The 61,906-nt window shown below is 43.1% G+C and overlaps 5 protein-coding genes across 5 annotated transcripts; 4 read left to right on the forward strand and 1 right to left on the reverse strand.

Moving 5' to 3' along the window:
* Positions 1–4,064: 4,064 nt before the first annotated feature.
* F7 (coagulation factor VII) lies at positions 4,065–12,315 on the forward strand (the record flags this gene model as incomplete). The annotated part of the gene is made up of 8 exons (XM_079542194.1): positions 4,065–4,134; positions 6,883–7,043; positions 7,670–7,694; positions 7,788–7,901; positions 8,399–8,539; positions 10,926–11,032; positions 11,491–11,611; positions 11,777–12,315. 8 exons carry the CDS (start codon positions 4,065–4,067, stop codon positions 12,313–12,315), a joined length of 1,278 nt encoding a protein of 425 aa, XP_079398320.1.
* Positions 12,316–15,123: 2,808 nt separating this feature from the next.
* LOC306951644 (coagulation factor X) lies at positions 15,124–26,084 on the forward strand (the record flags this gene model as incomplete). The annotated part of the gene is made up of 8 exons (XM_079542183.1): positions 15,124–15,193; positions 17,329–17,489; positions 18,933–18,957; positions 21,572–21,685; positions 22,167–22,307; positions 23,113–23,366; positions 24,632–24,749; positions 25,540–26,084. 8 exons carry the CDS (start codon positions 15,124–15,126, stop codon positions 26,082–26,084), a joined length of 1,428 nt encoding a protein of 475 aa, XP_079398309.1.
* A 3,569-nt stretch (positions 26,085–29,653) lies between these two features.
* On the forward strand, positions 29,654–36,783 carry LOC306958223 (coagulation factor X-like; the record flags this gene model as incomplete). Its single annotated transcript, XM_079549664.1, has 5 exons — positions 29,654–29,729; positions 32,657–32,788; positions 33,739–33,902; positions 34,915–35,032; positions 36,236–36,783. 5 exons carry the CDS (start codon positions 29,654–29,656, stop codon positions 36,781–36,783), a joined length of 1,038 nt encoding a protein of 345 aa, XP_079405790.1.
* Positions 36,784–40,039: 3,256 nt separating this feature from the next.
* PROZ (protein Z, vitamin K dependent plasma glycoprotein) lies at positions 40,040–47,674 on the forward strand (the record flags this gene model as incomplete). The annotated part of the gene is made up of 8 exons (XM_079545029.1): positions 40,040–40,189; positions 41,312–41,475; positions 42,147–42,171; positions 42,929–43,042; positions 43,779–43,910; positions 45,115–45,200; positions 45,293–45,416; positions 47,163–47,674. The coding sequence occupies exons 1-8, from the start codon at positions 40,123–40,125 to the stop codon at positions 47,672–47,674; spliced, it is 1,224 nt and encodes a 407-aa protein (XP_079401155.1). The 5' UTR covers positions 40,040–40,122.
* A 1,443-nt stretch (positions 47,675–49,117) lies between these two features.
* PCID2 (PCI domain containing 2) lies at positions 49,118–61,530 on the reverse strand (the record flags this gene model as incomplete). The annotated part of the gene is made up of 14 exons (XM_079541049.1): positions 49,118–49,207; positions 50,541–50,664; positions 50,871–50,996; positions 51,162–51,235; positions 53,140–53,240; positions 54,360–54,501; positions 54,613–54,688; positions 55,393–55,496; positions 57,177–57,231; positions 57,719–57,787; positions 58,255–58,356; positions 58,729–58,802; positions 59,335–59,424; positions 61,495–61,530. 14 exons carry the CDS (start codon positions 61,528–61,530, stop codon positions 49,118–49,120), a joined length of 1,263 nt encoding a protein of 420 aa, XP_079397175.1.
* Between the last annotated feature and the right edge of the window lie 376 nt (positions 61,531–61,906).

Genomic DNA, 61,906 nt, shown 5'->3' on the forward strand with positions numbered 1-61,906 from the left:
TGCATGTTCAAAATGTATTCATTCCCCTGTGCCTTTCAAATATTCTTATGAAAGTAGGCTTTTACCTGATTTGTATACCATATTACTTAAAAGTATTACGGACTTTGTGAGCAGAATTTTTCAATGTCAGTTGGAACTACTATTAATTATTGGACCTCTCTCTGATGGTTGAGCCCAGAAGTGTATCTTTGTGCTGGAAATTCAGATACGAGAGCCTATAGCTTAGGAAACTGAAGGAGAAGGATTCTAAATATGATCTTGGTCCTGAGCTGCAAAAGCTACCCTACCCAAACACAATCAAAGAGCAGCTGACTGTGGTCAGTACAAACTGAAACACATGTATACTCACACATCTATGCACATATGTATGTGCATGTATGTGCCTGCGTATGCATGTGTGTGTAGATATGTAAATGTGTAGATACTCTGTATCAGTGTAAAAGATGTATTTATAGTCTTCTTGCTGCTGAATGTGTCACTTTACAATTCATACATACTTAAGTTTCTTGCAGTACTGCAGTATAAATGCAGATCAGGGTTTTTCTTCAGACATCTTTTTCAACACAGACATCCTCTGGTCTTCTTTTAATTATCCTGTATGATACTGTGCTGATAAGGAATAGTTAAGCTGATATTTAACAATGAGATGGCAGCATGAAATTCAGCTTACCTTCGTCTTTGTAAGTTATTATGTAAATTCTGTAACATAATTTACCTATGTGTTGCTGTCATTGTTCAGATAAGACTGTCATTTCTCACTGCAGCTCATTTGCGTTATTTCAATGGTTTTCTCCACATCATGGCACTTTAATAGAACCCATTTCCTTTTTGTATTTTTTTTTAACTGCTGTTGTGATTTAGAAGTTCAAAGTCAGAGGTCTTTATTGTAACTATGAAAATTTGAATAAATGTCAGCACTTCTTGCTGAATGCCTTTATATAGACATGCTCTGTGCTTTATTTTCTTATCGTGGTCCAGTAGTTGCTTACGGGCATCGTACAAAAAAAATAGACTGGCACTCACCCCTTGCTGGGTTTAAAGAGAGTAGTGCACATCCCATGGCTCCTTCCCTGCTCTACACACTCCTCCTGGCTGTGTGGCCTCAGTGGAACAGGTTGGAGGCTGGTGTCTGGCCAGTGCTGAAGCTAGATGAGAAAGGAGAAACTGAATGTATCCTTGCCTCACACAATGAGGAAGGTGATTGTATGTTCATGAGTCAATGGCTTTAAGGATCATTAAGCTGTGAAGGCAGGAGGTGGTTTGGGCTGAGGATTACACCATCCAGCTAAGCTCTCACTGGGATTTAGTTGCTTTCATCTACTTCTGTTAATGTAAAAGCTGCCTCTGTAGGAAGAGGCATTTATTTTTAATTCTGTTGACAAATATTTCCTATCACAAATACTGTGAGCTTATCCTGGGTTCCACATATCTTGGATCACCAGCTCAAAGTTGGAGTACAGACCTTCCTTGCCAGCTGCCAGCCACATTTCATAGAGTCAAAGAATTATAGAATGGCTTGGGTTGGAAGGGACCTCAAGGATCATCAACCTCCGATCCCCAAGCTGCAGGCAGGGTCACCAAGTTCCACATCTAATGCAAGCCTGTTTTCTTTCTGGGCTCACACTTGGAGTGAGGAGAGAGTTATTTCTGTGACCCTTTCTAGCAGTTTTTGGCTGGATCAGCTCCCAGAACCAAACCTGTCTCCTCCTGTATGGTGGTGACTACATTTGCTCCTGGGGCTGAGCAGCCTGTGTTAGGTCAGCACTGTCCATATGCAGAGTGTGCTTGGCTTTTCAAACCAAGAGGCTGAGCTGCCACCTGGGCAAAGGAAACCTGCGAGGAGCTCTCTTGGGGCACCATGACTCCGAGCCCCATGGGAGCAAGCCAAGGCCCAATGCCCACAAGTCCGAGACCCTACAGCAGGATGAGGTCTATAGGTAAGAAGAAATGCCATGCTAAAAAACACGGTATTTGTATCTATCCTGAGGATTGCTGCAGTCACCGCTGCTTGTACCAGCAGATGGTGGTAGAAAATCAAGGATGGATGTTTGCATTTCTGTTCTGAAGGGTTTTAACTGAGGTGAGCCAGTTTGGTGATGAAATAGCCACCCATATTCAGAGCTGATCACAAAAAAAAAGCCTTAAACTTTTATCATCTCCCCACCTTGTGTGCTGTCCCTGTGAGCAGAGCACTGCACGCAGGCATAGAGCTCAGGCAGATGGGCACGTGGTCCTCCCCTGAAAAGAAATTCCGCCTTTGCACTCTAAAAAGGCAATGATTTGCTTTAAAGTTTAGTGGCAGAACATTCATAAGTTTATAGGTTAGTGCAACAGAAACAAGATTTAGTAACTCATCCACTCAAGTAATCTCAGCGTATTTCCAAAATAGAATTGAGTTGGGTTTTTATATTTAAATTACCTCTGAGTGCTGACAGGGCAAATATCAGTGTGAGACAAATCAAGGAGAAAGAATGGCACTTTCTAAGGCACCTGTTCATCATGTCTTGCAGATCCACATCCAAATGCCTTAAATCATATTTTCTAAACAGCTGTCTCCAGCCTGATGCTAGTACTACTCACAGGCAGCAGGACTGCTTGCTTGAAAGCGTGCTTGCTTTTAGTTGGATGATAGATCACTTTTTTTGGAAATGCTCAGAAACTGCAAGCCAAAGCTGAAGCCTCCGCTGGTGAGGTTTATTGAGTGGGACACCAGGGTGATTCTCACGGACTACAGTAAAAGCACACATGAAGATCAGCCACAGAGTGAATGTGAGAGATCTGCTGAGCTTTGGGAAGAGACCTGTGTGAAACCAGCGAAGGCTGTAACAAAGACCTGAAGCCCAGATGACTCCCCAGTGACGCTTCTCACAGGGATAGGCATCCTTGCTACCCCAATGACATCCCATTGCAGCAATTTTCCTGGAAAATGGGCTATCAGCATGCGGACCGAGTGCTGTTCCCAGCACTTGAGCTTCCCCTTTGGCTCTGCATTAATAATGGCTTTTTGCTGTATTCAAACATAAATAAAATATTCAAAATAAAACTGAAATCTTCCTTGGGCAGCCAACAGAAGAAGAAAGGAGCACTGCTTCAGCCATAGGGCAGCAGAGAAGCAGAACAGCCAGTTGTGGTGATGCAGCCATAGCGTAGGGCCCAGCCACACAGACATCACTGAGGTGGTGGCAGGGACCAGACTGTGCATTGGGCACAGAGGCATGTGGTGTTCACGTAGATGGATGTGGCCTTCCCCAAGGATGCCCCTCAGGAAAGCAGCTTTCAGAGCAGGATGCCTGCTGCGTGCACCACCACCAAACAATGGGAACAGGTGTGCAGAGCAGCTGGAGGCCCTGCTCCCAGCTGTAGGCTCCCAGCTGTGAGGAACCCAGCTGAGCCTGGCAGAGAAGCAGCAGAACAGTCCCTTCCCTACATGCACTAAGGAGAGGGCAGACTGGAAAACAAGCTCTTTACCTTGCTGCTATCTCGAGTCAACATTTACCTAAGCCAGTTGTTAGCTCTCTGTTCTGATGCCACTAATTGATTTCCACTAAATCTGAGGGTTGCTTGCTTCCCAGGTAGAATGTTACTTGCAGATCAGTCCCTCAAAACCCTGTTGTTGCTCACAAAATGAGCCGTGGATCGGCTCTGAGCTGGTACAGCTTGCCAGGCAACCCAGTTAGAGAAAACTGGTGAAAGGTTTGTTTTGCTGGTTAATTAGCGTCAGAAGTTCAGGGTTTCCAACGGCGACTGGGAAATTGGAAAAGCTAGCTGTCAGCACCTGCTGGTCCTGCGGAGCACTGAGAGGCTGTGCCTGGCTCTCTGCGAGGCGGCCATGGAACCTGGCCTCTCTAAAGGCTGTGCAAAGGCTATTGCACAGCCTTTGCACAACAGCAGTTCCCCATACGGGCGGGCTGCAGGCTGTGCCTCGCGCTTCGCCCTGATTGTTGCGGTTCCCATGACTCTCCAGCCCCTCCTCTGGCTCCCAGCGTTGGAGGCTGAGCCCTTTGGCCCAACAGCCTGCTCTGAAGTGTCAATACGCCACCAGGACGCCGGCTTGCAGGGTCAGCATGGTTTCCAGACAGTGCATGGCTTTGCTGCTCTGCTTCCCGCTGCTTGTTCCTCCTTCTCTGGAAGCAGGTATGTCACAGAGTATAGCTGCAGTTAGCTCACCGGCAGCAGAACTCTCCGCTGTTGCACATAGAAACCTTTGTCCTGTGAGTTACCCTAAAGCTCTTGCTTGCTCTTGGTGATGGCAGCCACGCGTTTTTTCTGCCAGCTGAGGGAAACTCCTTCCATGCTCCTGCGTGTCTCTTGCAACCGGGTCCGCTGCCCACAGGGGAAGCACCTGGAGCTGCTGTGATGTCTATTGAGCTGTGGGACTTTGCAAAGCAGAGAACCGATAGCCTGGCACTCAGCTGACAAGACATGAGAGAGGGGAAGAGTGCTGTGCTTCTGAAGCAGCAAAAGGAAGTGAAGCGGCAGCTCTACGGTAGCTTTGTTGTCCGTCTGAAAAACATCATCTAGATGAATACAGCAAAACCAGTGCTTCATGGCTGACCAGGTCTCTCAAATTGTGGTGAACAGGGCTGGAAGAAATACATTGAAGTCTGAAATGTTCCAGTGCAAATAAGTGGAGGACATAGAAATGGAAGTGGGAGGGTGCCACTATCCATGCACCACACACATTGCCTGCCCTGTTGGGGTCTGTATGTAGGCTGATATGTATGCAATGTATCTGCAATGTGAGGTTAAGTATAAGCTCTTAAAGAAAACCATATTAAATGCATACAGCCTGACTTGATCTCGGCAGAACAACCCAGCTGACATTCCTATAATGGACAAATGTTTATGAACATCCCGTGATAAATGAGGTGCATGCCACACAGTACTTTAACCCTTCAGATAATTTTGAAATACGTTGAAAATGACCACAACTTTGCCTCATCATTTAACAAATGCTCTCCCAGCAGGCAGGAGGCAGCTCCCCTTCTTTGGGGGTCCTGCAGTGGACAATGTCCTGGGGATTGGGCAGGACATAGACATCATCCTGAATCCCTGAATATAGCCACAGCTGGAAGGGAAATAGTTGCAAGCACTGAAATTGTAAGTTGTTGTCACTAAGCTCTAGGATTCTCTGCTTACATTGAGGGAAAAACAATGCAAAATAAAGTCAGTCCTATTTCAGGACTTACACTGTGTATTAGATGGAGCAAAAGTACATTGCAGAGTTCTTGTTCACTGTCCTGTGGTGTGATGCATCCTGGCGCTGAGGAGCAGCTCAGCACAGTGACAGTGCCATCAGCATGCTTCTATGAGCTGGGAGCAGATGCAGCTCTAGGAAGTGAGTTCTGCTGATGTTTTCTATCGAGCATTTGTCCCCATGTTGTCTCAAAGGACAGCAGCACCACATAGGGAGAAGGGGCCCATGGCTGCAGTCTGTGAGACTGGCAGCAGCACGGAGCCATGCAAAGGCTCCAGCAGGCAAAGCAGAGGGCATTGTCTTGCCTTCCTGTGTACCTCAGTGTAGGTATTTTACAGAAGGAAATAGAGAAAGCTATATTAAAGCACTGTTTCTGTAATTGTGGCCAGCAAGGAAATCCCATCTGCAGGTCCAAAGGGTCCAAGCAGAGTATCCCACAAGTCAGCTTTGGCTCCAGTCCTGTTTAACATCTTCATTAACAATCCAGACAGTGGGGTAGAGTGCACCCTCAGTAAATTTGCAGATGACACAAAACTGAGAGGAGTTGCTGATTCACCACAGGGTCATGCTAACATTCAGAGGGATCTAAACAGGTTGGAGAGGTGAGTTGATAGGAACCACATGAAGGAGAAACAGCCCCAGGCACCCAGCTGGAAGTCAGCTCTGCAGAAAAGGACCCGGGAGTCCTGGAGGCACCATGTTAAACATGAGTCAGCAGTGTGACCTGCTCAGCATTGGTGAGGCCACAGCTAGAGTGCTGGGCTCAGTTCTGGGCACATCAGTACAAGAGAGACCTGGATATGCTGGAGAGTGTCCAACAGAGGGCCATAAGAATGATTTGGGACCGGAGTACACGGAGAGGCTCAGACTGCTCAGCCTGGAGAAGAGGTGGCATAGGGGATCTCATCAATATCCGCACGTAGCCAAAGAGAGGGTACACAGAGGATGCAGCTGGGCTCTTTTAAATGGTGCCCAGTGCCAGGACAAGAGGCCATGAGCACAAACTGTAATGCAGGGGATCCCTCTGAATACCAGTTCTGCATTGTGCTAGAGATAGAGTGCTGGCACAGGCTGCCCAGATGCTGTGAGGTCTCCTCCCTGGGGATCTCCAGCAGTCCTAGGCACCCTGTTCAGAGGGCTCTGCTCGAGAGGGAGTGGACCAGAGGGACACAGAAGACCCTGCCAGCCTCAGCCAGTCTGTGGTTTTGTGGAAGTGTGAAAGGTTTTGAGATAAAACCATTAAGGAACTGGGGACTTAGGTCTGATTGCCTGACCCATCACCAAGTGGTTTACCATAGTGAGTACAGGACAGTTGAGTGTTGCCATGTACATCAATCAGTACTAGATAAATCTAGATAAATGCTTTTCAGCTCCTAGAATTTGAAGAAACTTCATGACACATGTAGAGACCTACTCTATAATGTGTGATAACGCTTTAGGAGTCACTGACATACAACACTGGGATACTACGCCATTTTCTCACAAGCTCTGGGCTCTGTGGGACCCAAGTGCTGTCACTTGACATGCCAGGAAGCACGCCAGAGTGAGGAGGCTCTGCAGGGCTGTGTGTATTTTCCCAGCTTCTCATAAGCAGCAGAAAAGCTTTCAGAGGAAATCCTCCTCCCTGCCCTTTCTTTCTGGACTGCACAGACATATGACCAACTCAACGTGCTACTGTTTTACAGTCTTTTTAAAGCAGGAAGAGGCAAACAGCATTTTTCAAAGGCGCAGAAGAGCCAATAGCTTCTTCGAAGAGATAAAGCTGGGGTCACTAGAGCGAGAATGCATGGAAGAAAAGTGTTCATTTGAGGAAGCAAGAGAGATCTACCGTGATGATGAGAGGACAGTAAGTAACACAGGGCTGGGCAGGTGGGCTCTCCACTGTTCAAGGGTGTGCTTTGAGTCTTCAAATCGTGAGGGGAAAAAAAGTGCCATGTTGGGGGGCAGTGGGAAGATGGATTCTCTCTAAGCTGTCTCAGACTGCACAGAGAGGTAGGTTGCAGAGTCTCCTTGTCTGAAGATATTCAAGACCCACCTGGACATTTTCCCTCTCAACCTACTGTGGGGAATATGCTTCAGCAATGGCATTGGACTAGATGATCTCCAGAGTCCCCTCCCAACCCTTCTGATTCTGGGATTCTGTGACCCTCCAGTTCCCCAGTAAACCCAGGGCTGACAATCCCTTCAATTACTGCACCGCGCAGCGTTTGCTTCAGTCCCTCCCACCTTCTATATTCACAGGTTATTGATGGATAACCTATCAGTGTGTATTACAGTGTGCCCTTGTCTGCTGGCATGAAAGTACTGTAGAATGTGGAAAATAACGTACAGTATTTTACAGATGTCATGGTGTTCACTGATCATAACAGCAAAAGTGGCACCACTGTGGCTGTCTACCATCCAATGCTACAGGGGCCATAGAGCTTCATCTGAGCAACTTCTTTAATTAAATCTCTCACCTTTTTCTTCCAGAAAGAGTTCTGGCACATCTATTCTGGTAGGAGCACTCCATGTTTCCTTGCAGCTGCAGTGATGCTCCCACTGCCTCCATTCCTCACGTGACCCAGGCTGACGCTGCCTGTTTTTGCAGACCCCAACCAGTGTGACTCCAGCCCCTGTCAGAACGGAGGGATCTGCGATGACCAGTTTCAGGATTACGTCTGCCGCTGTCCTCCGGCATATGAGGGCAAAAGCTGTGAGACAGGTCAGCAATGGTGTGGCTTAACAAAATTAAACTATCATTGCTAACTCAAATACAAGGCATTGAGATTGACGGGAGCAATCAGCACTGATGGCTTTAACCAGCCAGGCACTGCTCAGCACCAACAGAATTCAAATCCTACAATAACTTTGGACCAGCTGAGAGAAAAGGAAGATAGATAGTTTTTCCTACCCAAGAGCTGAAGTTGCTTTGACTTAGAAGGATGATGCAACGAGTGAATGAGAGCTGAGCTATACATGCATCCTAAGCATGGCTCTTCCTTCCTTCTGCCTGGAGTTCCTCCTACAGAGCTTTGCCAAGCAGCTTTTGATGCAGCAGCAGCTTTTGGTGCAATTGCTGTACACAAATCAATCTGTACACAAATCACTGAAACCTGCCTGGCTGTCTTGCTTCCCTGTCGACATTTCAAGCTGTAATTCGATCATGTTAAACATGAAAACCCACCTGCAGAAACCTTAATGCTCTTTCTCTGCCTTTAGCTGTGGACAAGAACCTGAAGTGCATTTACGACAACGGCGGCTGTGAGCAGTACTGTGCTGACCAGCAGTCTGAAAAACGAGTGTGCTTCTGTGCAGAGGGCTACACTTTAGCAAGTGATGGCGTGTCCTGCATTCCCCAAGGTAGGATGCCATGCTCCCCATGCTTAGTCTGAGCCAACCCTGCAAGACAACTTTTCAATGCCACACCTTAGGAGGTGTGAGGTGTCATGCATAAATGCCAGCTCCTCCTTCTTCTAGGGCAGAGTCTAGAGTCTGAGTCTGGGCTTCTGCTGAAGCACCCCAAAGAAGCAATATGGAAAGCATGTGCACTGAGCCCACCCTAAAAGCACTGGTGGGATCTGCTGAGCCTCTACTTGTGGCAGCTGAATTAGGTCTGTGGCCCCCACTCTATGGGGTTCAATGCATGCAGACTGTATTCCAGAACATCTTCTTGAGTGTGGCCCTCAAGAATCAATGGCCCCTTTGGATCACCCACTTCTTGTCCCCAGAAGTCTCCTCCTGTGAGACATGGGGCATTTGACTTCTAATATCCCAACTCCTGGGGCCAAGCCCAGTCTGCTCTCTGGGCAGAACTCACCACTTATTCCATGGACAAGACCTGGGCAGTGGAAGCACAACCCATGGCCGGGTGGGATGAAAAGAGCAGAGCAGCAGTGCCCAGGGATTGGGGTCAGGCTGAGGGGTCTCAGGTGATAAGAGGGGGGTTGCACCTCATAAGTCAATTTTCTTTTGTTCTAGCTCACACGTGCTGTGAGTGCATGTGATTATTTTGGGGGCAGTGCTGATTTCTCGCTGCTCTCTAAACTGTGAGAATTCATGACTATCAGTTTTACAACCATATTTATTTCAGTGCAGGAGTCAAGAGAGGAAGAAGCCTATTAAAACCAAAGAAAAATGACAAAATCCATTCTTTTTTTTCTTTTGTAGTAAGACCTATTTCCTATTTAGCAGATACGACACACTTGGTATTGCTCTAGGTAATACAGATAGATATTTCACTCGTCCAAGAAGGTAAATGCTAAATGGGACTCCATTAGCACAAGTTCATTGTTTTCCCAATGCCTAAGCTGGCACCTAACTGTTGCAGGTGCCTCCTTCAATTATGTTATTAGAGGGGAAAAGGAGGCCCTTCTCAGGGCTGCGCACATAATGAACAGAGCTGCAGGGAGCACGTGCTCAGGGCTAAAGAAGCAGTTCTGAGGGGCAGAGCCCCCATACACATGCAGCAATGGAGCAATCATGCGGAGAACTGATAATGACAACCCAGCTCTCAACAACAGCAATTCTGTTTAAAAAAAAAAAATACTGGTAATGTGCTTATCCCTTATTAGCAGATTCTGCAATGCCACGTGATGGGGAAGCTGCTTTTTTGAAAAGCTGAGAGCAAAGAATTGGATATGCCCCATAGGCCTTAAAGTGCATTTTTTCCTGCATGAAGAGAAGAAGATGCACTTGCGGCTGCCTTCTTGGAGCCAAAATACCAATATTGCTGACTGTGTGCTGCGAGAATGCAAAACTCATGAGGCCTCACCTGCAGTACTGCATCCAGGTCTGGGGCCCCCAGCACAGGAGGGATGTGCTGTTGGAGCAGGTCCAAAGGAGGCAATGAGGATGGCCAGAGTGCTGAGCCTCTCTCCTGTAAGGAAAGCATGAGGAACTGGGCTTGTTCAGCTGTGAGAAGACTTTTTTGAGGCCTTCCAGTACTTAATGGAAGATTATAAACAGAGGGGGACCAACTTGTTACATGGGCAGACAGTGGTAGGACAAGGGGGAGTGGTTTTAAACAGAAAGAGGGGAATATTAGATCAGATGGTAGGAAGAAACTCTTCACTCAGATGGTGGTGAGGTGCTGGCACTGATGCCCAAAGAAGCTGTGGTGCCCCATCCTTGGAGGCTGCTGCAAAGTCATGGAGATGGATTCAATTCAGAACCGTGGGTCCCAAAACGACAAAGTGAGAGCACTTCTCATCACAGTGCTACTGCAGAACGACTGCTGGATGGGAGGGATGGTATGTTCAGTTACAGCACAGATGGCACCCCACTTCCAGCAACAGGCTCTTTGCATTTGTTGTGTGAAGGATGTATACAAAACACCATGGTTTCCTCTGCACCATAGCTCAGAAGCAGGTTTGGTCCTCAAGACACTACTGCCAATATTCATGTGCATACTCAGGCTACAGAAGGACCTCTGACTGATAAGTGCAGCTTGGAAGAATTAAAGATGACCTGAACAGAAGCAAAGTTAGAGATATAGCAGAAGACACAGTGGTGGTATATGGATAAGTCAATGTAAAACCATATCTGGCTGTTTGCAGACAAAAATAAAAAAAAGCCTGCCTGTTGAGCAGCTCTGGGTGAATTCTGAGAGACCGTGCTCCCACACTATGAACCTGTTTTTCAGCTAGTAGAACTCCATTGAAGATGTTTATAAGAATCAGTCAGAGACAGTTTGCTGTGAATTCAGTGCAGTGAAATCACACTTGTTATCTTTTCTTTTTTTTTTCAGTGAAATACCCTTGTGGAAAAATACCAGTGCTGGCAAAAAAGAATGCAACTGCTCAGGGGAGAATAGTAGGTGGTGTCACCTGTCCTCCAGGTGAATGTCCATGGCAAGTGAGTCTTCCACAAATATTCACTGTGGTCATTGCTGTTTTTCTTGTGAAGCTATTATCTTATATTCAGTATTTTGAATGTTAAAATGCACTGAAAGTGTAAGGTTTGGGCAAACCATCCAATACCCAGCAGCTCCACCTGTTTCAATCACGGATCTCAGCCTTGCTCTGAATTGGATCTCAGCCTGCTTTCCTAGTAGTAGAGTGGTAACATAACCTCCTCTGCCTCCTGATCCCTTCATCATTAACCATACTGCTAAGAATTTTACCTATTGGCCAAAATACACAGGATCTATGCTAAAAAGTGGAGAAAATGTTGATGTGAAAACTCCTCCCTCCTAAACTCTCTGCAAAATCAAAATAACATTCTCAAAGACAGCTGCGTACAATGACAGAAAGAAGCAATATAAAACTGGACTCTACTGAGATTCAGGTCAAAAACTTTCTTTCTGTTGGCAGGCCCTTATAATACAGGATCAGAAAGGGAAGTGTGGTGGTAGTCTGCTCTCGCCAGAATGGGTGGTGACTGCAGCTCATTGCCTGGATTACACTCATTCCAAACAGCTCCGGGTGAGGCTGGGTATGTATCTCCCTTCCCCATGCTATCAAGCTGTGGTTGTCTTAATTTCTCCTTCTGACAAAGTGTGAAAAACAAAAAGTGTCAGACTAGAAATCTCCTGCATCCACAAACTCCCAAGGAATCCAGTTTCTGGCCAACATGACCTGCAACCATTAACTTTTCCAGGTGAATACTCAATAAAAGTTGACGAGAAAACTGAGCAAGAAAGTGGAGTTAGCAAGATCATCAGACACGAAGAATACACCAATGGACAAGTCAATCATGACATTGCCCTCCTGAAGCTGGAAACACCTGTGAATCTCACCGATTTCGTGGTGCCAATATGTTTGCCTGAAAAACGGTTTGCCATGTACGAGCTGTCCTCCATTAAGTTCTCAACGGTGAGCGGATGGGGACGGCTACTAGATGGAGGGGCTACTTCTACTTTTCTGATGCGAGTTGATTTGCCGCGTGTAAAGACACAAGAATGTGAAAAGCAGGCCAATTTAAACATCACTGAGAATATGTTCTGTGCAGGAGACCTGACTGGCAAAAAGGATTCCTGCAAAGGAGACAGTGGTGGACCTCATGCCACAAAGTACAAGAACACCTGGTTTCTGACTGGGATTGTCAGCTGGGGAAAGGGTTGTGCTGTTGAAGGCAGCTATGGGGTTTACACAAGGGTATCCAGATACATCGACTGGTTGAAGAGGTACATGGAATGACAGCAGTGAACCACAGCATCTCCCTTCCTTCATCCCTCTGTGGCATTTTTGTACTGAAGCATTCCTCCACTAACTTAGACATGTGGTAAATGTGATATTGTTCACAATTTTCAATGAGCCTAATGCCTGCCTGAATACATAAAATAACTCTGATATTGTTGTAAACTTCAGTGTTCTTGTCAAGAGGCCACAGAAAGGCCCTATCAAACCAGACTCAGAGTCCCTCATTCTTCACCCATTATCTAGTAACAGAAAAGCTTGGTGCTGAGAAACGCTGTCAGTAATGTGTCGAGTACACCGCGATCCTTCCGTGTGCTGCCATTGTGGCTGCTGGTAATCAATGATGTACAGACTTCCTGAGCAAGAAGTCACATGAGTCTGAATGGTCATGAATGACCCCATTTGCCATACACATGTGCAATCTCTTTCAAACACATTTACACTTTGGGCTTTCACAACTTCCTGTGCTGATAGGTCCTGCAATATAATGAAGCAACAGCAGGAGAAAGAGAAATGGTGTTTCTTTTAGCTTATGGTGAGGGAACTTTCTCTTGCAGTCCCAACAGGTGAATTTAAGAGAGAGGAATTGCAGAGCATCCTCAGGACAAGAAAGCTGGGAAAAGATTAATTCCACATTTACAAGTCTGCTATGAAAAGTTGATTTTAGTCTTCCTGCACTAAATATTATTGCAGTAAGGCTATTAACAATACATTTATGATTGATGAAGAATACCACAGAGCTAATCCCATATTTGTCTTTCTGTAAAATTTGGATTCTTTCAAATTATGCTGAATATCAGATTAATCACAAAGACTTATCAGCAAGTAGGACACTTAGTGTGATCTAGTATCAGGGGAGAACACTGGCATTATACAGTACATGTAATACCAAACATCCCAAAATCTGTGTTACTGACAGAGGAATGGGGGGATGAGAGAAGCTGCAAATTCCAGAGACCTAGGAAACAAGTATGAAAGCATGCCTTGGAGGTTCTGGTTATACCTAAAGAAATAACAAGACATAACAAGACCCACTGTGAGTGAGAGGAAAAAAAAAAAAAAGGAAAGCATTTATACCAGCAGAAGCAGCACGCAAAACAAATAATATTTTTAAAAAAATAAGGAAAATTCCCAGGGAGAAAGGTGACTGGGGGCAGCAGCCAGCAAATGAAGTCTCATTTTCACCAAGGTGAGGCACCTGGCATTGCAACATCATCCCCCTAGGCCCCTCAAACTGAATAGCTGTTGATTTTACGGGCTCCACTGGGTGACTTCTCTACTGTAAATATTGATATTTATGAACAAGTCACCCCACAGAAAAAGGGCAAAATGCAGACAAAATATCCAACCAGTATTAATGGCAGCGTGGCACGACTTTCACATAATAAAGCCAAGATTATGCATATTTTTAACATAACAGCCTATGTAAACAATCACAGAATTACAGAATCATTAAGGTTGGAAAGATCTCTGGGATCATCTAGTGCAACCCCAACCCATCTCCACCATGTCCACTAACCATGTCCCTCAGTGCCATGTGCACACAGTTCTTTAACACCTCCGATGTGATGACTTCATCCCCTCCCTGGGCAGCCTGTGCCAGTCCATCACTGTTCTTTCTGAAAATAAGTTTTTCCTAACGTCCAACAGGAACCTCCCCTGGTGCAACTTGTGGCCATTCCATCTAGTCCTATTGCTGTTACCTGGGAGTAGAGACCAAACCCTACCTGACTTCAACCTCCCTTCAGGTAGTTTCAGAGAGCAATAAGATCTTCCCTGAGCCTCCTCTTCTTCAAACTGAACAACCCCAGTTGTCTCAGCTGCTCCTCGTAAAATTTGTGATCCAGACTCATCACAGCTTCATTGCCTTTCTCTGAACATGTTTCACAGCCTCAATGTCTTTCTTATAGTGAGAGGCCCAAAACTGAACACAGTACTCAAGGTGTGACCTCACCAGAGCAGGGTACAGAGAAACAATCACTTCCCTGCTCCTGCTGGCAACGCTAATTCTGGTACAAGCCAGGATGCCACTGATCTTCTTGGCTACCTTGGCAAACTGCTGGCTCATGTTTATCCGGCTGTCAACCACCACCTTCAGGTCCTTTTCCTCCACACAGCTTTCCAGCCACTCTGTCCCAAGCCTGTAGCAATACCTGAGGTTGTTGTGACCCAAGTGCAAGTGGGTCTTGTTAAAGCTCATACAACCGATGGGAGGCACGCTGTGGCAGCAAGGAGACCTCACCAGGCACTGGCACTGGGAAACCCCAAAAAATAGGGAGACAGAGGCCAGTTTTGGGGACCATCTCCTTGGGTGAGGAATCTGTGTGCCAACACAGGCCACGGGGCCACAGGGTGGCAAAGCCAACAGAGCCAACATTGAGCAACATTGTGTGAAGCACAGAGTGTGGCGTCGGCAGGGAGTGGGGTTGCCATGGGGCATCCCTCAGCATCACACCAAGCCCCACACCTGCCAGCACCACGTTGGGTGAGATCAGCCTCGGCCAGCACTTGCTCAATAAGCTGATGATTCGTTCCCAAGCTCTTCCTTTAAAAAGAAAAAAAAAAAAAAAAAGAAAGAAAAAAAAAAAAAAAGAAAAGAAAAGAAAAAAAAAGGAAAAAGAAAAAAAAGAGGCGACACATAATCGGGCCACCCCCCCGGCTGAGAAATCCCACAGAGGCTTTCCCCCTTCCAGGGCGCTTCCGCTATTTCTGGGCAGGGTGAAGCAACGCCGCCGCAGTCCCTGCCCGCCCGGTGAAGGCTCCGTCCCGTCCCGTCCCGTCCCGTCGCGGTGCCCATCCCGCGCCACTATGGCCGGCCGCCTGCTGCTCCTGCTGCTCTGCGCGGCGCTGCCGGACGAGCTCCGGGCTGAAGGAGGCGGTAAGGGGCGGCTCTGCGGGGCGTCCGGGCCGAGGAGGGGGTGCCCTCCTCAAAGCTTTTAGGGAGCTGCTGTCGAAGCGCCCGCATTGGAAAGTGCCTCCCGCACGCGGGCGGTGCGTGAGAGGAGCGGGGGCTGCGGCCTCCAGCAGCGGGCAGACCGGGCTGTCACCCCCAAGAAGAGGCAGCCTGAGTCCTGCCGGAGGGCAAAGCAGCGCCTCGGGGCGGGGAGCGGCCGGGGGGCAACTGGGGTGCTGCGAGATGGCCGCTGGGATTTAGCCCCGGGGGGTCTTCCCTGTAGAACGGGGCTGCCGTCGCCGGGAGCGCGGCTGCCTTCCGAGCGCGGCGAGCTCTCGTTCTTGTGCTCTGCCGGCTGCCCCTGTCCGCGGGCTGGAGCTTAGGGGTGAGCGCGTCCTGCCTCTGTTTCTGCTGCGAGGGTCAATATCAAAGTCAGAGCAGAAAGCCGCACCGGGCGGCTTCTCTGAAGGCTTTGACTCTTCTTTCAGTGAGTCAGCCTGCTTGGGTTTTACAGTGAAGTCCTTCCACAGCCAGCTGCTGGAGTGTCCTCCTTGAGCTGACCAACACCCTGAGCTCCTTCGTGTTTTTGAAGAAGGCAGGATGGCAGGAAGCTCGAGGCTGAGAATGCTTATCGGCTGGTTCAAGTTTACAAAAACATCCTCATGCAGCAGTGATGTGGAGGCAAAGGAGTACAGTGACCCCACCGGCTGCATCCTTTCACGTCCTGCACTGCAGAGAGGGACTTAAGGACAAAAGAGGCATGGGTGAATGAACTGACTGTTACTGAGCTAGAAGTTACAAGCATTGCTGTAGCCCTCCTGCACATAGACTTCTCAGAGCGAGTGGAACACCACAGTTCCACACATACACAGGCTCTGTGCTGCTGCTCAGTATGAACAGCACTTGCAAAATTTGGCTCCGTTATCAAAAAGTATGAGTACTGATCAGATAATTCACATATTACTGCATTGGGCTGCTTAAGGTCAATGCAAACTGATTCCATTGCCTTTCAAGTCCCATCTGCAGTGCTGCCTTCCACCCTGTGATTGGAAAGTACTTTTTCCTCTGTAGGTTTCAGGTTTTTAGAATGCTAGTTTTCAGAATCCACAAGCTTTCCTAAAACATTTACTTTTTACAAGGTAATTGGCAATCTACTTACTACAGTGTTGCTTCTGTTGTTCCTGTCAGTTAATATGTGCACAAGTTACTGCAGAGTGTCACGATGGCTCATGCAGCCAAGTGGCTTAACGCCTCTGATCCTTCCATTAAATCATCAGCTACCTGCATCTTGAACTTCAAGGCAGCAGGGCCTGTGCTCTGTGACATCAAACTTTTAAAAAATAAAATGACCCAGCAACTTGAACTCAAGCTGTACTTTCTTTAGATGCTGAAGGTGACATTCATTTGCATCTGCTCTTTATTAAATCTTTGAATACAGCTGCCTTGGCTGCACTCGGAAACTTAGAAGTAAGACAGTAACTGTAAGAAGTAAGACAGAACCAGCACAGACTATGAAAGACAGTTGTTAAGTGGGAAGAAAGACCCAAGGGCAGTACACTGGGGCTTGGGGTAGTGCAGGGCAGTAGATCTCACACATGGGCTGTTTCTTTTCTGAAAGTGGGACTGTGGAACAGCTGTTCCCATCTGCCAGTGGAACCCCATGCTGGCAAATTACTGCATCTTCTGTTTGTGTGGTGTTTGTTTGCTGGACCATATGTCTCCAGAGCAGCCAGTGGTGTTGCCTGGTTGCCAGCTTTAAAACCAAATCAGGGACTGCAGCCTCCCACACCATCACTGTGGCAAGGCAAGTCATTCTGTTCAAAGCTGGAATCTGGAGCAGGAGCAGCAGAAATATAAACCTTCGGCAGGAACCTGCACATTTTATTCTCAAGACTAACAACAGAGGACAGAATTTTGCGTGCCTCTGGCTTGTCTTGGAGTTACTGATCTCACAGAGATCCCGAGATCCCATCTGCTTGAGGGCTAATATTACAAGTGATGTTGCCTATGGGAGGGTGCTGAGAATGTCTGATTTGTTTTTCTTTCTTCACTTATTTCTGATGACTTGTTACCGCCACCAAATGTTGACCTGTAATTGTACCATTTTCTCTACTGTCTAGTGTTCATCAAGAAAGAAAGTGCCAACAAGTTCTTGGAAAGAACAAAACGTGCCAACAGTTTTTTAGAAGAAATGAAGCAAGGCAATATTGAAAGAGAATGCAATGAGGAGCGCTGCTCAAAAGAAGAAGCAAGAGAAGCCTTTGAAGACAATGAGAAAACTGTAAGGATTAACTAATATGAAACATAGGCCTACATATTTTGTGTTTACAAAACAGTATTGATGTATTATGAGCCAAGACTTACAAGTGTTATTGTTGATCACTTACCGCAAAGAATAGGTGGTGATTTTGATTTTGGCTGGAATTGCTAAGGCATACATGTACAAAAACAGACATCATTTATCTCTTGCAAGGTTACCCCATGTTAAAGACTCCTTTCTTTTACCTGTTCTGATCTGCTTAATTCATCATGAGGTATTTGACCTTTAAATAATTTGGTACTCTCTACGTTAAAGCTATTTTCTCTTGTGGTGTAGCTGAGCAGTGTGACTATGTTCAAGAGTTCTTAGATAGAGAGCCCATGGAAGGTTGAGATGGCAAATACTGACATGGAACTTCATGTGAATGTTTTTCCATATTTATCCCGAGAAGTTTTACAGGGCTTATATCATTTTGTGGCTGTCTCTTTCCCACATTTAAATTGACAGAACGTGTACTGAGGACAGTTCTTTATGTTAAATTGCCCACATGGAATGAAGTCTGTGTGTGTGACTTTTTTGTCACCTTCCCTACCCTGGAGGTGCTTAATTTTAGCTAGAAGTGCAGTCAGTGCCCAAGCTAAAGCTACAGAGATGGGGAAAGTACGGGAACAAGAATCAGTAGTAATATATGAAAACATAAGTGACTTTGTGGTGGAGGGAAACTGGGAACATTGGCTGTATGTGGAACAGCTCTGAAACTGGAATCAAGGCCAGATTCATTTAACTGTAGTGTTATTTGCTGGCCAGAATGTTTTTAGAGTGGCCCTGAGGTGAACTGGGTGGGGAGTCATGGGTGCATCGCCAGGGCACTTCAAAGTGTAAGGGTTGAACCATAGCAGAACCAGCACAGCCTGTTCTACCTGGTGACCAGACCTGGCTGGAAGGGACCGTCTTGGGCAGACAGCGTACCCAGAGTCCTCAGTGAGAGGGACAGAAAAACACAAGTCAGACAAAATACTTTTAAACCTTAGGATTTCTGAGGTCCTGCTCCATGGGGGTACAGGGGAAGGAAGCTGAAAATTTGACATCGCAGGAGGGTAAGGAAGTTCAATCAAAACCGAGGGCAAGAGACAGTTATGCAAGAAATGAAGAGCCTTATGCTGAGTGAGTGACATTAAGAAATCTCTATGGAGGTTTAGGTATTTTTGAAAAGCGTGTAAGGCCTGTTTCTCTTGAGCTGAGCACTATAGATGGTTTTAACCAGGTGGTTTAAATTAATTAAATGACAATATCAGACTGCAAGCCACTGTTTGCCTGTAAATTAAATTTTTGTTTCAACAATTGTTAGCTTCAGGTATTCTCTGTACGAAAGCTCTGATATTCTTCTGAAGAACTGAATTTGGTAATTCTCATTTAACTCTTTTTGTTTTCTTTTGTTTTCGTTTGCCCCAAACCAACCCGTAGGAGGAATTCTGGAATATCTACGTAGGTAAGAAAGAGTCTGCATTTGTTTAGAAAATTAAGCTTCCTTTTCGCAAGGTTAAAAAGGATGCACCTCTTACATAACCACTTCCTGCTGCCTTGTTTGTTCTTTTCACTGTTTCCCCTGAAAGAGGAATCTGATTGATTTACAGCCTTGCAGTTTCTCGAACCCAATCACTTTATTTGACACCAAGATTCAGCAGCCTCCAGTTCCTGGGATGATCTTTGTCCTCTCAAAAAAGAATACTGGCCCTTTGCGTGCCAAGGGTAGTGAGAAGCAGAAGCTGGGCATTTAGCTCTGCCCACTCATCATCCTGCAGAGGGTCAGCCCAAGATGGAGGAGTCCAAGTTGCAAAGAGTCATAGATGGGGGTGGCACTTCACTGCATCAGGCGATGCAACATATCAGTCTGTGCTGCACAGTCACTTACCGTTTGCATGCCACTGCCCATGCCACAGTGTTGCTGATTCCTGTAAGACAGAGATTTGGTGGGAATTGTTTTCTACAGAGCTGTTTTGCATTCAAGGATGACATACCAGCGGGTTAGCAGATACTGCCAGTCAGTTTTCTCTGGTTTTGTTTTTCTGGAGGTTTGACTTGTACTTATTAGGGTTCTGTTGTTCATAATAAGCTCACAGGGACATATTCTTAATGTATTATTGATTGGTAACATGTTCTCCTGAAGTATGTGTCTAGCCTTCGTGTTAGGAAGAGTACCTCAAAAATGTTAACCAGAGATTGCTCAGCTTTGTCTTCTGAGTCTGAAGAAAATGGAAGACAGTGGTCACGAAAAGGATGCAGGCTTTCACAATCCTCTAAGGGAGGGAAGAATTCTTCATCCTATGGGGTGAAATTGCCAACAAAGCCTGCATCAGTGCTGCAGTGAACAGAAGTGGAAATTTTCAAACCATTTTCTCATGAGAATACAGGCAGTGGAACATCAGTGCCAGTGCTCACAGCGGAAATGCCAATTTCATACATCCTAAACCACAGTCCACGCATGCCTTATTGGTGTTTAGAAGTTCTGAAAACCACAGCTGCCCTCAGCCAAGTTAGAACAATTCATTCTCATTTCTTTTCTTAGTAGGGGATTCTGCAATGTTTTTGTGCAATATTGGTATAAAACTCAGCTCTCCAGCAGCAACTGCAGTACAGGGAAAATTAAGAAACTATGGTTTCTATCAGTAGGATGCTGTTTAGCTGAGTTCACTACAGAACAGAGCCCTCCAGTACAGCAGAGGAGGCAGAAACCAGGTGCTGTGCTGCAGGCCTCCAGTGTGCCTTTGTTTTAATAAATGCTGATCTTGCCTTTCTACCATGGAGGATAAACATCAGTCTTCAACACCTCTGTGGTAGATCACGTGGATGCAGCATTTGGAATGCTGGTGTTTGCGGCCACGTTCAGGTACAGAAGGGATGGAGAGTCGTGGGGCAGTGCAAACAAAGCCCCACAGGTGTTCTCTGTGACAGATGCAACTTCAGCAGAGGAGTTCACAGCCAAGGGCATCATGCAGATGACACACTGGATCCTTAGAATGAGTATCCTGCATCTTCTCTCTTCTGTGGGCACTGCTGTTCTTTCAGCTGCTCCAAATGGAGCAGAATAGGTGGTAACACTCAGAAATATGTGCGTTTCTAAGGCAATGAATTAGCAAGCATCAGTTCTCCAGATATCCTCCTTTTCTTATCATTCAGAAGGGCCTGGCAGGTTCATGTGATGCAGGAATGCATTTGTTACAGTGGGTTGCTGTGTGGGAGAGACATAGTAGCAAGCATCAGTGCAGGAGTGAGATCCATTCATGCGGGTAGGAAAAGGGGCTGCTATGTGTCACATGCTTCCAAATGCAGCATAGCCTGATTTCCCTTCTTGTGACTGTATTATTTGTGAGCTACGTGTGGCTGGGGTCAAGTCAGGCAGTTGTTCTTGTGTCATGGAAAGGAAGAGAGACTGTAGAACTGTGTTTCAGATACGGAGATCCCAGCTTAAATACAGGAAGAGTGAGGTAAGAGCTAATTCTTTGATACTGACGCTCGCACCTCAGTGGATACAATGAGACATTTTTGGTACCACAGGCAGCACAAAACAGGAATTTGTCCTGCAAACATGGATTTAGAAGAGCTTTTACAGTGTTTTATTTTGTTTATCTCCTGATTCATATGCTGGTTGCTTTAAAAGAGCAACGCTGTGGGCAAAACACATGCACATGGGACGAGATGACCTTTAAATAACTAATAGTTGAGTTATTATTATGTGGAAATGGCAGGGAAATGCTTTAGACAGTAGTTGCAACATGAAAACGTCCAGTCTGCTTCTACAGTCCTCACCGTAAATAATGTACACTTTGACAAGCAGGTATTAATTTGTCTTCTTAGAAAAAAAAAAGCTGTAACTACACACTGTCAAACAGTAGCCACCAAAAACAGATTGCAAAACTGAGGCTATATATATGAATCACGCTTACTTGGAAAGATTGCAGTTGCTCTTGCTCTGCCTGGAACGTGGCCACTCACAAGACATATGTCTTAAAAGAATGATTGCTTGTCAAAACTAACCCCCCTTTGGAGTTCATTGAAAATGTATTTTCTCTAACAACAATTTGATTTTTGGTTTGTTTTTGTAGATGGCGACCAGTGCAGCTCAAATCCTTGTCACTATGGTGGACATTGTAAAGATGGACTTGGTTCCTACACCTGCTCCTGTTTGGATGGCTATCAAGGAAAGAACTGTGAATTTGGTAGGTTTCTCTTTCAGAGAATTGTGGCAGTGAATATGCCAGGTTGCTGAAGCATAGAGACTTAACAATCCCTTAGCAAGCATTATTTTTCACTTGGAAAAATGCATAGAATAGGTGGCTGTCAACAATGAGATGGAAGTGTGTCAGAAACGGAAAGCCTTCTGGCTCAGCATCTGGATAGTGATAGTGAGTGCTCCAACACTACGCTTGCTCCAAAGAAAGCACTTTTAATTATCACAGTGCCTCTTTACGTGAGCTTAAATCCCCAAAGCATGACAATAAATCTAAGAACCACAAGATTCTTACTGCTCATATCAAAGAGCCTGGATTCCAAGCTCAGAAGTACAGTCCTGATCAGCTCACAGCATGAAGAACCAAAGAAGGCAGATCTCAGAAGACGATGCAGAGATTTTTAAGCTTTGCAAGGAATCATCTTTTTTTTTTCTTCTAAATCTGTCTGTCTATCTTCTGTCTTTCACAGTCATACCAAAGTACTGCAAAATAAACAATGGTGACTGTGAGCAGTTCTGCAGCATCAAAAAAAGTTTGCAGAAGGATGTTATGTGTTCCTGTACAAGTGGGTATGAGCTGGCAGAAGATGGCAAGCAGTGTGTTTCAAAAGGTACGAAGCCACATGGTAAACTAATGCTGGTGAGGCTTGTTCCACAGCTAAAGGATATGTTTTGAATCATATTCTACGTGGCATAGTTTTAAGACTGAAGCCAACTGGCTTGTATTTTCAAAGCCTTCCATGAGGTGATGTGATGAACTTCTATGAATGAAGCTGAGGCACCCTTTGCAGGGTGCCTCTCACAGAACTACCTGAGCAAATAAAGTGCTGTAATTGTCGAGAAAACTGTAATTGTATCTTACATTCTGTATAAAATTGCCACTTGCAAAAACTTCTTTTGATTTCAGTTAGTTAAATAGTAACAGCTGACATTAAATAATTAAGATTGATGCTATTTTAAGTACATTTTCATTGTATTCCAGCAAATCAAGGGAGGGAGGGGAATGTGAGTCAACTGTATGATTCTGCCATTGTTTTTTATATCCTTTACAACCTGGGCTGTCTCTCTTACACAACCTGGGCTGTCTCTCTTACGCAGTACACTGAGTTTTCTAATTAAGATGATTGTAGTAAGAGCTACGACAAGCATATGGCAACGTAAACAGCTGAAGATAACTTTAAATACTTTGAAAACACTGTGCAGAGACTGAACTTACGGAAAAGTTTTAGGACATACAAATGCCTTTCATCTGCCAGAACAACTGCTTTTCCTCCTTTGTTGCATCTGCCAGGGTTTTGTTAGTCTTGAAAACAGCTGCATTAACTGATAAACTGTGAGATGGTGTTGTCAAAGAGTCTCCTCTTCCATGCATATTTCAGTCCTTCTTCTCTAATTGTAGCATTCTTGTCTTTACAGTAAAGTACCCATGTGGAAAAGTTCTTGTGAAAAGAACTAAAAGGTCTATCGTTTTACCCACTAATAGTAGTACCAATGCAACTAGTGATCAAGATGTCCCCTCCATGAGTGAAACAAGTCTGGAGGAGGACTTCGCAACTACCACAGAAAGCCCAACTCCCCCTCCTCGCAACAGATCGAGGATGACAGATCCGAATGTCGATACCAGGATAGTCGGTGGGGATGAGTGTAAACTTGGTGAATGCCCATGGCAGGTAAATCTGATGCACGTGATTTTGATGGAAACTGCATAATCGTTTATTTAGTCAATTTGTGTTCTGCTGTGTGCTGTTTGTAGTTGGAATTGGCTGAGTTACATGAACTCAGGCACTTGTGTGTGCTCTTCTGCAAATTGCAGCCTTAGGATGTCAAAATGAAAGTTTTTGTGACATTTTAGATAGTGGTGCTTTTAATCTGTTACCAGAGAGGGTTTTTGAGACATGCTGGTTCAGCAATGTTGTCTTTACAGGTTACACTCCAGTTCTGTGCATAAGCTGGGCTGTTCTGGCAGAGTTGACCTGCTTCTGCTGTTCTTTGTCATCTTTCTTTGCCTTTCCTTACTCAACCTTTCTAAGGAATGATGACTTACCTTCTCTGTTTGTCTGAGTGAGATGTATCATGGAGTGCTTTTCTATACTGATCTGTTCATTCACTGGGACCATTAGCATAGTAGTCCAATTCTGTATGGGTGTAGTGTTGTGTAGGTCTGACACGGGTAAGAGGAGGTTCCCACGGTAACGTGGGCATAGAGCTTAAACATTTTTAGCAGATTGCTGATCTAATGGCTTGGCCAGCACTACCTAAGCTTAACTGAATCAACCTCTAGTTGCAAAAGTGAATATCATACAGTAAAATTGTGCATGTGTTGTAGAGGCTATCTGCAGAGCCAGAGCCACTGCTTATCAGGGAATTATGCTTGTTTTTTCTTAGTGTGGCTTGAGTACTCTAACTATACAGTCACATTCTCAGTGCCTTCGTCTTGCAGCCTTCCATCCCTGTTCCCCAAGATAGCCCTTTAGGAAGTATACTGGACAGCATGCATTTGCTTTCATAACTAATTTTTCCTCTTGAGCTCAGACCAGCCAAAATCTGTCCCTGTCTTCAAAATACTAGGAGGATTAAACAGGAATAGATCTTGGGCAGAAATTCTATGGGATAGTAAGTCAAGGCCCTTGCTCTTTGCTCAGCAAGTCAGCCTGCATCTTGTTCCTAGCAGATGTCACTAAAAGGAGGCACTATGAAGTCAGAAAGCTGAACTTCTGTATCACAGGAAAACAGCTGAGACTCTGTAACAGTACCTGCTGATCTGTAGCGTATGCACATGTGTATGCAGCACTATGGACAATCTATGGAGCTCTGCATACAAGTTACTGTAATGTGCACATATGCAGTGTGCAGAGAAAACAATCACCTGTTTATAGCTCACTGAGATTAAGCTGCTCTTTTAAATTATGCATTTCCCATTTCTTTTCTCTCATAGGCTGTGCTGATAAATGAGAAAGAGGAAGAGTTTTGTGGCGGAACTATACTGAATGAAGATTTCATCCTTACTGCAGCTCATTGCATAAACCAATCCAAGGAGATCAAAGTTGTTGTTGGTAAGTTGGTGTGTACTTTTTTTTTTTTTTTTGTGATGTGTGAGGATGTGTTGCAGACTGATTCTGTGTGCCCTAATACCCGTCTAAGATGTAATCATATTGACAGGTTTGTTACCGGTTTTGGTGGTGGTATGCTATCTACTGTTTCCTATTGCAGAAATTCTGCTTTGTAATCACTGGGGCAGCTGAAGTAGGTGATAATGGTGATAATTTCTTCTTTGCCAGGTAGCTGGAAGGGTTTAAGAACAAATGTTCTAGAAGTGTTGGCGAGCACTGTGCTTATCAGATTAATGCTTCAACAGAAAGCTCATAGTTTTTTTCCTGCAGCTCTGAAAAACACGCCAACTTTTTTCTACAGGAACACATAGGAAAGCTGTGAAACACAGACTAGAGGAAGAAGAAACTCTCATCTCACATTAGCTCACTGCTTCACTTCTGAGAAATGATACTAGATCAACACAACTATGTATTTGCGCTCTTTTAGTTTTGATTCAGAGTAGATGCTCTTCCCCAGTATAGGCCAGGCTCAAGCTGCTGTAAAACATCCACCAAATTTGCATTAGTTTAGCTTTATGAATTTATGCTGATTTACATAAACTAGTACAGAAAACTTCATAAACCTTGGAGCTGAAACTGCATCCAAGTGGGGCTAATAAATATTGCAGTTTACTTGTACAGTATGAAGACTTAGAGCAGTTGCAATGGGAATACTAGTGTCCTCCTTTATCAAGGCTGTTCTTATTTGCTGTCATCTTATCCTATTAATGATCCTTTTAATTATCTCGTACAGGTGAAGTGGACAGAGAAAAGGAAGAACATTCTGAAACGACTCATACTGCAGAAAAAATATTTGTCCACTCTAAGTACATCGCTGAGACTTATGATAATGACATAGCCCTCATAAAGCTGAAGGAACCGATACAGTTTTCTGAGTATGTTGTCCCAGCATGCCTCCCGCAAGCAGACTTTGCTAATGAAGTGCTGATGAACCAAAAGTCTGGGATGGTTAGTGGCTTTGGGCGTGAATTTGAAGCTGGACGGCTTTCCAAAAGACTGAAAGTGCTTGAAGTCCCCTATGTTGATAGGAGCACTTGCAAGCAGTCCACTAACTTTGCAATAACAGAAAACATGTTCTGCGCTGGTTATGAAACAGAGCAAAAGGATGCTTGTCAAGGAGACAGTGGAGGCCCCCATGTAACCAGATATAAGGATACTTACTTTGTTACTGGAATTGTTAGCTGGGGAGAAGGATGTGCCAGGAAAGGCAAATACGGTATATATACCAAACTGTCCAGATTCTTGCGTTGGGTAAGGACAGTCATGAGACAAAAGTAGTAGTGGTGTAGCTCTCAATCCTCCCATTAGGAAACAAGGTGCAGTTTATCTAATGGAAATGTTTTTTTTATTTTTTAGCCATATCTGCTAAACTTGTTTTGAAAGCTGGTTTCTTGAAGTTACAGTGCTGCTTCTCTTTCTTCTTTCTTTTATTTTCTTGACTTTAAGCATGTATATGTGGTCTGCTGGTGTTGTTTCGAGTTCGTACAGTAAGGGGCTTTCACCAAACAAAATGCCTGCTCATTGGTGTCTTCTGATTACTTGACTAGTTATTTTCATATTGTCATGTCGGTTCCTGTCTGTTTGCCCAAGTGATTCCACCAAAGACTCCTGGACATAACATGATGGAAGTGGGAAGGCCAGGATTTCAGTCAGTCCTCCTACTGCAGCCCACTCAGTCAGTAGGGAGTTTATTCCCACTAGAGCTTTTTAGCTTCTACCTGTGGTTGTCTTTAGAAGATGAAGGGAGAAGGGAAGCTTCTTTGGACAAAGCTGAAACACAAGTAAGTGTTCAGTATATGTTGCTAAATAGCCATGTTCCACAAAACTTCCAACTTAGGTCACAGCAGCTAAATAAAATGTTGTGTTGCTTTATGTGGTTGTACTTCACTCTAGTTTAATTTGAACACTTATTTTCTGCTTCTTCAGAAAAAAATAACATGTATGTACACTGTTTCCTGTATCATAGGATTGTGCATGGCTAAGGATCGGAGAGGTCCTTCTGTGTGTAGTTGTTCCAGGTGCTACTGTAAGATGTATTATCAGTATACATCAGCATTTGAAATAAAACATTATTTCTTTTTTGTTCTTTTTTTATTCCCTCTGGTCAGTTCATACATATATGAAGAGAGAGTCTTATTTGGAAGTGAAGAAAGAGTGCATGTCTCCAAACAAATACGTGACACATTTCCCTTGCCTTATGATTAACAGTGGCTCAATACTCAGTTTTATATATGTGGATTGCTGTTCCTGCATACATTCTTCTTCAGACCTTCTCAGCTGCAGTTCTCGTCACAGAAATAATGGAATAATTTGCAGTAGACAGGATGGGTGAAAGCTATCTGGTCCAACCCCGTGCTTAAAGCAAGGCTAACATCAAAGAGAAATCAGTTTGTGCAGGCTCTGGTCAAGTTTTGAAAGCTTTTAAGGCAGAGTTGCTACCTCTCTGGGCAACAAGCTGCTGTGTTTTAGCACTCTCACAGCTAAAAATTAGTCATATCCACCTAGAATTTTTCTTGTTGAAAGATCTAAATGCAGCTTTCCCTGGCTTAACAAATCCAATTTCCTCAAGCTTTTTAATATGCAGTATAGAGTCTAGTTTCCTATCAATCCTGATGGATTTTCCAAGGGTCCTCTGATCTATGATGCTCTTATGCTGTCTGAGATACACTAAACTTTGCCAGACACCTGCCACTTATCTCTTAGGGTTTGAATGGGTACTGGCTAGTTTTGTATAGCATGTGCAGTGAGGAAGGCATATTAAAAAAGTAGAAAGACAGCTCTGCTCAGCACTAGGGTATTGCTGCAGTCAGCAGAAAACGCAGACATGAAGAACTGCAGGTCATTTACCCCAGATTGATGATCTCCACCTGTATAAAATCACAGCAGGGTTATTTAAATGTTTGTTCAGCAATGTTAGTTCCGTGAATTTTTCTGTCCACTGTACCTTCTAACCCTTTGTCTCACATTCACCCCATACACCATCAGGGTGGAACATCCCTTTTCAGAGGGAAGTGCTCAGGCACAGGTGCTATTCAAATTCCATACAAGCGCTTGCGCTAATGGCATCGTTCTCCATCAGAGAAGCCTGAAGTGACTCTTGGACTGGACTATGTGTGTTATAGATAAGTGTTGGGATGGCCGAGGAGAGGACCTCCCGCTGGTAAAGGTGGCTGATGCTGGGAAGAGAGGAAGTGTCGTTATTCTGTAGTGTACAAGAGACTGTCCTTGGGTTTTGCAATCAGAGTTTATCTTTCACCAAGCTTTAATCGTGTATGGTGCCTACAGTGCACAGGGTTTTCGTATTCCTTCCATATTCTGTGTCAGGCAAGAGGTAGAGCACACGGCAGCAGTGCAAACTGGTGGATTTTAAAATGCAAGAACTCCTCGTGGCAAACAATCACTACTGATTTAGGCAAGAGCTAAATGGTAAATGGTGGAAGTGGAAGCTCAAAGCTACCCTCAGGTGCTCAGGCTTTCTCAGCCTGCAAGGAAAAGGCAGTGCTGAGTAGAAATGGTAGAAAGGAAGGATGGCAAGCAGAGTGCAATCACATTGAAGCTTTAGAGAGGAATAATATAATGAATCTGGAATGGAGGTCGTTTAGAACTGGAGTTGCCTAGCTGGAGAAGAGGAGGCTAAGGGGAGACTTCCTTGCTCTCTACAACAACCTGAATAGAGGTTGCAGTAATGAGGGTGTCAGTCTCTTTTTCTCAGGTGACAGGATGTGGTGAAATGGCCTTAAATTGCCCAAGAGGAGGTTTAGATTGAATGGCAGGAAGAATTTCTTCACAGAAATGGTGGTCAGGCATTGGAATGTGCAGCCCAGGGAGGTGGTGGAGTTCCCATCCCCGGAGGTATTTAAGAGATATGTAGACATAGACCTTAGGGATATGGTTTAGTGGTAGGATTTGGTTGTGTCAGGTCAATTGGGCTTGGTCTTAAGGGTCTTTTCCAACCTAAGTGATTCAATGAATCTATTCTATGAACAAGAAGCTAGGGCATTTGTCAGGTCTAATCCAAGATGAAGTATCTGGGAAAGAGCCTCTTGAACATGAGGTGCTGGATCTCATGAGAAAAGTGAAGCTCCTTTAGATTTAAAATAGGGAAGGTCTGAGCAGAAACACAGCAACAGCTTCTGTGTGGGGGGAAAAAAATACAACATCCTGATGTAGAGAAGCAGAAACTAATCAGATATTCATGTCCGTGGTAAAGGTGAAAAGAGTCCAGCCCATTTGCAGAGAGGAAGGTTCAAAGAGGTCTCATGGAAACCCTTCTACCTCTGTTCTGGAAAAGCCTCCAATAGGTTTTGTCTGGGTGAAGTCTCAAATGCTGGAACTTCTTAAGAAATGAGAAAGAGTGCAGCACAATGGGGCTGTAAGGAATGAAGGTGGGCAAGAAGGCCTTTGTGATATCCTCCATCATGGCGGGGAAACACACTGCTTCAGAGGCTGGGTCCAAATGGAACCCATTTTCAGCTGAAGAATTATCCAGAATGGTCAAAGCCTCAGACCACAAGGCTCTGTCATCAGCTATAGCCAATAAATATATGTATAAGGCCAAAAGAAGGTGGAAATTGATGCATTTGTGAAAGTACTGTCCAGTACTGTCCTGGTGTCTTTGTGGATCTCTGCTGTCACGGGACACCTACAAGCTGCCGGGGTGGCACTGCTGTGACACAGTGGCTTTTGCTGCTTTAACATTGTCCTTGGTGACTCTGAGCCCACGCTTTGCCCCTAGCAGTTTTGTTTTCTCCTGAGTTAACGACCTTTGCTCTGCAGTGCTTCTTATTTAGCAGCTGCCCCAGAGCCCTGCAGGAAAACCGGGGAGAGACACCAAGTGAGCTCACAGGATGGCAGTGATGGGTCACCGTCGGGCAGTGTGGCTTCTTCCCGTTGTCCTCCTTTTCCTTCAGACGCTGCAAACAGGTGCAGTCTTCACTTTAACTTGGCTCTGTGCTGCTTTGCCTCAGATGCACAGGTAACTATTTGCCATCATTCGCACTCTGTGGAGCAGAGTGCCAGCAGGGAAACTTGTTAGCTTTGCTTTCTCACCCACGTTGCTCCCATTTGCCAGCTACAGTTATACAGTATATTACAGTACGTTCTTGGCTTAGTCACTGGGGGAATACCTTTTTGGTGAAGGGGCTGTGTCGGTGTTAAGGACAGGGTTAGTATGTCAATATGCAGTGCTTTCAAACTGACAGCACAAAGGATGTGCTGTTCTTATGTCCTCGAGGGATGTAAGAATTCAATGGTCCTTATTATTGGTGTTGATTTGTAGGCTACTGACAAACTGAACCCATGGTGTTTAATAGTGCAGAGAAGAACCAGGACTCCATGTTGTAAAATCACAGAACTTATTATGAAGGCAGAAAAGGAGCAAGAGAATAAAATTAATGTATCTTTGAAAGAGAGAAAATATGTGGATGTATCTATTAAAATAAAAGCTTACATGTCACACTATCCCAAGGTCAAAAAAGGAAGAGGATTAATTAAAATAATGAGCTGCTTCAAGACTTGACCTCCAAAAGGAAGCACAGAAAAAATAGAACTAGTTCAAATCACAGAGGATGAGCATAAAAAAATTGCAAACATCCTGGCATAAAAACAGAACAGCTAAGGCCTAAATAAAATAAGATGAACATGAAAATCCAGCGCTGATCTAAGAATACAGCTGTAGAAAGAGAGGATAAGAAGAATGCTTCCCCAATGGTGAAGAGAATCTTTCTTCCTCAAGGTATCAGATTATTTGTGTTCAGCAAGAAGAAAAGAAACTGCTGAGTTGCAGCTGTCAGAAACAAATCACATCACACCAATCTCATTTTCCCCGGGGACAGGATAACAGGCTGCAAAAGATGCCATGCATCCACATCATTTTATATAATACTCTCACCGTAGCAAGTAGAGAAGCGTGATCTAGATGAAACTGCAGAGAGGTTGGTGAACATCAGGCTGTGAGGCTGTGCTAGTCAGCGTTTCAGTGTCAAAGGAAAGCTGATGGAGAGTGCAGGGCTCCACACAGGTGAGCCTTAGGATAGCTGCTATACAGTATCTTCCCCAGTGACTCCTGATATTTATAGCTGGTCCCAGAATGAAAGACTACCATAAATCAACATGAGAGTTCAAGACCATCTTGCAAAAATAACGGTACAGTAGTCCAACAGAAATAGGAGGTAATTCAGGAAGAGCAAAACAAAATTTCTCCCTTAGCCCCACAATGCATAATCAAGGGAGTCTCTGAAATATGTAACAAAACAAGGAAGGAACTGAAGTAGCCTCCATTTCCACTAGACAAAAAGTGAAGACAAGAATCAATGGGATCATGCCACAGTGTGGGAAACTCTGTATGGATATTGTTGTTATACATCTAGTTGTTACAAGGCTATCTAGAGTGGGTTAGCTGCATGGGTGTGCTATGGAATCCTACAAACCTGTAGGAAGGACTAGACCACCTCTCTTAGGACTGGTTTACCTCTCCTTGTTCCCACACTGTTACTGCAGGGAAGATTTTTCCCATTAAGCCTGTGAGCTCGTGATGCCAGGGACTGATAGTCAAGTGTTTGCTAATTTCTTATTCTCCCTCTGTTCCTCTGACTGTAGATTATTTCAGCCTGTGTTCTCAAAGAGCTGCAAGTTACAGTCGGGAAACTATTCCAACATAGGTCGGTGGTTCCAACATGGGGCTGTGTTGGGTCCGGTCTTGTTCAACATCTTCATCAATGACCTTGATGAGGGGATAGTGGCCACCCTCAGCAAGTTTGCTGATGATACGAAGTTGGGAGGATTGGCTGACACGCCTGAAGGCTGTGCTGCCATTCAGCAAGACCTGGACAGGCTGGAGAGCTGGGCAAAGAAAAACCAGATGAGGTTTAACAAAAGCAAGTGTAGAGTCTTGCATCTGGGGAGGAATAATTCCATGCACCAGTACAGGCTGGGGGATGACCTGCTGGAGAGGAGCTCTGCAGAGAGGGACCTGGGTGTCCTGGTGGACGACAGGTTGGCCATGAGCCAGCAGTGTGCCCTTGTGGCCAAAAAGGCCAATGGCATTCTGGGATGCATTAAAAAGAGCGTGGCCAGCAGGTCGAGGGAGGTGATCCTCCCCTCTACTCTGCCCTGGTAAGGCCTCATCTGGAGTACTGCGTCCAGTTCTGGGCTCCCCAGTACAAAAAAGACAGGGATCTCTTGAAAAGAGTCCAGTGGAGGACCACAAAGATGGTGAGACCTGGAGCATCTCTCCTATGAAGAAAGGCTGGGTCTGTTTAGCTTTGAGAAAAGACTGAAAGGGAACTTGATCCTGGTCTATAAATACCTAAGGTGTGGGGGGCAGAGTGGTGAGGCCAGACTCTTTTCAGCAGTGTGTGGAGACAGGACAAGGGGAAATGGCCAGAAACTGCAGCACAGGAAGTTCCACACAAACGTGTGCAAGAACTTCTTTACAGTGAGGTGACGGAGCACTGGCACAGGCTGCCCAGGGAGGTGGTGGAGTCTCCTTCTCTGGAGATGTTCAAGACCTGCCTGGATGCCTACCTGTGCGACCTGGTGTAGGGAACCTGCTTTGGCAGGGGGGTTGGACTCGATGATCTCTGGAGGTCCCTTCCAACCCCTACAATTCTGTGATTCTGTGATTCTGTGATAGGATATGAAATGATAGTGGTCTGGTTAACAGCTTATGGGTTTCTTAAAAATGCTCATTTTTATACTTGTGATTACTGGAGGCCTTTGGCAGGAACTGCACAGAATTACAAAGTGGTGAGGGTTTTGAATAATGCTTGCAAGCAAGATTTTATAGCTGCTTGTGCTTTTATGAAATCAGCATGAATATGAACCTGTCTCTAAGCTTGCCTCCTTTGCAGTCACACCAAGTACATGCAAGGACAACAACGGGAACTGCACACAGTTCTGCAAAGAGGAAGATGAAGGAGTGGTATGTTCCTGTGTTTCTGGCTATGCTCTGGATGATGACAACAAAACCTGTGTTCCTGTAGGTATGAAGCCACACTTAAAGTTCATTCTGTTGGACACACATCACATCTTTACTGCATTTAGGAAGGGCTGATGCATTGCAGTGCTGTTGCAGCATGAGGAACAGTGTTCACTGTTGGCATCTGGCTTGCTTGATTTGTTACCAATGAAAAGTTGTTTAGCAAAAGGTGATAATCCAACCAGTATCAAACTGTACAACTGTGAGTGATGTACAATGGCCAAAATAGTGCAAATGGGTACGTTCTCAGACCTGACTGCAAAACCCATCTTCCAACAGGTACGTGAAAATAGCAACACCAATAACGGAAGATGTTTAACTTCTAAATACTTTGGAACTGCTAAACCCATGAGCAAGTTTTAGAACTGGAATTTTTATTTCATTTTTCAACCAGCCGGGTCTGTTTCCCTTTTGCATTTGTGAAGTTTTTGCAAATACAAAAATTACTGCAGAGGCAACCCTGATAAGGATACCTGAGTATCCAACTGCAACCAAAGCAATCGTATCAGCTGTTGTCAAAAAGTTTTTCTTGAACTCTTAAGTTAATTTTCATTCATTTTCACAAAGATTTGACACCCTGAAAGCAACCTGTTTCCTTGCAAACCATTTTCCTCCACAGCATATACAGATCTACAAATCTGAAGACTACTTTTGACTGCAAAACCCATGTTCCAGCAAGTCTGAGACACTTCTTGTGGTGAAGAACAGTAAGAGGTGCACTGAAAGTTGGATTTTCTTTGCTGACCATAAAGCTGTTACAATGGGGGCTGTGCCAAACCAGCAAGAAAGGCAGTACTGAGCTAAAGTGAATGGTGGTAACAGCAGTTGGGCCTTCACAGCTGGTTTGCTTTAGGTTACAGATGGGTCAGCCTAGCTGTTAATAAGGGACAGGTGCACCAAATTCTCAGTCAGATGCAGACATCAAGTGTTAGTGTCTCAGTTTTGTCTTTGCAGTTAAGTTCCCATGTGGTAAATTTAAGAGAAATCACGAAGTGGATCAAGAAAATGCTATAAGTCCAGAAGATCATCTTAAAAATGAGGAAACTGCTGAGGCCCCAAGTAACACCTCTAAGGCTGTAGAAGAGGCTGGCACTATACCCAGCATATGTCCATGGCAGGTAAGGTGCCTTACTCTCAAGAGGCTTAACACCTCAGGTACTCACCAGGTCTGGAACTCATTTACACTTCACCGTACCCCTCATCTCTGCTTGCTATGGGGATGTAGCTCAGCTTGAGCAGGACTTGCAGCTCCTCTAAGCAGATCTAAAAGGTCAGAATAGACCCTGTCTATTAGTTGCATAGAAGACAAACAGGGCAACACTGCATAGCTCACCACTTTGCCAAAGCAACAAGTTCAACCTGCTGTGCTGCTCGCACATAGCATGGTGACTAGTAGGACAAATAGGTCTCACCGTGGCAATTAGCTGGCAGGACATTTGGAAACAATGAAGTTATGGACTCATGGCTGTGCTTGCAACCATGCTGAGAGCGTTGGCAGCAGGGAAGGGGGGTGAAGATGCAGACCTGGATGACAGTGGGGAGGGGAATCTGTGCTCTGAAACAAGCTGGTGTCAACATCTGGTTGTTCGTCCCTCTTGAATGACTAGTTTCTGCATAGGTCTACTACCATGAATGAAGACATGACTGTTTTCAAACTCAAGAACATTCTAAGAGGAAGAGGCTAGGAGAGAAGGAGGGTGGCAGACATCGAGCATAGAACAGGACTTTTCCCCAGAACTCCTTCCCTGCCAACCACACAGCTACTCAGATTGCAACACAGTAGTGTTGAAAGGATGGCTGGAGTTCTTATTTTCACTGTGGCTGAATTCAAACAAAAACCAGAGAGGAATAATGCTGTTAGAATATTAACCAAGTTTGTTTAGAAAATAATAATAACGGAATATGCAAACTCAACTCTGAGCCAGGAAAAACGTCCTTTTTGTCAAGTTTCCCTCTGTGGTGGCTTATACTTCTTGAGTGTAACTCTCACTACATCCGAATTGAGGATGCTGCTGACAGAAAATACACATGAAAATTTCTTCTTTAAGAAAAGTACTTGAAGCTAAACTAGCTGTTGAGGATTTCCCTGCACAAACATTTTTGCACTTATGCTTTTTCCTCTCTTGGCAGGCTGTTCTAGTACAGAAGCATGGTGAATGGATCTGTGGAGGAACAATTCTGAATGAGTATTTCATACTTACTGCAGCTCATTGTGTTAACAATTCTACAGAATTACGGGTTCTTGTTGGTGAGTTGTTGTCATTTTGACCCTTACTATAAAAATAAGTGTACCAAAATCTGTCTTTTAGTGTCTATGTGCAAGACACTGAACTATCCCCAGATACATCTCACTGCTTCATTTTGTCTGTTGGCTAGCAATGAGTTACATGTTCAGCCTGGTTGAATGGACAGTTTCTTTAAGCCTCGCTTGGCCCAGCATAGCTTGTCTGTAATAGGAACTGGGAAAATATGTGGGCAAGTGACGCTGAGCTGATTTCAAAGAATCACAGAATTGCAGGGGTTGGAAGGGACTTCTAGAGACCATTGAGCCCCAACCCCCTGCTAAAGCAGGTTCCCTACTACAGGCCACATAGGTAAGCATCCAGATGGATCTTAAATATCTCCAGAGGAGACTCCACAACCTCTCTGGGCAGCTTGTTCCAGTGTTCTGTCACTCTCACTTTAAAGAAGTTCTTCCATGTTTAATTTTAGATTTAGTTAATTGGTCTACAGTTACACCTTCATGCAATTCCCTGTGCTGGCCAAACCTTGAAGACTTCCATATGCCACATTCAGATGCTAACAAATGTTTTGACAGCATGTCTGAGACTGTTGGGTGCTGGAAACCTTACCTTCATTATTTATTATGGTAATTTATGAAGGGGGAAAAAGAAAAGTAGCTTGTCACAAGTTCTAGGCACTGAAAACAGTATTCTGATTCACAAAATTTCCACTTGTCCTACAATAGTAATTCAAAACCTGTATAAGCATTAATGGCCGTCAATTTAATTCCTAAAATGTTTTCATACAAGTTGAGAAGAGTAAATATAAACAAGTTCTTATATTTTTTGAGCAGAATGTTAAAGACAGTGAATGTTTCCAGTTTAAGTCTGTTTGACTGTGTTGCTCTACAAAGAACAGGAGCAAGGTCCTACTCTTCAATGCTGGGGTTTCGTTTGTATATGAGGAGTAGCACTGTAGTAGCCAGAACTTTACATGAACGTTGTCATTGAGACTGTCATTCCAATAGAAAAGTTTTGACTTTAAATGCACTTGGTATCAAAATTGATATAAAATGCTACAGCATCAAGATACAGACCAGGTCTATTTTGTTTGTACAGTACAAATGTCTATTCCAAGTACAATAAACTTTAGTCCCATCTTTTACTGAGGTGCTGTTTGGGCTTGCTGGTATAATCTTGTTAACAACTGTTTTAATAATCTGACACAGGGATGGTGGACAGAGAAAAGGAAGAACCAAGTACTGCATTGCACACAGTGGAAAAAATAATTTCAAATCCTGAGTTTAATTTTGAAACCCATGACAGTGACATAGCCCTCATCAAATTAAAAGAACCTATCACATTTTCTGAGGATGTTGTCCCAGCATGCCTTCCAGAAGAAGACTTTGCTAATGATGTTCTGATGAACCAAACATTTGGAATTGTCAGTGGTTTTGGGAACTCATATGAACAAACGCGGCCAGTCAGAAGAATGAAAGTTCTTCAGATCCCTTATGTGGATAAGAAAACTTGCAAGCAAGCTATTCGTTATTTAGTCACAAGAAACATGTTCTGTGCAGGTTATAATAAAGATGGACAAGATGTCTGCCAAGGAGATGGAGGAGGCCCACATGTAACCGAATACAATGACACTTACTTTGTTACTGGTATCATCAGCTGGGGAGAAGGATGTGGGAGGCAAGGAAAATATGGAATATACACTAAAGTATCAAATTTCCTGCCATGGGTAAGAAGTGTTTTGACACAAAACTCTTAATGGCTTGGTGTTTAATCAACCCAACTGTCTTAGCCATCAATCTCATCCCCAAATAATATTTTCCTCTTTGTAAAATGTTTGCTGTAATCCTGATAACATTTCTGTCAAGATGCCAGCTGTTTCTTCATGAGCTCATGCCTGGTTTTCAGAAGGTGTATTTGGACTTGCTGGTTTGGGACAATAATGGCACATCTTCAAATACAATGAAGGAGTTCTTTTTGCTTATGGTGTGGTTGATTGAACTTGCCTAGGAGGCTTTGGCTGTTTGGCTGCCCACCCTCCTCCCATTCAAAGGCTACAACTAACTCAACTTTCCTGTGGCAGTACTTGTTTTATAGAAATAAACCTAGACCAGAATAATATCAAAGTAGGACAGTATTTCTAAAGACTCTGGAAAAACTGCTGAAAATCTGGAAAAAAAGTGGAAACCAACTGTGTATCCACATTTGAGTTTAAGGAACTGGGCATGTCACTGACACCAGTGCCTTATTATATTAACTGATTTGGCAAAGCTTGCTTATAATTACCAACATCACTGGTGTTCTGATAATCTCCTGCTGTCCCTCTGAGATACTTCTTTCACCATAATTACTAATGTCATGATTTTGTCTGTAATAAAGTGAACGTATTACATATTCCACAAATGACAATATTGTTGTAAGTCATCATTTATATAAGGTGTTATTTAAATTATTAACAACCAGAGAGATTTTAAATCTCATAGGGTAAATTTTCTTCCAAGAATAGGAAAAGTCTGACTCTAAAACCAGCTGAACCACAAGTACCCTGCCTGCTTTACTTTAATTCTGAGAGAAAAACAAAGATCTGCTATTCGGTTCAGTGGTACATAAAAATGATGAAATAGATTGTAAGACACTTGGGTCCCTACAGGAAAAACAAAGTTCCCTGTGATGTACTTCAAAAAGAGTGTCAGTACATGAGAACAAATGCTGTCTGCAGAGGCGTTTCACCCAACTGCTTAATTGCACAGAAAATTGCAGTTCTCAAGAGACACACGAAAGACATACATCACATTACTGGTGCTCTGCCTCTGTCAATCTTCTAAGACTTCAGAGAAAGGATGGAGTTGTAACTCAGGCTATTCTGGAAGATTTACTTTGATTCTTCCATAAACACCTACAAATGCCACAGATCTTTTGTTGCAGAGGGATATTTTCTTTTCCTGTCATGAATACTGAAGTCAACTTCTAAATGTAATCCAGCAGCACAAGCTCACAGAGTCTGTGTCTCCCGTGGCTTGGGAGTCAGGTATACAGTAGGAACCACTTCCACCTCCCGGCCCCATCTGGCTAGGATGTAGCTGACAGCTCGGTGGTGATGGCTTTGCACTGATCTCAGGGCAGGGCTGCCTTTCTGCTGAGTCTGTGGCAAAGGAATCGACTGTATGGCCACGGGGAGCCGAGTTCTAGGCGAGAACACTGAGCCTAGTAAGGGGCTCTGAAGAGCCCTGTGATATCTTTAGAAACAGAAATAGAAAATGTCAGCACTTGGCTGCAGATATGTCAGAGTAGCTTCAGGATGTTTTCTGTTTTCACAGCCAGACTGTCAGAAGGCTTGCACAACCTCAAGGAAAGCCCCTGGGGGTGCAGAAGCCCTTGGGGAGAATCAAATCTCCTGTGGTTTCATTCCTCCCTCAGGATGTCCTGCAATCTATAACCAAACAGAAGGGCAGTGCTGATGTTCCTCCAATACAAGTGCAAATCCCTCCAGCTTTTAAGAATGGTGATGCCCTTCAGATACAGCAAGAAAAGCTTTTTCTTTTCCTGCAGATGGCGAACAGCACTGCTTGGCTGCTGTCCAGACATTTAACCGAATTATAACTCATTTTAACTGCACTAAGCATTAATCCTTTGCAGAGTATGTGCTTCCTGTTGTCCAGTTCTTCCTCGTTCCCTGTCTCCCAGCTCCCCAGGAGGGGGAGGCTGGAGCAGCTCCTGCCATGGGCAGCACATATCACTCCTTAGCCTTGAACCATTTCCAGTGTCCACAAACCAACTACGGTGCTCTCATGCTACTCAGCATCAGGACTTCCCAGGTACAAACGTGGCTGCGAACCCAGCCGTCAGCTTTCTCTATTTGCTTAGTGCAAGGGTAATGTTTTCTGGAATATCATTGCTGTCCCTTTTCCATAGCTGAGTGTGCATTTCCCGAAAGTGTGTGATAGTGACAGAGTTAGTCAGCTGACAGCCTGCCAGGCCTGCAGCAAACAGGGCTGCTGGACATGCTGATAAACTCTGCATCCGTCTTCTTGCCATGATGTTAAGGAAATGGAAAAAGAAATTCCAGTTCCTCTTCCTAAAACACCACACAAGAAAAGGATTGCCTTTCTAAGCCCCTCCCTTTGTGCTATGTTCTTTAATAGTTCATAATAACTGTTGCAATAATGTCAATACAGAAAAGGCAAAGTGGGTGCTGTACATGGATTGAGTACACTGTGGCCTGTACAGATGTTCAAGGCATGTTTTGTTTAAAAAGAAAACATGAACTTGTGAACTAAGCCCTACGGAGAATACAGCTTCTGAAGCTGTGTGTTGCTATTATTAACCTAATTTGAATAAATATCTGATACCAACAGGAGTCCTTTAATTGGCATAGGCTCGCAAAGTGTGAGAAGCTTGTATAAAAAGTAGTTAATGCTTGCAGATGTACATATGTGTGCTGCAAAGCCCTGTACTGACATCAAGTGGTGACATGTAAGCGTGCTGAGATGAGACAGCCTGGCTCTGCAGCAAACCTGATTTTTAAAACTCCAGTTGATGTGAAGTTTTATTTGAGGGCTTACTCACATATGCTCAAATTGGTGTGTTCTTTATGTTTCTAACTAAGATTAAAGAGTACTTTCCCCTCCAGGCTGCCCCAAACCTGCAGAGTGAAGCACATCCATCCTCTCATTCCGTGCCCCACCACAATAAAGGTTGCGTGGAGTGGGTGAGCAGAGCAGCCATGCTGCACTACTGATCCTGGAGTCATCACCAAGCTTGTGCCTGTGCATTGCTATGGCACAAAGAAATACTCATGCTGTCCACCTCTCCCTATTTTGTGTTACAGATATGAAGGCTGGGGAAGGAATATCCAAAAGTTGGAGGTTTCCAAGCATGCTTCGCCTTCAGCCCTTGCAATGAGAGAAGGGGCATTGTTCAACCACCAAACAGGTTTTTTCAAGGTTTCCACGTGTTGACTTTGAGGCCGGGCTTTGCCCTCAGAGGTTTTGTTTTCTCTTGAGCAGCTGGACTTTAAACTTCAACATCTCCTGTTGAGCCATTTCCCCAAAGAGCTGCAGGAATGCAGGCAAGCCACCATTGATTGCAGAGAGTAGCAATGGCAAGATGCTTTTGGACAATGTTGTTTCTTCTCTCTGCCCTTTTCCTTCAGACAGAGCAGACAGGTATGGCCTTTGTTTTGTTGTGGCTTTCATTCTCCTTTGTGCTCCTACTCTTGTAAGCATACCGGTGTTTATGTACCTCCTGTCATGTTTGCCTTGTAGCACAGGCTGACATCACTAACAGCTATCCGTGTTTCAGTACATTTTTGCTGTTTTTTTTCATATACCTAAGTAAAAATGACAGTAGGTTACTGAGGCATCGTAATCTGGTAATACCGTCACTGACATTGTAAGAAGAATTTTGTTTTTCTAGTTGCTGCTGTAATAAAAAGAAGCATATGTTTTTTGCACTCATCCTCCATGGTTTGTCCAAATGTGCAGTGGGGGTCTAGAGAACTTTTAGAAATTCAAAGCATGAACACGAAGCTTTGTCTTACTTAATATCGCATGTGAGCCTGCTGCATGCTTGCAAGCCTTCACAAGCATAACTAATGAACTCCAGAATATTTTTTGTATTGCTTTTAATATGCTTCAATTCTAATATCATTTATAATCTCAACCTTTGGGTCCCCAAAGTATAAAATGCAGAACAACCAAGCAAACAAACAAAACCAGTCCCTGCCCCATTGGATTTACCTTCTGAGTACAGGAGAACTGACAAACACGCGCTGCCACACGTGGTCATGTCCCAGTTAATGTCGAAGGTGAAAGTGCCGCCCCAGCCCTCCCCCTGCTAGGCAAGTTCTGTTGTGGAAATCATTGCAAACAGGAGTTTCAAGGTTTGATCTCTCTCATGTCTTCAGCTGTCTGCCTTTCAGAAATTATTTTTCCAATTTTTACTGAGACCAAAGAGCCATGAAACCAATGGCAGAGCAAAGCCTAGCCACAAAGCACATCACCCAACCATGGGTCTTTAAGATCCAGGGGCTTGCAGTTGTGCCAAATGCCACCTGCCTGGGAATAAGCAAGGCACCCTCAGAAGAGATGCTACATCCCTGTGACTCCTCAGCCTGGTTTGGGCTGAAGAAGTAGACCTTTTTTGGAGTTTACTGTGGCTGAAACTCTGAATCATGCAAAGGATTTCTCTTCACAATAAAAATTGGCAGCTTAATAAGATCTTTAAAAAAAATTAAAGTGAAATCATAAAGGATAGCCTGAGTACTAATATCAACAACATCATTTCAGTGTTTATATCAACTGATGATGCAAACAAAGTTATCAAGAGGCATCGACGTGCCAACTCCCTGCATTTTGAGGAGGTCTTGCAAGGCAGTTTGGAAAGGGAATGCCTTGAAGAGAGATGCACGCATGAGGAAGCAAGAGAAGTATTTGAAAATGATGAAATGCTCGTAAGTATTTTGTTATACTTTGTGCATGTGGAGAACTATTTTCTTGGTGACTTTGGTTTGTTTTGTTTTGATTTGTTATTGCTATTTTATTTACTACAAGTTTCTGCAGTTTGCTTCCACCGTTTGGATTTTTCTCTGTGTAAAACGATCTTCTACACTTTTAAAATCCCCTCCTGAAATTGATGTGTCCTGCATCTTGTGTTGGGAAAGCACACAGGTGTTATCCCATCCTGACCACACATGCACAAATACAGTCTCAACATCCCTTGGGGACTGGGAGGAGCAATGGGGTGCTGGGATGGAGGGAAAAACCCATAGCAGCAGTAAGACTTACAGAAGGAGGATTTTTGGGTCAATGGCCACAAATGCCACTGTACAAGAGGTCCTCTGCAATGTGCAGCTGGATGCTCTGCTCTCTAACACAGGAATCTGTGCAGAGATGGTGTATACAGGGAAGAAGAAAAAAACAACCACAGGACTGGTGATCCAAGTGCCTCAGGGCAAGATCAGGAGCAGCAGGCTATAGAAGAGCATTGGCTGCTCCCTCTGGGAAGGAAGGGACAGTATAATCTCTCATGTAGTGCTTCTGTTTTACAAAGTACCCATGGAAAGTAATGTTATTTGAGAACTGAAGTCCAACTTTCCCTTTTCTTTTTTTTTTTTTTTTCCAGAAAATGTTTTGGGATAACTACTACGGTAAGTTTGTCTCTTGATTTCTCTCCTCACAGTGGTGTCATGCTCTGAACATTATGCTTCAGTCTTATCAGTCTTATGCTGTTTTTGAGTTTTCAGCAGTTTATTCAAAAAGAGACACTCAGTTGCTACTTTTTCATGTCTCTAGTAAAGCAAGAGGAAAAGTGCTGATGTGAAAGGATTTAAAAAGTCCTAGATAGGAAGAAATAGCTAAAACTGCAGAGTGCGTGCAAACTGAAGGGGAGCAGATGCTATGATAGGAAGCAGGCTGTTTCTTTCCAGGGGCCAGAGTAGGCTGTGGTGGCAGCTGTGGTCCAGGGTCATGTTAACAGAGAGCAACCAGGGTATGGAAGGGAAAACAGGTGTATTTTCCACAGTATGCTGAGCATTAGGGTGTTTAAGAGACAACTGGAAAGAAATGAGCCTGCAAAACTGACATGAGGTGATGCAGCCAGGCACTCCCTGGGCACAGGGCCCAGGGCAGCAACATGTGGCAAGTAGGCTTCACACCTCCCTCACCACTGCATGTCCAAGAAGTTCTCTCGCTTATTTTTAATTAGTTTTTATTCTTTTGTAATCGGAGGTTTAGATAGTGGATAGGGAGGCGGTATTAATTTCCTGTGAGGGCGGGACTGCGTTTCCTTGACTCTAACCGGGTGCTGTTCAGGACTGTCCATACAGGAAGTGTCTGCCTACAGCTGAGCTCTCAGGGGTGGGAGTGTTTCACCACCTCCCTCTACGTCTGGCCATCCTTTCCCAGGTGGCTGGAGGTGTTCCTCCAGCCCGTGCCAGCACGGTGGCCTGTGTGAGGACACCATCCGTGGCTACACCTGCACCTGCACCGCGGGCTTCGAGGGGGAGGACTGCGCCTTCGGTGAGGCACTGCTGCCAGAACACAGGCTTGGACCCACCACAGCATGCACTATTTCTTGATGCTCCTCCAGCTGAGATGTTCAGCCTATGTATCCTTACCTATGCTAAGCCACAGTTCGCAATGCTACCCCACTGCATGCCTAATGGTTATCAGATACTACTGCACCAGACCAGATCTTCATGCTTACCTCCACCAGGTTTTGGTTCTCAGCCCTGAGGTCAGTATTTCTGCCCAGCAGGGCCCTTCTCTGCGGCCCCCTGGGGAGCAGCACCTGCTCCACAGGAGCCAACAAGAACCACGCTGAGTACAGATTTCCTTGCTGCTTCCCTGCCTGTGGGCTAGATTCAGCACCAAAACCTCTTCCTGTTGCTTTGCACTGAAGGTTAAGTGTTTGCTCAACTGTAAAAAGCTGGCTGCCCATGTCTCAAGGATGATTAATTCTCCTTTCCTTTATTTTTTCATGCTAGTTTTGATTTTTATTAATTAGTTTTAACTTTCTTAGTGCAAACATGAAAAATAAGAACTATAAATTTGCTTAAGCTGCGAAACAGCAAGCTGTAGCCTTTTTTTTCCTCACCCAACACCTGCCTTCTGAAAAAGTGCAGAAAGCCACTCTGGTGCAGCTTCTTAGTGTTTTCCTTAAATGAGCAGAGAAACCTACAGCATCCTTTCACGGGTTCATGTGCAAAGCTTAACTTTTGGTTACTAAGGCTTTTTCTCTGTCTGCTCCATTCAGCTAAAAATGAATGCCGGCACCAAGGAAAAGAAGGATGTCAGCACTTCTGCTACCCAGGAAGTAATTCCTACCATTGCTCCTGTGCTGAAGGCTATGAGCTTGGGAAGGACAAAAAACAATGCATCCCATTAGGTAAGTGTGAGCATGGAATTTAGTGAGGATCCATGCTTGGTGCTTGGATGGACAGAAGCATTACTGACCTCTCAAAGTGGGGAGAGAAAAAAGAGGAATCTAAGGACCACCACCAAAGATGCACAAGCAGCAGTAAAAGAAACAATACTTGATCTGAACATTTAAACATGAGTGTGCAGAGAGCATTTGCATCACTCCACATATTACCCAGTTATAAGAGGTTTTTCACTCTTTCCCACACTAATTTAACCTCAGTAAAATGTAACTGATGACCTGCCTGTTTGGGAATGAGGTTCAGTTGATTTGGATTGGGCATGTGATGGTATGATAAATGAAGGGCAGAACTTGCTACCATGTTAGTTTGAACAGGTAGCTCTCTTCATTGTTGCATTCAGTCTAAGTATCTCATTCAACCTCATCCCCCTGGTATGCAAGGTCTACTAAAAACAAAGTAGTATGCTTAGTCCCTGTCTATATTAGCAAGTAGGACAGACAAATATGATCTGTGTATGTGGCTTTTGATGAAGATTTAATGTTCACACCACGTGCTCAACTCAGATGGGTTTTATCTCAGATTATCCCTAGTTTGATAACAAGGGCTAAACATCATTAACTGTAAGAGCACATGGTTACAGGGGCTTACTTCTGATTCAGCTTCACCTGAACAGAATCCAGTTTATGTGATCCAAGAGGAGGACACAAGGTGGCAGAAAGTGTGGTGAATGCAAATTAACTGAGAGATTCACTTGAAATGCAGGTTCCCCCTCTGAATCAGAACACAAAAGTATGCACATCCCCCTTATAGTCTTCCAAAAGGAAGGCCAAGAATTACCCTGCCAAGATTAGGCCACCGCTGTGAGGTGTTTGGTGCAGTACAGATACAGGATATGAGGATGAGGAAGAAACCTGTGACAACAGTTGTCTGGAGTGGAAGCTTTATTCTTTGGAAGCTGCGTTCCTAAGTCACGGGCAGTGAAATCTGGCCACCACAAGCCTAACACAATGACCAAGTTCACTGTCATTTCTAAGCTATCAGACAACAGAAGTTAATTATTCTGATTTTCACCAGTTGAGAAATTCTCCTTTTCCCAAACCCTACATTTTATGAGGAATGAATAACATAACTTGCAGGTAGTTTTTGTCTTGAAATGTTGCAGCTTGAGGTTTTTGCTTTTTTTTGTTTGTTTGTTTGTTTGTTTGCTAGATCAATGTGCATGTGGCAGACTTCAAGACAGCGATAATCTGATAAGCGAAACCCCAAAGGAACATGACAAGCAATTTCCTTGGCAGGTATTTCTAGCAGTTCATGAAACTCATGAAACTCATTACTCAACTTCCTGTGGACAATGCTATTTAATAATCTTCTTTCTGTGTTGTCTTAGGTCCTGTTGGTAAACTCAGAAGGGAAAGGTTTCTGTGGAGGAGTGCTGCTAAAAAGTAACTTTGTACTGACCACAGCAGAGTGCGCCCTTCTGCACAACCATTTTAAAATCAGGGTTGGCACTGGTAGGTGATTAAATATTTTCTTTTGCACTTTTCAGCATGGATAAGCTTCTTTTAAAAACAACTTACTAAAATTTCTGCTGCTTACTGAAATTTCCCAAAAACATTGCTTTGGGACACAAATGCGCTGCCACCTCATTTAAGCACCTTAGTTAAGTATCAAGTTAGAACTACCACTGTGATACGCCTCTCTACAAGCCAAGAAGAGAGACAAGTACCTCTCAAGGGCAGCTCAGAGGGGCTGGCTCAGTACCTGGGATAAGCTAAACCAGGTTCATTTAAAGTCCATTTGCTCTGCACCCCCAAGGAAAGAAACTATTCATGCCCAAATTCAGTTCTGTTGTTGGGTATTTGTCCTTCCTCTCAATTATGCATGCATCTACACAAGATTGAAAGGCTGCGAAGCTGTCTTTCTTAATTCACCTTTAACATATCTGTTTCAAGAAAGGGCATCTTTCTCTAGCATACATTCTCCTCAGCACATCTAGGCAGTTGTTACCAATGTGCATGCAGTTATCAAGTCTCTGGTAATTTAAATAATTTAAGTAATTTTAATAAATACCAGTCTCTGGTAATTGATTTCAGCAAGGCATTTGATACTGTCCCCCACGACATCCTTATAACAAAGCTGAAGAGGTGTGGGATAGGTGAGTGGACAGTGAGGTGGGTTGAGAACTGGCTGACTGACAGAGCACAGGGGGTTGTCATTGGTGGTGCAGAGTCCGGTTGGAGACCTGTAACCAGTGGTGTTCCTCAGGGGTCTGTGCTGGGTCCGGTCTTGTTCAACATCTTCATCAATGACCTTGATGAGGGGATAGTGGCCACCCTCAGCAAGTTTGCTGATGATACGAAGTTGGGAGGATTGGCTGGCACGCCTGAAGGCTGTGCTGCCATTCAATGAGACCTGGACAGGCTGGAGAGCTGGGCAGTAAGAAACCAGATGAGATTCAACAAAAGCAAGTGTAGAGTCTTGCATCTGGGGAGGAATAATTGCATGCACTGAATAATCGCATGCACCGGCTGGGGGATGAGCTGCTGGAGAGGAGCTCTGCGGAGAGGGACCTGGGTGTCCTGGTGGACGACAGGTTGGCCATGAGCCAGCAGTGTGCCCTTGTGGCCAAAAAGGCCAATGGCATTCTGGGGTGCATTAAAAAGAGCGTGGCCAGCAGGTCGAGGGAGGTGATCCTCCCCTCTACTCTGCCCTGGTAAGGCCTCATCTGGAGTACTGCGTCCAGTTCTGGGCTCCCCAGTACAAAAAAGACAGGGATCTCTTGAAAAGAGTCCAGTGGAGGACCACAAAGATGGTGAGACCTGGAGCATCTCTCCTATGAAGAAAGGCTGGGTCTGTTTAGCTTTGAGAAAAGACTGAAAGGGAACTTGATCCTGGTCTATAAATACCTAAGGTGGGGGGGGCAGAACTGCGAGGCCAGACTCTTTTCAGCAGTGTGTGGAGACAGGACAAGGGGAAATGGCCAGAAACTGCAGCACAGGAAGTTCCACACAAATGTGCGCAAGAACTTCTTTACAGTGAGGTGACGGAGCACTGGAACAGGCAGCCCAGGGAGGTGGTGGAGTCTCCTTCTCTGGAGATGTTCAAGACCTGCCTGGATGCCTACCTGTGCAACCTGCTGTAGGGAACCTGCTTTGGCAGGGGGGTTGGACTCGATGATCTCTGGAGGTCCCTTCCAACCCCTACAATTCTGTGATTCTGTGATTCCTAAGAGCAGTCAACATGTCATTGCTTCACAGGGTGTAACAGAACAAGTGGAGCCGAGAAGATCATGGAAGTTCATGAGAAACACATTCACATCCGGTATGACGAAGACACTGGTGAGAATGACGTTGCACTGCTGCAACTCCAAGAGCACATTGAGTGCGGTAACCACCAGCTTCCTGTATGCATCCCTGAAAGAGACTTTGCAGAACACATTTTGATTCCAAAATTGGCTGGTACAGTCACTGGTTGGAAAATGGAAGGTGGTGAATTTCAAGGCGACGAGTTGCAGGTTTCATATCTTCCCACTGAGGATTGTGAACAAATACTCAATGTAAGCCTCACAAACAGGCAGTTTTGTGGACACAGCCAGGAGGCCATAGAGAAACAGCTGGCTGGAGGGAGCTTTATGGCCACTGTGTATAAGGGCACATGGTTCCTGACTGGTATTCTGGGACCTTGGCCACTAGAAGATGCTGACAGGAAAACATTTTTATTTACCAACACAGCTAGGTACATGATATGGTTTAAACAAAAAATGAAGTAAGATGCAAACACAACCAATCCTCCACTACCAAACCCCTACCAATCACTGCAAGGAACCATGCGGAAGCAGCCAGTAGAGCCATCTGATTATCACCATTTGCAGCAGTGGAAGTTGCAATGATGATACCTATTTTACTCCAATTCATACAGAAAAGCCCATTTGTCTTTCCTTCCTCTCGTAACACACAGTACTGTAAAAGCCATGATGCAGAAAACCTAGCTGCTTTACTAATAAACAGACTGAACTTTAAGTTTACTAAACTGTTTGCTCTAAAATTCAAAAAGTATTGATGCTTTTCTATCAATGCCTTTTATGAGGTCTTTCAAATGTTGCTAAAATAAGTCTTTACAATGCTTGTTATCCTCAAGTCTCGTTCAAGAAACCCACGCTCTTATTTCACTCATTTGTACAACTTATAATGACAAGGGACACTCCAAGCATTTAAATGTGTATGTTGATAAAGGATGATTCTCTCATTACACTGAAAATTTTTCTTGGTAGCTGTGTTTTGCTATAGGAATTATGTCTACTTCACGTCTACTTCAGTTAGCGAGTAAAATAAAATCAGACTGTCAAAGAGGGGGGAAAAATGTTTTATTTTCTTTTTAAAAACAAACAAACAAACAAAACAAAACCCCAAAACTATTGCCTCATGACCAACAGGTACACTGTACCCCTCCTCCTTCCTACTTTCAAAAAAGAAAAAATAGAACAGAACAAACACACAATAGAAGGAACACTTAAAATATTGGACCCAGTGGCAATCTCTTCCCCGGAAACAGAATAAAACAGAATATGGGTAAGGTAAGTTACTTAGATGCATTCTTTTGTTCATCACAATAAATTTTAAACAAAACATTAAAGGAATTTAAAACAAAACAAAACAAACCTATCCCTGAGTACCTACAGGCAAACATCCCACATGTACTTTAACTTCTATGTATCGATGACATAGAAAAGCTTTTAGTGTCAAGAGCAACTTCTCTGCTTCTTATAGAAGGCTTGAAGAGCATACTCAAGGCCAGCAAAATTATTGAAGAGATTTAGAAAATGGGTATCATAAAAGAAAATATTACTTCCACTCTGAATAATGGAATACCACATGTAATTCATTTATTTTCCAAAGGATAAAAGTAGAAATAGTAACATGAAGTACTTCGTAAAAGCTTTTAAGTACTCAGGAAGATCTTTGGAATGCTCTGCTTTTATTTCCTCAGGAGATACTTTTAATGATCTAGGAAACCTTCAGAAACCACTACTGAAAAGTAGTTGATGCATTTTCTTACACCGACAGCCTTGGACATTCTGGGAAAGGAGCCACACACAGTTCCTGGTATTCCAGCCTTGGATATGAACCAGGTATTTATAATGTTCTCTGGCTGATGAGGAGCAGCTCCACTGGGCAAGTTGCATATCTGTTCTTGCATGGGTAAGCCACAATACTCAACACACCGTTGACAGAGGAGGAAATGGGTTCTGCTTACTGACCACAAGTTTTTGATGCTGATGAGATATATAGCCTTTAATATGACCCTGTCAGGAGAAGAAAACACAGTGTTAGCACTGGAAGCTGGTGATACCTCAGCTGTTGCTAGACTAAATCAAAGCTATGTGTACACACTCAATCACCACCGCACTAAGTATTTGTAAGGACCCAATTTATGTAAGTGGGTCACATCAAACAGCAAGCAGAAAGTTGGTACCATATCCAGGCTTGTGTACTACTAATGCTGCTCTTGGATTGCCTGCTGCCAGGGACCCCTACTGGTTTGCTTACATTCCCTTGAAGAGATAAGACCTCTGGAGAAGTTTCTAATAATTTCTATTAAAATTGGGATTTTAATTAATCACTATTTTAAGTTAAAAAAATAAATTCTTCCTTTTCAGACATGTAGCACTGAAAGAAGTCTTCCAGTCACCTTATCCCCCCCCTCTGCTACTCTAAGCAGGTACCAAATAATCTGTTTCAGAATCAAAGAATCATAGAATTATTTTGGTTGGAAAGGGCCTCAAAGATCACCTAGTTCCAGCCCCCTGCTGTGAGCAGGGTTTCCAACCACTAAATCAGGCACTAGATCAGGCTGCCCAGGACCCAATCCAACCCAGCCTTGAACACCTCTAGGGATGGGGCTGCCACAGCTTCTCTGGGCAGCCTGCTGCAGCACCCCACCACCCTCTCAGTGAAAAATTTCCCTATGACATATAATCTAAATCTCTCCTCTTCTAATTTAGAAGCATTGTCCCTTGTTCTATCACTACCAGACTGTGCACAACGTTGATTTCCCACCACTTATTAGTTCCCTTCAAGTACTAGAAAGCTGTTATCAGATCTCTCCTGAGCCTTTTCTTCTCCAGGAGAAGTAGTTCATTTTCTTGCTGGCACTACAATGCTGCTCCAAAACTTCTGATTTATTAGGAAACTACTGACTTCAAGCTTGTACCTTGTTCATAAGTACTGAAGACGCTTACTTAAGAGTAAAAGACAAAACAAGAAACAAGGAAATGTAGTTCTTGTGATGTTGGAATGTCAACAGTCTCCTACTTCAAATGCAGAAAAACAAATCCCTTCCTGGTACTAGATGTAATTTTTGCATTTTGAAACAAATATTTATACATTATTTAGACAAGTCAGTACTGAACTTGTAATGCATACTTAACTGCAATTTTAATTGATTCCTGCAAAAGTAGGAAGTAGAGAAATTTCCCAAGGCAAATGAAAACATCTGTACTTCAGGCACAACTGCATCAACTTTCACACACAAGAAAAGATGGGATTACTGATATATTTCTGTAACAAACTTATAATCTCTGCCTAATGCTTTTTACTCAGTCTGGAAGGACTCAAAAAGAAGCAGGAAACACATACCATATATATAAGATTAGCTAAAATGCACTGGACTTCGTCAATGTCAACATCATCTACTTGCATGAATTTCAGAGCAAAAAGAAAGGCATCTAGGGATAACTGATGTGTTTTGAGCAGTAAATATCTGCAAGAAACAACAGAAAATCCGTTATTGAGAAACAATCACTTAGAAGTCTGGTTCATAGTAAAATAGACATTCTACTACAGATTCACTTTAACTGGAATTCTGCATTCCTTGAGAGAGTTGAAGAGCATTACACCTCTGTCTCAGTCCTAGGTGAAACCACATTAAGTCTGCTTTTAGAAAAATGTAGCTTTTGTTATGCTTACACTTTCTTAAAGAGATTTCTGTATGTGATGATTTTCAGCTTCTCGAGGATAAGAAAGATTCCACATCGAATGAAGAAGGTCTCATGCTTGGTCAGAGCTTCATTCAGTAGGAGAAGATTGCCTTCACTAGAAGGATGGAAGAAATGAACACATGAGAAGGTCTCATCAAGAAAAGGAAGTGTATGACTTGATAGGAATATCCTTCCTCTGCCTTCCTCAATCATACCAAATAAATACTTTATAGTTAAAGCTTTTTGAACTACTACACAATGTAATAAAATAATTGCATACCTCACAGCCTTTGTTACTTCAGCAAACTGCATAAGGTCGTACTTTTTTAAGAGCTGAACAGTTGGCATATGGCCCTGAAAAATAAAAGGTTTCCAAGTTTTCCAGGATAAAGTCAAGCTCATTTAAAATGTAATCTATAAAAGGATTTTTCAGAGAAACAGACAAGTGTTTGACTACCTTCTTTTCCGGTTTGCTACAGAACAAATGTTAAATGAAAGTATTTGTAAGACATCCTCAAACTTCCTGCAACTCAACTCACAATAATTATTTATCATGGTTTAGGCAGTCTCTTGATATTTCTGAGTGTTAGGAAACATCAAGATCATGTGACATGAGGCTTAGGCAAGTCCAAATTTTGTGTTGCAGTTTTATGATCTATTTGCGAGCAGAAGAACTGTGGGAATCCCAGGCATTACTAACAACACAAGAAATGCTTCAACACTGTCACGTGTTAGCTCAGTCTCCCAGATTATTTCTTCACTGTGCCTCCGTATGGCCATTAAAATGTCAAGAGAAAGAGAAGAAAGTTGAACGAAACGGATTTAATTCTCATCGTTCGATCAGGTAAGACAAAATTAGGCACAGTACCAAACAGAATCTTTGTTTCGTTTTTTCCCTTTGCAGAGAGCAGAGATCAGATTGCATACCAACTTGGTCAGAATTTAAATTTAGTTACCATTACATGGTGCCGTTGCTAATTCCTTTCCTGGCTGGAGGATTAGTCAAGAGCAGAACTCAGCTGCATGTTTACTAAAAGCTGCTAGGAATGAAAAGAAAAAAAACACCGAACCCCCAAAAAACAAATACCCAAGCTATTTTTGTAGTTCTAAGGTCAGTGTTAACGTTTGGATTGTGATTTAAAAAAGCAACTGTAAAAACAATGACCTTTATATAGATTCTTTAGTGCCTCTTGAACTGTTCAGAAAAGCTACCATAATCTCATGCACTAAAGGGTCCACAAGTTTAAGGAAGGCTTAAGGTCTGTTAGTTTCCTTTAATCAACTCTACCACTGTCTGATCTGAAAATAACCACTAAGAAAGACAACGAACAAAATTGAAAAACAGAAGCCAATTATCATACCCACCATGTTCCCCCCTTACATGTGATTTCTGTCTTTTTTGCTTTTTGATACCGCAAGGGATTGAAAAGGGAGCATGGGGAGTAAGTGAGAATGGTCAGGATTCATTTTGCTGGGATAAACATGGAAGATGGGAACTCTCAGAACTGGATGATAAAAACATTCTCTGTGAGAAATTTGGTAAAAGGGAGTGGCAAACACTCTAAAATCTAGTCCTTGGCCCCTCAGTTACACTGAATTAATAGCTTGTACAACCCCACTGAAGGAAGACAAATGCCAGCACAGAACGCAGAAAGGACAGGAACAAGAAGCAGACATAATTCCTTCAGCAACAAGATGAAGAGAACAAATGGAAACCAGCTGACATACCTTAAACTGATAAATAATGCGCAAGGTGCGATTATAAAAACAAAGACCACTTTCCTGTGGTAAACCCACCATAGCAGTCTCCAACCATTTATTTGCACATGCTCCTTCCCTTTGCCAGGTGAAAGCAGCATAGATTTGTACCAGTGAATCCAGACATACCCTGGATGCCAGTGCACAGTTGTCACCATGAAGGCACTCTGGTACATGCCAAGTTAACTTTGAGCTCTCTAGAGAAGCACTTATTTTTCTTATAGCAGTAACCTCAAGTTCCACCTTTCAGAGGGGCAGAATAAGGCAGGGGGGACAAAAAGCAGCTTTACTTCCTTCTTTCCTACTTTGCTGTAAATTACAATTCAACATTTTCTGTCCTTATTTGTACAACATCTGCATGTTCTGGTGCATATGGAGGTCAGGCACAAATAACCTCTGCATGCCAATAAGGGAAAAGGAAGAAAATTAAGAACCATGCTGAGTTTCAGTTTGCTTATTTGCCTCCTGAAAAACAATTTGCAGGAATAACATCTACTCACCAACAACATTTTTACTGGCAGCAGGTAGATCAAAATCATTCTTTTGTTTTTCTGGCTTGAACGGTGACAGTGCTCAAAAGCAAATGACAGATACTCTTCAGCTGCAGACACAAATAAAAGCAATGATAGTAAATAGTCAAGAACTAAGACTGATCAAAACCATAACCCAATTCTGTGCTCAATGTCCATTTCTAGCTTGAACCTATGATATTTGAAATGATATCCAAAAAAAACCACACCAATCAAAATACATTAAGAAACACGTTGTAAGAATTATTGGTGAATCACACAAAAGACAAAGTATTACAAGAAAAACAAGTTCTCCTTCAGAAAAGAAAAGCTGTCAATAACCAGATATCAGATGTAAGAGTTACAAACAGTACTGAAATGCTCAGCTCAGTTAAAAATTTGCTTCTTTCTTCTTTTTTTTATTTACTACCGAAAAGTAGAATTTCACAAAGCACTGATGAAGCAGAACAGGTATTTTTTAAATGCACAAATTAGGTTCTTCTGGGGATGTAAGCTGCACGTGGTGCACACACCTGCTGAGCTGCAGAAATATGTCAGTGATATCACACAGCATTACAGTATGAAAACTTTTCCATCATTCTTCTCTTAGAAAAAAAAATGACAGGCCTGACGGTCAGAAGATGCTTCTTAGGAGTCACAAAACTGGCTAATAGTACTTTCTCCCTTTGAAGTAATGGGCTATTTGGACAGGGACTCACATTTGTAATTAAAGGTTTATGTCTCAGCTCTAAAAGCATTTGTGAATGACAAATCTCAGAAATATGGTCTCCAAAAATCAATGCACTGAGAACCTAATTCCACAGCATAGTTTGCTGAAGATATCCTACACAGCACAGAGTAACTTCAAGAGGACAAGACAACTGCAAAGCCTCCTTTGTGAAACCTTTTACAAACCTATTCCGTTGGATGCTAGTACAGGGAATAACTGTTCTAATAAGCATGCACACAATGCATTAGAGTACAAGGAACTTCACAGAAACAAGTATTTTAAAGCTGGCATATGCTAGAAATAGAAGTGTCATGTAACCTCATCTCCAATCAGACTCAGCCTGTGGATCTTTCAGCATGACTATCCTTTGCTCATCACGAATACAACTGAATCTTCTGCACACATTTGGAACTGCACACACACAAGCCAGAGTTCACACCAAGCAGCAAGAGTTTAAATGTGTCCTACTGGCACACAGTACCTTGCTTAAAGTCGCTGTCAAACATGGCTTTGCGTCCAACGTAGTATCGGTATGTAACTCGCTGTGCCATGCTATATTCATCCTTCAGGTTTGAACTGTCAATTGCTCTAATTAAGGGTTTACATAGATGGAGCTTATTGATCTGTTAAATAAAATTAACCACACTGAATGCAGATATGCAACATCATGTTAAAAAGGGTGAGTTTGACTTAGAGTATGAAATACAAAGCAGCTTACCAGACTTAAGCCCTACCTTAAAATAAATTTTGAACAGCTGATTCACGAGAAACAACATGCCCCACTTTTTGGAATCTTCAATGCCTGCTCGACTGTCATAAGAAAAAAAAAAAAACCAAACTGTTAGTACTGAACACTGTAGTAAAATAATTACTTCCTTTTTTTTGTGTAGTAAATTCCATCCCTAGATAAATATTTCATGGATGGTTTTTAGGATAGAAATCTGAAAATAAAAGCCAACTCCTTGCCTTAAAACATGACAGCACTCTCCAAATGGAATGTCTCAAATCTTAAATTTTAAATAGCACTGCTGCTTTTCTTCTCATTGCAATGAGAGATATCATGCAGAGTATTATTCACTTGCAGCAGGGTCCTCGCTATAGTCTGCATACACCAGCATAGCAGTTGCTGGTAATATTCAAGGTGAAAGAAAGATTGATGGGGAATAAAAGCATTTTATCCACCTGGGAAGCCTTAAAATCACCAAGACAATAAACCAAAGAGTCACCCCAGTCTAACCACACTGAAGTAAACTTCATAGCTAAAAAGTGTACAGAAGGGTTAATAATATTCCCTGACAGGGTCAGTCCCACCCAACATTACCTTTTAGGAAGGTTAAACCTTCAAGGTTTAACCTCCAGCTGCAGTTGATAGTCAAGGCAGACTATACATGAGAGGAAATAAGCCTCAGAAGTGTTTGTTCTTATCCAGATACAGTCTTATTAAGCAGAGAAAACTTTTATATAAGCTCTTAAGAACATAATCGTGCAAGTTTTACAGAGCATCTTCCACTTACGTGTCACTGGCACAGACTCGAAAACAGCTCATCAGCAGTTCTGCTGCTTTTTCTAGCATGTCACCAACTTTGCTTTTCCCCTTCTTTACCAGCTGTTGATCTGCCTATAATTACATAGCAAGAAATAGCACAAAATTCTATGTTCTAATTCACTGGGTTTGTAAACAATTTAGTTCCCTAATACCACATTTTAACAATACATTTGACATGCCTACTATTGCCTACATCATGAGAGTAGTCACGCTGACAGGACTGAAAACAAAACAGAACAAAACACTTGGAAAAGTTCCTGAACACCCTGTACCAAACTTAATGCACAGCAGGGCCAGTCAGAACATTGAAAATAGCACTGGCCTTCAGCAACACTAAGATTAATGCAGCTCTCAGAAGCCTAAATTCAGGATCACCTTATAGCCGAGTTAGAGGATTAACACTCCCAGTCAAGTTTCCAAAGAACAAGATCTGAGCTAAAATAATGTCTTTGAACAAACAAAAGTTAATTCCTCAGTTACGGAAACTGAGTTTTAGAATTCATAATTAAGCTTCTCTCAACAGCTCCAAGGACTAGATTTTAGTTCTAAAACATACCCAACATTTTCTGCTAGAAGTACACACTGCTATAGCCCCACATTTTCAAAAGAAAGGAACATGTACACTACAGAGCAAGTGAAAATTACTTTATATAAAGTGGGAAAGAACCATGCACTAGTTAATGCAGAAATAAAACAACAAAGAAGAAGGGGAAAAAACCCAGTGAGTAGGTATTTGCTATGTTCCTCCTAAAAAGTTTTACTCCAGTGCGTGCTTTCTCACTAGCTGCAATGTAAGGACAAGAAATAGGAATGTAACTGCTGCTGTAAAAGTCTTCTCTGTACCCACATCTTTTGAACACATGGGCATCAGAAGATAGCATTCTAACACTTCTAGTATAACCGACCCCATCTTTTCCCTTTCTTGTGCATCTCAAACCAACAAACTTGCCTTGTTCAGATTGAGAATTGAGACTTGCTATAGACCAGACACACAAACACATGCAAAGCCTTCTCTGTGCAAGCATGGAAAGCATGCAGTTTTGTGGCTTCCTAGGCACAAGAAGCATCAAGTGAACAACCACTGGAAATACTGCATATTGACAAACTCTCCTGTAGCTTGAACTCCTAATTTCATTGCTTCAGGTCAAGTGACCAGAAGCAAAGTCATCTGCCCATCTCAGCTGCTCAATCTTGGGTCAAGAATTTCTCCACAGATGCTAGCTACTCCAATTCACTAACCTGAGGAAAAATAATATAAGCTTGGCTTTTTTTTGGCTTTGGGGCTGTTTTTCTTTTGCTTGACAGGAGCTGTAGACTCAGCAAGGACTCCAGTGAGCATCAAAAGCAACATACACAGATGGAAGAGGGAAACAAGGCAGAAACTTCACACGTTCAGATACGGTGTGTAGTTAGACAAGCTTAGTTGTCTTGTGTATCCCTATCCCTTCAAAGACTCAGCTTGCAAGAATAACACATGGAAATAAGGAGCTGTGCCATCATACTCTTCTAGGACCGTACTGAATTGCTTTATAGGTTTAAACTGTGAGTTGCATGCAGATGCCCAGAAACTCTGTCATTCAAGTGGTAGAGTGAGCAAACTAATTATACGATAGGACAGGACAAATTTAGTGCGCTAACAAAATCTTAACAAATTGAACACTAATGAGCAAAATTAGGCTTTGTAATCAAGTCTCAAACATTTCCAACATTGAAAATCCCAACAGGTTAAAGTACTAAGGTTGTTTTACTTACGTTATTAGCAAAAATTCGAAGATCAAGGGCTACAGCATACATAATAGGTAAAGCCCTGGAAAAGTTAGACAAAGTGTAAGTGCTATGTACAAATCATGCAATAAGACACTTTTTTCTTCCTAGCTGGTCATAAAACTGTAAAAATATATAGGAACTTTTACTTAAAAGATGAATCTCTTTAAAAGGAGAAGCCTTCAAGAACTCAGTGTCTTTGAAGTCCTACACCAAAGCAATTAATTCAGACAACTTCTTTACTTCAGCTTTAAAGGCTTTAAAAAAATAAAGCAACAGAAAAGCTATCTCACCTTCAACAAATCCTTAATATATTTGTTTACAGACATTGTATATAATTAAACATAGATGTACATATAGTTTTCACAGTTTTGGATCTGAAAACTCAAACAGGCAGCAAAAACTATAAAGTGGCATTTAAGTATTGCTGGAGATAAAAATTTATAGCAAACTGAAATTATGGCTACAATATTATATACTGATGAAAGATGCTCCCATCTAGTTTTTAAGTTAGACTATGATATACTCACCAATTTTCTTCTTTATGTGCCTGAAATGCTCGCAGGAAAGATGTATTGCGTTTAGGAGAATTTAAAATGCTATGAAACATAGCACAGACTTTAAAAAACAGAGATGTTACGTGGTACAATGTGTTACATGAAAGAGCAGAAACCAACAAAGCAAGAAGGAAACAAGGAGAGAAGATACAAAGACCCAGAAGGGAAGAACAAAAGCACAGCCACACACTTTTGGTACTGTGGCAGCAATGAGAAACACTGTTTCTCTTAGAGAAACTTAGAGATGAACCTTCAGCTTTCTTTAGAATTATCTTTCCCTTCATCCAAGTAGAAACTGGGATGTATATTAATGATTCAGGTATGCCTGCTCTCTGTTAGAAATTACTTTTTGTTTTTGAGGCAGGAGACTGGTTCCTTCTTAGTCCTACAGAAAGCCAAAAAGAGCATACTTAGATTTCCTTAAGAATCTAAATAGCTGAAGTGTAATTGGAACTAGACCTCAGCACATTAGATTTGAAAAGGGATGAAGACAAGAAAACCTAGTCAACCTGAAAGCAATACACAACATATATGGAAAAGGATATTGGACAATAACGGTTTGGCATTTGTACGCCTCTATAAAGTCATGGTTTCCAACGGCGTAAGTACATCTGTCAAAGAAAAGGTGCATTAGTGCAGCCAAAAATATCACACATGTAAGACACATATTTCTTCTTTTGCCTTTTAACAGGTACAGACTTTACAGTTCAAGGAGATGCAGTAAATACCAAATAGGAAGCATTGAAACCAAAGCTCTGTCAATTGCCGTATACAGATGTCTTACAGGTACACAAAAAAATTTTTTATGTGGAGAAAAAAGAGAAGGCCTTTATTTCCTATAGTCCTAGTGCTACTTATAAGAGTAACTAAGCAATTTTCCAGATATAACCATTTCAAAATAGCTAAGTAAACTTAGGGATATGCTTCCTTGTCCCTGCTGGACATCTTCTAACTCACTTGCCTATTCCTAAGTCCATTTTTACCTTAAGTGGGCTGCAAACATTTCATCATATGGTGGTTCCAAAACTTGTTGACACTTTTCCTCTGGAGATGGAAGCTAAGAATAGAATAAATCAATTGAAGAAACATCCACTACACTAAAAATATTAGACAGGTATTTTATCATGGCAGTCTTATGCATACATGCCTTTGCTATCTATCAGAATAAATAGATATTATTAATATATCAAACTTAGTGTAAGAAAATGTTATGCATTCTGTGTACACAGTCAGATCATAGCTAGCCTTACATAAAAGCACCTGCAATGCATACAGCACAAACACCTGACCATTACTAGCCAAAGTTTTGCTCTCCATATTCACTCCCATTGTGCCACATTACTAATACAAACCTGGCCATTGGGGACCTTCAGGACTATTCAGAAAACATGGAACCCATAAAGCCACCCAAGAAAAAACTGCAAATATATAATATTCTTATAAAAAGAAAGGGGAATCAAATCCAGAAGAGGACCCTGCATATTCCTGAAGCTTATCCTCAAAAGACAGGAATGCACATGCAGAGCTAGGAAAAATGAATGCTGAACAAAACATCAAAGAAGGATTCTTCCAGACTAAAAAGTTCTTACCTGAAGCCTTGGGTTTGCAACATGTGGATGTTTAAATGATACCAATTCTGCACAAAACTGTCCATCTCTGCTGTCAATAGCTTCTTGCACCTACCCCACAAAACAGGCACATTATACAATTAAATCCAGGTACAGTCATAGAACATATTTACAGCATTCATCCATGTCAGAATCTTTTCAAGTTTGAGTCTGAAAGGTTTAAAACTAAATGAATCAGCATTGTATTTTCAATACATCTGTTTTTCAAAAATGGAGAGGATGAAAAGAATGCTATTGCGGTTTTTCCTTGTTTGTAGGATACGAGCAAACCAGAGGACCTCGAAACACCTTATATGGATTTATTACCATGAAACAGCTGTGAAAGATTCCTGGAAGCATTTTAAAATCCCAGTTGCCCAGCTGGATGTAACGGGCAGCAAATATAAGATGTGAAGGTACAAGCAGTCTCTGAGTACGACTGAGTATGACTGTGATGCTACAGATGGAATTAGAAAGTTATGAATCACGACTCATAAATGTATTTCATTTGAACTTAATATTTAACATGAAAAACTAATTGCAAAACACAAAATTAACTTCACTTTGCTTGAAAAAATTCTCTGGAAGTGCTTAAGCAGGTGTTGGGTTTTGGTTTAGTTTTTCCCGGTTTAATTGACTTCACTGATCATTACTGAAGTGAGCAGGGTGATAACAATGATGGAAATGGGATGGTTCAGAAAGAAGCAGCAAGAGCATCATGCTAAAAGCTCGGTGTTGAAGGTTCAGCATTGCTGATATCCATGTGACCCTGCTCCTGTCTCTCCATCCTATCTGCCATAAACCATGGGCATCCAACCTTTTGTCTTGCCTGGGCCACACCGAGTGAAAACGAATCATCTTGGGCCTCATATATATAGGTTGCTAAAGCCTCCTAATTATTTCCAAGGAAACGACAACAGATACACTGAGATCATATAGCAGTGTTTGATAGAGCAAATTCTCAGCTACAAAACACTATTTTTCAACGCAGTCACCACAATTAGCCATGCATTTTTGCCAGTGATGAACAAGACCCCCTCATGCTGCTCTTGTAAAAATCTGCACCAGTGGAAGTGACCCACTGTTGCTGTTGCCACTACTGAAATGCACCACCCATTGCCTCACTGTGCTCACATCCACTGTTTGGTCTCCATAAACATTCAGTAAGTGTCGAAGAATCCCAATGGGTGCCATTTTTTTCCACACAGAGGAATTCAGTGACACATCTTTGCTTCATAGGCACTTCCATATCAGACACCAGTGTCATCTGCTGCCATCTGTCACATGGCAACAACACGTAACAGAATATCAGTGGGAAGATTCAGCCTCTACTGCCATACCACCAACATCTGCCGCTGATGTTATGGTTCAACATCATAACACAGGAGACATTACTTCTGGAGCATTAATTATATAATACAGTTAATGCACATAAAGAAACAAAACATTTTAATTTTTAATACCTTTTATTAAAACATATCAAAGGAGAGCAGCAAAACCATAAAACTAGTGGGACACATAGGACATATCTACCTCTGCTAAGAGAGGACTTATAGAAGTCCAGTTAGAGCCATGATCAGATTTCTGAATTGAATATATGATTGCACCTCTATACATTCCACTTGAAAACCTGCAGATAAAGCATTTACCTTGACTGAATATAGTCACAAACATACCAAAATATTAATAATTTTTTTCAATGTTGAAAACCATTCTCAAATTTATTTTTCTCAAACCTTTATCACCACAAAAAGCATGGCTGTATGTTTTTTTGTTCTTCACAGTACTGTGTTTAGCCAGCATCTCAAAATCCAAAAGCTTTTTTGCCATAACTTGAGTTAGCACTGCATGCACCCTCTCTGTGCCCTGGTTTGAGATCAGATGGGGTTAGCAGTGCATGGGGCCAGGCTGCTCACTGGGCCAGTGCTGCTGCCACAATCCGACTTACTGTACGCTATACATTCTACTAGCAAGGATCACACTTGACAGAAATTCTTTGAATGCACCGTTTCACAAAGCAGCCATACTTACCACATTTCACGTTCAAAATTGATTGCTTTTTTTTTTTTAAAATCTCCTGCAATGAAAAATAAATCCGCATATTCGAACTTCTCATAGATACATAAATAAAATCTTACTTACTTGTTGCAAATACTGATTTATGGTGATGTGTGCCATTGGGATAGAAGGGGCAAGAGTCCTAAATAAATCGCCTTCTGCAAAAGAACCAGAATCTTAGAGAAAGGAAGGCGCTGGCACCCCAGTGACACCTCCTCCTCCTCGCGCTCCGGTAGGACGGGACGGGGATGTCCCCGTTCTCGCCGCGCTTCTACTCGAACCTCTCCCACAACCCCCAAACCCGACACAGACCAACCTCCCAGCCATGGCGCGGCGCAGAGCGGCACTTCCGGTAGTCACGGAGATACTTCCGGCAGTCCCGGAGGTACTTCCGGCGCTAGCACAGGCCTGAGCATCCCACGTGACACAGCAGCGACGACACCGCCTCTCGTCTTCCCCGCCCCCCAGTGCCGCTTGGGAGGCGTGGCCTTTCGCG

The sequence above is a fragment of the Tetrao urogallus genome, assembly GCF_951394365.1.
Source record: "Tetrao urogallus genome assembly, chromosome: 1".
NCBI lineage: Eukaryota > Metazoa > Chordata > Aves > Galliformes > Phasianidae > Tetrao > Tetrao urogallus.